The sequence below is a fragment of the Staurois parvus genome, unplaced genomic scaffold (assembly GCF_062004578.1).
Source record: "Staurois parvus isolate SC_StPar_1 unplaced genomic scaffold, SC_StPar_1.0 ptg000232l, whole genome shotgun sequence".
NCBI classification, from domain to species: Eukaryota; Metazoa; Chordata; class Amphibia; order Anura; family Ranidae; genus Staurois; species Staurois parvus.
This window is the reverse complement of record NW_028318028.1, coordinates 998,085-1,070,173: the sequence shown is the minus strand read 5'-3', so window position 1 is coordinate 1,070,173 and position 72,089 is coordinate 998,085. Positions and strand designations below refer to the sequence as shown.

General features: G+C 43.0%; 1 protein-coding gene across 1 annotated transcript; it reads left to right on the top strand.

Moving 5' to 3' along the window:
• The first annotated feature begins 45,128 nt into the window (after nucleotides 1–45,128).
• Nucleotides 45,129–50,479, top strand: ZFP36 (ZFP36 zinc finger CCCH-type). The gene is made up of 2 exons (XM_089679800.1): nucleotides 45,129–45,278; nucleotides 47,908–50,479. The coding sequence occupies exons 1-2, from the start codon at nucleotides 45,243–45,245 to the stop codon at nucleotides 48,808–48,810; spliced, it is 939 nt and encodes a 312-aa protein (XP_089535926.1). The 5' UTR covers nucleotides 45,129–45,242; the 3' UTR covers nucleotides 48,811–50,479.
• The last annotated feature ends 21,610 nt before the right edge of the window (nucleotides 50,480–72,089 follow it).

The window sequence follows — 72,089 nt, the reverse complement described above, 5'->3', positions numbered from 1 at the left end:
CTACCCCAGTGCAGGCTCTCCCCGCTTCAGACCATCCTGAACTCAGCGGCTAGACTCATCCACCTCACCAACCGCTCCACCTCTGCCACCCCCCTCTGCCTATCCCTCCACTGGCTCCCTATCGCCCAACGCATCAAATTCAAACTACTCACTCTGACCTACAAAGCCATTCACAACACTGCCCCTAACTACCTCACCAACCTGATTCCCAGGTATCACCCCACCCGTACCCTTCGCTCTTCACAGTACCTCCTTCTATCTTGCCACCTGGTCTCCTCCTCCCACGCACGTCTGCAAGACTTCTCCAGGTCCTCCCCCATCCTCTGGAACTCACTACCCCAATCCATCAGACTGTCACCTTCCCTCCTCAACTTCAGGCGCTTCCTGAAAACCCACCTCTCCAGGGAAGCCTACCCCACCCTCACCTAACTGCCGTTCTCCTTCATTCCTCCTACCACTCCATCTCCCACAGCCACTTCCTCCTGTACCACTACCCCCTCCCTCCTAGATTGTAAGCTCGAAGGAGTAGGGCCCTCTAACCCCTCGTGTGCTGTTTGTAGTTGCTGTACTGTTTCATGTATTGTCCCCCCTCTATTGTACAGCGTTGAGCAAACCCTTTGGCGCTATATAAACTCGATGTAATGTAATGTAATAAACCAACACAAAGTGGCACATAATTGTGAAGTGGAAGGAAAATGATAAATGGTTTTCAACATTTTTTGAAATAAATATCTGAAAAGTGTGGCAGCATTTGTATTCAGCCCTCTGGAGTCAATACTTTGTAGATCCACCTTTCGCTGCAATTACAGCTGCAAGTCTTTTTGGGGATGTCTCTACCAGTTTTGCACATCTAGAGAGTGAATTTATTGCCCATTTTTGTTTGCAAAATAGCTCAAGTTCTGTCAGATTGGATGGAGAGCGTCTGTGAACAGCAATTTTCAAGTCTTGCCACAGATTCTCAATTGGATTTAGGTCTGGGCTTTGACTGGACCATTCTAACACATGAATATTCTTTGACCTAAACCATTCCATTGTAGCTCTGGCTGTATGTTTAGGGTTGTTGTCCTGCTGGAAGGTGAACCTCCACCCCAGTCCCAAGTCTTTTGCAGACTCTGACAGGTTTTCTTCTAAGATTTCCTTGTATTTGGCTCCATCCATCTTCCCATCAACTCTGCTTCCCTGTCGCTGCTGAAGAAATGCATCCCCACAACTTGATGCTGCCACCACCATGTTTTACAGTGGGGATGGTGTGTTCCGGGTGATGTGCAGTGTTAGTTTTCCGCCACACAAAGCGCTTTGCTTTTAGGCCAAAAAGTTCAATTTCAGTCTCATCTGACAGAGCACCTTCTTCCAGATGTTTGCTGTGTCCCTCACATGGCTTCTCGCAAACTGCAAACGGGACTTATGGCTTTCTTTCAACGATGACTTTCTTCTTCTTCTTGACACTCTTTCATAAAGGTCAGATTTGTGGAGTGTGCGACTAATAGTTGTCCTGTGGACAGATTCTCCCATCTGAGCTGTGGATCTTTGCAGCTCCTCCAGAGTTACCATGGGTCTCTTGGTTGCTTCTCTGATTAATGCTCTCCTTGCCTAACCTGTTAATTTAGGTGGACAGCCATGTCTTAGTAGGTTTGCAGTTGTGCCATACACTTTCCATTTTCAGATGATAGATTGAACAGTGCTCCGTGAAATGTTCAAAGCTTGGGATATTTTTTTATAACCTAACCATGCTTTAAACTTCTCCACAACTTTATCCCTGACCTGTCTGGTGTGTTCCTTGGCCTTCATGATGCCGTTTGTTGACTAATGTTCTCTAACAAACCTCTGCGGGCTTTACAGAACAGCTGTATTTATATTGAGATTAAATTACACACAAGTGAACTCTATTTACGAAATAGGTCACTTCTGAAGGCAATTAGTTCCACTAGACATTAGTTAGGGGTATCAGAGTAAAAGGGGCTGAATACAAATGCAAGCCACACTTTTCAGATATTTATGTGTAAAAAATTTTGAAAACCATTTATCATTTTCCATCCACTTCACAATTATGTGCCACTTTGTGTTGGTCTATCACATAGAATCCCAATAAAATGTATTTACGATTTTGATTGTAACATGACAAAATGTGGAAAATTTCAAGGGGTATGAATATCTTTTCAAGGCTCTGTATATCTCATATAGTTTATCACTGATATGAAGAATTCAGGTGGCCATATGATGGTAGATTTTCAAACAAACATTTGTATTAAAAAAATTTCTTTTCTTTTAACCTTTGATTTTGGTATGAATAAAATTTCCCAAACAAAAACCAAATATACTGTTAGAAACTTGTTAGGTCGAGAATTTTTTTTTTATCCTGCTCCTTTAAATTTTCTCACTACTTTTGAAACTGATCTTCATTTGACACCACTATTAGCAAATCAAAAGAATGTTCCAAAAATGAAAATTTTGGAACAGATTTGTACTGGTGTATGGCCAGCTTAAGCGTCAAGGATAGAGCTTTTAGGACACAGTCCACCCTCCAGATTTGCATTTAACACAAAATTCCTTTCACCATGCAGGGGCACAAAAGGAAATTACAGCCTCTTGCCTATTTTGGACTCACAGTCTGTCTATGCACCAACTTCAGTCTAATCAGGCTACTTTGTCCTTCAGTCTGCTTGCAGCAATGGCCTGGGTAGGTTTTTGATCTTTACGACCAGACAGGCCAGAACACATACACACACTCCCAGTGTGTCTGTACACATGCTGCCACTCCATGCAGCACAAATGATGGAGAAAACCAGAAGGCTTGTGCACACCTGCACAATCAGCAGGTCTGCGGTTGGAGGCTTAAAGTGGCATTTTGTTTAAATAACAAATATCTCTATACTTACGTGCTCTGTGCAATGGTTTTGCACAGAGCAGCCCAATCCTCCTCTTCTCAGGTCCCCCTGGCACTCCTGGGTCCTCCCTCCTATTGGATGCCCCTGTAGCAACAGCTTGCTATGTGGCACCCAAGCAGGCATGCTTCCGTACTGCTGCTCCATATATCCATTCACGCACGGAGCCACGGCTCGGCCCCATCCCCTCTCTCTTCTCATTGGCTCACTGGCTGTGATTGACAGCAGAGGGAGCCAATGGTTCCCGCTGCTGTCTCAGCCAATGAGGAAAGGGAGTCCCGGGATAGCTGAGACTCCAGTGCTGGATCAAGAGGTGGCTTAGGTCAGTATTAGGGGGGGCTTGAGGGGGACGCTGCACAGAGAAGGTTTTTACCTTCATGCATAGAATGCATGGAGGAAACCCACGCAGGCACAGGGAGAACATGCAAACTCCAGGCAGGTGGTGCCGTGGCTGGGATTTGAACCAACAACCCTAGTACTGCCAGGGTTGTTTGAAAAGGTTCCTCCTAAAGAGAGACCAGCATAAACATTGGCTTCATTCTCTCCCTCTATTTTTTCCGCTCAGAATCCTATCAGCCCACTTGACCTCCACCATTTCATATTCTCTCCTTTACGACAAAAGTATTTTTAGCATCATCTCAAACATAAGACATATCAAAGGCTTTCATAGAAACTTTTGGTCTACTTGATAATGGTGGCAATAATAAGGTATAGCGGAAGGCATTTTTTTTCATTGGATAGAGTAAGGGAGGGTTATAACCCCTTTTTTTTTTTGCCATGTGTGTCCAGTGGGTGATTTCCTTTTACTTCCTGTCCCATAGCCAAAACAGGAAGTGAGAGGAAATCCCTCCAAATTGAGGGAATCCTGGTGTGACACCACAGTCTCCAGAACTTGTGTTCTTATTGGAAGTTTTCCCTTCTATCAGTTTTCTGATGTCAACCCAAAAATTTCTTTTACTTTCACTGTAGGTAATAACGTTAACAGGAAAAAAAGAGAAGGAAAATTTCCCAAATAGGGGCACAGGCAGCAATAAAAAAAACTGTCATGTTCTAATCCCTCTCCACTTTATCCAAACCTAAAAATGTTTGCCTTTATTTATACTTTAAGGAACAGCAAAAGGAAATCCATAAAATGGATTGGACTGTCCGCTGTTCAATCACTTGTAGCCTTCATCACTATAATCCCATCTAAATGTCCAGGCAAAGCAGGGAGTAGCCTTCTTCGTGCTCCCCTGGGCATCATCTATGTTTGTATAGACTATTATGCTGTCATATGCTGGGGAAGAGAGAAAACATGGTTTGATGGGGAAATGGCTTTGCATTGAAAGAGAACAGAGCTGGTCTTTGAATCTACTTAATTAGTAAGTAATTCAGAAATCTGAACAGTTCCCCATATCTATCAATGTCCACCTGTAAAGCTTTCTGATTCACCAGAAGATGCCTGCTGCATGCATTATTCACCTGCCATGAACAACCACAGGCATAACTCATAGTAGTTCCAAAATGTAAGGGAAGTTTAAGAACCTACACTCATTTCTTTAATGCTGTTTAAATTACAAGGGAGGATGCAGATTACCCCAATCAAGAATGTCACGGGGGCCAGGCATGACACATTTTGAGGTGTTGTGTCTACACCCAACAGCTATGGGCAAGAAACAAAAATAAAAATCATCATCTCAAACATCTTCTCAAACATGTAGTCAATTTCCATTATATAGAATCTTTGTGAAATATGGAGATTACTGTTTATTTCTCATTCTATAAAAGACAGTTGCCTGGCTGTCTTTCTGACCCTCTGGCTTTTATACTTGGAATCACTAGTCTATAAGAAATATTTGAAATAGCACTACTTGTCTCCAACTTTCCCAACCTCCATCCTGGTTTCAGGTCATTATTCCAAAAACAATGAAGTCAGTGAAACAACATAACAACCAGGCAACAAGAATTTTCATAAGGAGGATAGGAATGTCCACATCCATATTACTCTCAGGAAAGTCAAAACCAGAACTGTAAGTCCAAGCAAAAACCTGTTAGAACTAATTGTAGAGTGATGGGGTACGCCCAACAAAACTCAGATATCATTGCAATGAACCTGGAGGATGTTTAGCTGTGACATGAATGTCAATGCACTGTTGTACCATATAGATGTGCTTGTACAAATGAGATCTGCAATGGAAAGGTTATCAGGAGGAAATTGGATGGTTTCAGTAAATCAGAAAGGAGTAGGTTAACCATTTGCACGATTTGCATGAAGCTCTTATGAAAGCAGCATTTCCTTTTCTTTTCAACATTCTGATCTATGATCTGCTGTTTAAAACTCTAGAAAAAAATATATTTAAATGCACATCCCATAAGCAGAAGGGAACAATAGAAAGGTTCTCTGTTTGGGCTTTATGGTGCCAGCCATTGGTTGATTCAGCACCTTATGCGCAAGTTCCAGTACCTGGTTGGTGTACCATGTGAATATCTCAATGAACGCTTTGGTCTTCTTCACACATACAAGTATGTTCTGGGCTGTTACACACATTGCTCACTGCAGTCAATGCTCATATTAACGTGGTGTGACATGAGCATTTCAAGAATTCATGTCTATCTTTAAAGAGAACTAGTCATGTTGAACTTATGTAAGAATCTTAATATTCAGTGTTACATAATCACAATGCATAAGCCTTATTAAAATGTATTTTTGTATTTTGATGTAGTTTTACTTTCTTTCTCTGAATCTGACCTCTGAAGTCTGATAGTTGCTGTCATGTCAAACACCTAACCTCACACAACGGAGTCGCCATAATTGCTTACATGGGAGCAGTTAATTACATCCTTTTTAACTACAGACTCTGTTATATGACATTGTTGTCTCTAGCACTGAGTTCTGTGTTTCCCTAGAGTTCTTTAAAAAAAAAAATTTTTCTGCTTGTAGGCAGGTGCAATCTGCTTCTCCATTGTAGGTGGCACCTGACCAGAGTGGCAACACAGCCTGGAGAGGAAGTCAAGGGAAACGTGGTTTTTCTGTGATTTCCTGGTTCTTAGAGACAGCGATCCGGTTGGCTGTGCTAGATCTAGGTGACACTTGGTGGCCATCTTGTGTTAGCAGAGTCTTTTTATAATGATAATAATAATACATTTTATTTTATATAGTGCCTTTAAATTAGCTCCTCAAAGCGCTTTACAAGGAAAACATAAGAAATATACAGGATAAAATAAAGGAAAAAAGGGACAATTAAATGAAAGCTTGTCTAAAGAAAAACGTTTTTAGATTTGATTTGAATGAGTTTAGAGAAAATGACTCTGATGTTCTTTGGAAGTGAATTTCAAAGTTCTAGAGCATAGCAGGAGAAGACTCTGTCTCCCATTGAGTGTAGGTGAGTAGAGGGGACACACAGAAGACCAGAATTTGAGAAGTGGAGGTTATGAGGGGAAGATTGTGTTGATAAAAGTTCAGAGAGATAATGGGGTGCCAAGCCATGAAAAGCCTTATGGGTGAGCAAGAGGATCTTAAAGTCTATGCAAAGCCTGATGGGTAGCCAATGCAATGACTCCTGGATAAGGGTAATATGGTAATTTGTACCAGACCCAAGTATTCTGGCTGCAGTATTTTGTACATATTGAAGTCGATTAAAATGAAATTAAAGTGAATTTAGGTACAACAGTGAGCAGAGCATTGCAATAGTCAAATTGAGAGAACACAAATGTATTGATCAGCTTTTTCTGCTACAGCATGTGATAGCATCGGACTCAGTCGAGCAATGTTTCTCTAGTGGAAAAAAGATGTTCTGACAATATTTTGTACATGTGGATCCAAGGTTAAACTAGCATCAAATATCACCTCTAGATTTTTCAATTTAGACTGAAGCTCAAGTACAGTGCCATCAATAGATAGGCTATCAGGACTGACCCTACATAATTAATGGGGGGTGTCAATAAGCATGAATTTAGTCTTCAGTATTTTTAGGTTCCTGCTCCCCAGGTTTTGGTGCGCAATTGTGAATGGGTAGTGTAGGGTAGGTACCCCATCTGTCAGGGACAGTACTAGTGGCAGGGAAAGGTTCCAGATGAGGAGGGAAAGAGGGTTTGCAACTCCTCTGGACCTCTTCCCGCTAGGGCACGAGATGGCCAGGCCACATTCTGTCCCTATTAATAGGCGCTTCTTCTTTACACGCTGTTGGATTTCGTGAGTGTTCCCGATTGGGCTTTCTTCCCACTGGGTTTGTTGTGAACTGCTTTACTGCCACACAAGTTCTTTACATTGTACCTGGACTGTGTGTGTTATTGCCGCTGCACCCACCTACATGCTTGATTCTAAAATGCTGAATAGATGCTTTGAGTGCAAACATATGAGCTAACCCTGCCTTATCTGTCACTGCTATGCTATTCCTCCTATGACCCACTCTGCCCTCCAGCATGAAAATCACAGCAATGTGACATTTATTTTTATTTCCCTCTTAGTAATTACTCATCTCAACATATTATTCACATTTCCAGTTTCATTGTAATCTTTTACCTAGAACTGAGATGTTTATTCGTCCTATGTGTTTCAGTTTAGTTAACCATTAATGGATTGTGAACGAGTTGGGGGATTGGAGTTGTTTAGGTTAACCATTTACAGAATTTGTATTGATTGGCTGTGATGATTTTGGCTTCTTTAGCTGAAAGTATGAGGATTAGCAAGCCAGGAGAGTTAAGGTGGGAATACATGATTAGAAAATCGACCGATCGATCATCCGACGACCGAGAGGCGTTCATTCATTGGTCGAAATCGTGGCCCACATTAACCAATCTAAAAAAAATAATTAGTCAGGAAATACGTAGTGTTGACATCTTCTGTACAAGTGGAAGTGATGCGATGTGCGTGTGACTTTGTCGCCAAACCCTTCCGGCCAGAACGAGCAATATACACAACAATTACCAGCAATGAGTATAATATAATTTATTACATGACCTGTATACATAAATAGTGATATATAAAAATCTAATCTGCACAATTCTGGTTTCATGATCTCATTAGGCCAATCTACTTTTACCATTTGGATTTTTCATTCGTGTTTATGTAGATTCCTTGGACATAAACATCCGAGTCATCTTCTGTTTCTGCTCATGAGTGATAGCGCTTGATAGATTTTTTTCGTACGACCGTCATACCACCGCATAGAAAATCGGTCGTTCGTATGCAAAACGACAAAATTTTTCACCGTTGTTCAACCGGATTTTTTCGTTCACAATATCGTTATCGGTTAAAACATCCTGCTCATCAAGAGAAAATCGTTCGATCAGTGGTTCCACAAAATTTTTCAGACGATTTTCTTATCGTGTGTACGGGACATTAGGCTGTAGTTAGACCATGCTGCTCTAGACATAAGAATGCTAACCATTGACACACACTACATAGCCAAACACATGTGGACATCCCTCCAAATTATTGAGTTGAGGTGCACAAAGCCAGTTCCATAAAGACATGGGTGGACAGATTTGGTGTGAAGGAACTCAAGAGCCCTACTCTCAACCATACTGAACACTTTTGGGATTAAATGGAATGCTAATTATTTATTTGTTTATTTCAGGTACTTATATAGCGCCGTCAATTTACACAGCGCTTTACATATATATTGTAAGTTCACATCAGTCCCTAACCCTCAAGGGGTGTACAATCTAAGGTCCCTAACTCACATTCATACATACACATACTAGGGACAATTTAGACAGGAACCAATTAACCCACCAGCATGTCTTTGGAGTGTGTGAGGAAACCGGAGTACCCGGAGGAAACCCACACAGGCACAGGGAGAACATGCAAACTCCAGGCAGGCGGTGCTGTGGCTGGGATTCAAACCAACGACCCTAGTACTGCCAGGCGGAAGTGCTAACCATTTAGCCACTGTGCTGCCCATAAATTACAAGCCACGTCTGCTAATACAACATCAGTACCTGATCTCACAAATATATGTTTAGGTGAATGGACAAAAGCTCCCACAGACATACACCTAACTCATCTGTAAAGTCTTTCTAAATGAGTGAAGACTGTTATAGCCACAGAGGAGCTTGACCAACTCCTTATTACTGTCCATAGTCTTGGAATGGGTTGTCCAACAAGTTGTGATGGTTGTCCACAATCTCTCGTTAATATAGTTTATGTCACACTTTGTAAAAAGGCGCACATAAATAACTATTGTATTTTAAACATTCATTAAAATATTGAAAATCAACAACTGCCCAGCCCATAAATTGAACCTACCACCAATAGGTTCATGAAACCATGAACTGATCTAAAGTGATGGCAATAGCACCACAATATGTGTTTTTTTTTTTTTTTGGTGGGGGATTGAAAGTGTTTGAAATATTGTGAAATAACATCTCATGTGTGGACAGCCCTAGCTAGGTGTGGCCAGTATTCTCATATACTATTTACCTGCAAGACAGTTGTAACACTATGAAAAGACTCCTGAGTCAGCAGATTGGATTTTATTAAGTTGTTACTCCAGAACAAGGCATAAAATTAACCATACATGATAACAGTGTTGTTAAACACATACTATGGGTTTAAATATATTGTACTTGAACAAAGGCATCATCTTAGTAAGCACCAGAAACTCCATAACGAAGGGAAGACTCAAAGCATCTATGACAGCAAGCCACTGTGATCTCCTGATAGGCCTGCCGTACCATTGTATTACTCTATGGTGGTATTGCCATTAAGAGTCCAACAATTTACCTGTCCCATCTTCAATGCCTTTCTCATGACTGCTAAGTGGGATGGCCTTCCTGACTGGCCAATGATAAGGCACGAAGACAGGAAGAAGTGGTGGGTCAGTTATCAAGCAGGAAGCTGTGTGGTCAGTATTTGCCTACTAGAGTATTAGGGTTTTGGGCACTTTGAAAATACACTTAGCCAAGCCACTAGAGACACTTGCTTTAAGGACCTTGGACCACTGTAATAAGTAATGTGAGCCGAAAGGTTCTTGTGTTGATGACAGTAACCACATTTCATTTTGTTTCTGGAGTAGTGTGTAGGCAACATAAATGGTGTACAGTCAGGAGACTGGAACAACTCTCTTAAACTGTTGGTTGCTTTACCGGGGGACCACACAGAATGACAAGGATGACAAAATAGAGTATACTTTGGTGTGATTGCAACGTGATTTTGGTCCCATAGACTACAATGTAAACTCACAGAAAGCGCACCTGCAGGAGATTTGATGCTATTCTGAAGCAATTTTGAAGCAATTTTAGTGTTTTCTTTTAGCCCTCAACTCCTCCCGAGCCCATCCGTGCTCTTCCCAGTCACATGTGCTTTTTATACTGCAGGAAAGATGCAGGAGAGATGTGCTTGACAATACAGAGATTATTATTATTATTATACAGTTTTTATGTAGTGCCAAAAAGTTTGCTCAGCGCTGTACAGAGTAGTGGGGGACAGTACATGAGACAGTACAGTAACAAAACAGTATACGAGGGGTTCGAGGGCCCTGTTCTTTCGAGCTTACAATCTAGGAGATCATTCCTTTTATTCGTCAGTGGCCACACCACAGATTCATGACACCAGGGATCCTAACTACAAGGACCACATCAAGTGGGACAGAGCCTAGCTGAAAATTGTTACAACATACGTTGAGGATTGGGATACTTTCACAGCCTCAGTACAGATAGCAAGACATGAAAGTTGCGTCAAAGTCACATATAAATCACATCAAGTTGCAAGCAAGTTGCACTACATAATTGCACATAAATTTGGATCTATATCGCATCACGGAAGGGTCAACCAGGCCATAGAGTGGCTACTAGCAGTCAATGGTTTGCTTTATTTCTTCACACTATCCTACTTTCTCTGTGCTGTCCTTTCCTTTTCACATTTTATGGTTTTTTTCCCTATCTTGTATATGAATGTTGTTGAGAGAAATGCCAAATATGGCACAATGAATGTTAAAGAGTGCTGTAGGAATCGGCTGATTAGGCTGGCAACTCGTCATCATGTAGAAGTTTCCCACAAGTTCTGGTCATACTCAGCTCCTCTCAAATCTTAGCTCATCCTTAAAGTGCTTTTAAAGGTCTTTTATCTTAATGCATTCTCTGTATTAAGGTAAAAATGCCCAACTACTTGTTCTACTCCTCCACCCCTAAATACTTACCTTGGCTCCTGTCACTGCTCCAGCACTGTCTCAGCACCACTGCAGTTAATGCCTCACTTAATGCTATCACAGGAGACATTGGGGGTAGTGGAGCCATGGGCTCCTGTTGCTGTCAGTCACCTCCTGTGAGGAGAGAACGGAAACATGGCTTACTGGTGCCTGTGTGTGTCTATGGATGCACACAGCCAGGCTCAGAAGTGCATATGCACAGCTACCTCCTTGCTAAGGAGGCATTTGGAGTAAAGAGGAGTGGAGAACACCGATAGGTGATTGCCAGAAGTAGAAGTAAGGGACCGCTCTGTGACAATTCATTGCACAGAGCAGTGTAATGTAACCTCTTTTATATTTCAACAAAAAAAATTCAACAAAAAAGCCTTGAGTAGAATAGTGTAGTAGAGTATCTCTAGCCTTCCATATTGTGCCTCCAGGCGATCTCTGCCTCCTGAAGCACATCCACAGTCTCAAGCAAACCCTATAGCATGTTACAGTCTATTACCATCTCCTGTTGCATGTCTGCAGTCTCTAGCAGCTCTCTGTAGCATTACATTCACTGAATATTATATGTGGGCCTTTGGCAATGTCAGGGACTGCATTTTAGGCCGCCTAAATCAAGTAATTTGACCACCACTGGCTTAGCTGCGTTGGTTGGTTTCTGAGCAGAGTTTAACGAGATTTTTGCACGCTCAAGTTTTAGTAAATCAACATTACTGTGTGTTGTGCAGTATTGTATGTTTTGATAATGTGCTGTAAAATGCATTTTTTTACCATGCATTACTGCATCGCAATAGTGTGACTATGTCCTAGGATGTTGTGGATTGATGTCGCACGCCTTGACGTCACGCCGTCGGAGCATCGTGGAGCTCCAGCGGCCACAACATCCAACAGGACGATTAGTCCTCTCTGTCTATTTATGACATTTTGTGGATGCATCCTGCTAATCTTAGTAAATTCGTTTTTAAACTTTACTTCACTATGGGCATTTTTTCTTGATCCCCTTTGGGGAGCACCTTTTCTCCCAGATATCGTTTTTGCACAGTGGAGGTACAGTGCTCTTTTGGTGGAGCAGTGATCGTTTTCTACCATCTATTGGATTTCTTCTGCCCAGCTCTGTACCATCGTGAGGATCTTCACTGCTCAAGGGAATGCATCTACCCTTTCCATGCTGATGACTACTCTATGAGCTCCATCTTTGCTACATTGCACTTATAATGTGCACTTCTGGTTAGTGTGCATTGTTACCCTAGGTCACCGTTGTTGGGACTTTTTTTGATCACTTTTATCTATTGTGACACATTTATATATTCTTCTAGTGCTGCACTTTTATTTTATTTTAATAGTGTGACTATGTCCTAGGATGTTGTGGATTGATGTGCTTGTAAAGCCTTAAGGTCTTTTACCTTAATGCATTCTATGCATTTTCCCCCGGTTCACATATATGGGGCCGTATGTTTTGCACGGGCACGAGAGCCCATTCATTTGAATGGACTCCCGTGCCCGTGACACGCAGGGAAGAAGTCCCTGCACTTCTATGGTAAACACAGCCTACACGGGAACCTCGGTTCCCAGAAAGGTTGCGTTTTCCAGGGCCGGCGGCGTGTCATTAGAAGTAATGGTACCTGCCCGCAGGTCTGCATTTCTCTGTGCGGGTGGTGTGGCTGCACGGATTTTCGTGCGGATCTGCAGCAGCACTACCCGCACAGATGTGAACCTAGGGTAACGTGGAAATAAACTTTTTTGTATACTTTTACCTACAGGTAAACTTATAGTAACACTTACCTGTAGGTAAAATGAATATCTCCTAAATGTCCACCGTTTAGCTTGGGTTCACACTGATGCGGTCCAGATTTCGCAGCGTTTTCTGTGAGAATCGCACCATATTCATCCGAACTGCTGCGGGTGTGTATGTTAATCACTTCAAAGCTTTATTTTGGTGGTATTTATTCACCACTGCGATTTTTATTTTTTTTGCTATGTAAATGAAAATGTCCAAAAATTTTGAAAAAAGGTGTTTTTCTTATAAAACTTGGCAAATAAATAATATTTCATCATAAATCTTGGCCAAAATGTATTCCGTTATCTTTTTAGTAAAAAAAAAAATAAAACAAATTAGTTTATAACCAAAAATTATAATTTTTAAACATTTTGTTTTACATTCTTGTTTAATTTTTTTATATTATTATTTGTTTTTTTTTACATACTGTCAACCTAGCAGTACAGTGTCACCATGGTGACACTACTACTTGTGGGGGGGTGATGAACTTTTTTTTACACTTATTGCTTTTACACCCATAAAGGCTGTAAAAGCAATAATTTCTCCTTCTCTCTGGCTGCATTCTTGCAGCCATTGAGAACTACTGAGTGAGCTGTGATTGGTCACAGCTTGTCACATGGTACAAGGCTGTTGTGAATAGCCTTGTACCATGTGACCTCTGTGATCATTCACAGATTTCACAGGTAGTAAGCAATGATGTCACAAGTGACATCTTGCTTACTACTCTGCATGTGATCACTGATTGGCCAATCAGTGAGCACATGATCAGGACATCGCACAGAGGTCCCGTACGACGATCGGTGTTCCACTGTGTCCAGATGTATGGCTCAAATCGCACCGCACACAAATCGCATGTGACTTGCACAGGAATGCGGTGCGGCTCCTGTGCGAATCACATGCGATGTATCGCACCGCATGAGTGTGAACCCAGCCTTAGGAGATATTCGCTCTTTTTGAGAACCGGCGCATGCACTCTGAAGGAACGGCATACCCGTACTGTTCCCTCAGAGCACTGTGCCGTGACCCAGGACTCCTGTGCGCCACTGAAGGGTTTCGTTTTAAGGCAAGTACTTAATAAAGTAATTATGATCCATGACGTCAGCACACATGCCGGGACCACATGATCGTTGTTTTAAGATCTTAGTTACCAGTTTGCAGTGAGACTGTCACTAGTTGCTGTGGTTGGCGGCCATTTTATTGGAAGTATATATACAATGTGCATTACCATGTTACTCAATGTAAGTGCTTTTCTTAAGGGGGGTTTTCAATGCAATAAATGATTGTTTTTACGGTATGTGGCTGTTTTACTTTGCCCACATATGGAATTGATATTTCCCAATCTGAATGGGGAGGAGATCGGAGTATGAGATACTAATAATCAATTGATTGGAGGTCCTTTTGGGCTGCTGGCTGATTATCAAGTTCGAGATTTCACAACCATTCATTATTAAGGAGATTGATTGAATTCCTACTAATTTTCCACTGCTGGTTACTCACCAGCTTCTGGTGAGTGTTGAATCCAATGGGGTGTTAATCACTGCAGGATCACATGGATGGTGGATCACTTTATCTGGAATGAAGTGAACTTTTCACATTATCATTGTATTTTATATTTTATTTGGTGGAAGTTTTTCTTCTTTCTTTTATCCTTTTATATCAATCAGACATTGTGTTTTGACATAGCGCTGTTTATGTGTCCTTTTTTTTACTCAGTGTTTATAAATTATGATATTACCTTTCAGGGGATTTTGTTTGTTTTTTTTTTAGGTGCAATTTACTGTCGCTTTAAGGAAAAAAAAACCTTCTGTGCCTGGGATCCCCCTCAGCTCCCCCTTATACTTACCTGAGCCCCATTGTGATTGTGCATGAGAGCAGTGGCTCTCCCGGTTCTGTCCCTCCTCACTGGGCAGATCGATAGCAGCGGGAGCTATTGTCAATCAAACTCTGTGATTGAGGGCGCTGACTGTGTCTATGGATGCAGGCAGCGGGGCATGGGAGTGAACCGGCACGAGTGCCACCATAGGAAGTGGATGAAGAGGAGTCAGGAGCGCTGGCAGGAGACCTGAGAAGAGGAAGATCGGTGCTTCTCTGTGAAAAACTACTGCACAAAGCAGGGAAATATAACATGTTTATTATTTCAATTTTTTTTTTTTAAAGAGGAGTTCTGCTCACCCTGTCAAAAAATAAAAGTCAGCAGCTACAAAAACTGTAGCTGCTGAATTTGAAAAAACAGCCACTTACCTGTCCCTCTGTCCTGCAGTGTGTCCCCTGTAGCCCGTTTCACCCGGCCGTCATGTATTCCAGGAGGCCGGCAGTTCAGTGTGGGCACCCGGCTGTGACTGCTTGCGGCTTCACAGCCGGGTACCCACTGCGCATGCGTGAGTAGCGCTGCGCTTCATCAATGGTCCTGTAGTCTTCTGGGGCCTGTCACGTGTCCCAAAAGACTACAGGGTGCACACCTTCCGTTTCCGATCGCCTAGGCCAGGGGTGGGCAACTGTGGCCCTCCAGCTGTTGTAGAACTACACGTCCCATGAGGCATTGCAGAACTGACAGTTATTATTATTATACAGGATTTCTATAGCGCCAACAGTTTGCTCAGCGCTTTACAATATAAGGGAGACAATACAGCAACAATACAGTTCAGTACAGAAGGAATAGGAGGGCCCGTCTCGTGGAGCTTACAATCTAAAGGTTACAAGCATGACTCCCAAAGGTGGAGGCATAATGGGACTTGTAGTTCACCAACAGCTGGAGGGGCACAGTTGCCCACCCCTGGCCTAGGGGATCAGACCGGAAGTCGGGAGCGGGTACCTGTCAAATTCGGGTACCCACTCCCCCCCCCCCCGCCCCCCAAAGGTGCCAATCCTTAATGGGGAGCGGGGGAACAGTCCTTAAAGCAGAACTTCCCCTTTTGGGTGGAGCTGCACTTTAAATTAAGCTTTACAACCACATTAAGGAGGGACGAAAGGATTAAGGTTCATAAAAAAATATTTGTCTGCACGCTCTGTTTTCTTAAATACAATATTTTTGTTTTTGTGAAAGTGATGACAACGAGAAGTGCTGTTGATAACACTGAGGTTTGGGGTGTATGTGTTTATATAAAAACAAGCGAGCGCTGAGGTATATACAGAGGAGACGTGGGTTTGGTGAGACTGAATTGTGCGTTGACAGATAAGGACTGACGTCAGCTCACCTGACACAGGGCCAGAACTTTGTACAAGAATGGTGGGGGAAGGGCAGACTGATAAACAGAGACATAGGGCTGGGTAGAGAGGAGGAAAGAAACACAGACGAAGGAAACAGGCAGGGTAAAGTAAAGGTGTGTGCTGCTGAAGAAAGAAAGATAAAACCTTGACTTAATAAGGCAATGTGCAAAGGGCAGTGACTAGTTGCAAGACATAAGCAATCATTTTACAGGGTTCAACTAGCTTGAAACTTGTGCATTTCCCGAAAGCGCAGAACAGAGTGCATGCTTTACCGCATATGAATGCACAGTAATGTGATTATTATTATACAGGATTTATACAGCGCCAACAGTTTGCTCAGCGCTTTACAATATAACGGGAGCAACAATACAGTTCAATACAAGAGGGTTAGGAGGGCCTGATCCTAGGAGCTTACAATCTAAGAGGGAGGGGCTAATGGTACAAAAGGTAATAACTGTGGGGGGCGGACTGGTAGGAGGAGTAGAATATTCCACTATTAGCTGAAGGCAGGATAAGTTACCCTGAAGAGATAGGTTTTCAGAAATCGCCTGAAAGTGGGCAGAGTAGGCGATAGTCAGATAGATTGGGGTAGAGAGTTCCAGAGGATGGGGGAGGCTCTGGAGAAGTCCTGGAGACGAGTATGGGAGGAGGAGACAAGGGAGCTAGAGAGCAGGGGGTCGTGGGAGGAGCGGAGAGGACAGTTTGGGTTATATTTGGAGCAGGGGCGGACTGACAACTCATGGGGCCCCCGGGCAATTGGGGATCATGTGGCCCCTGTGTCCTTGCCCACACTCAAAACAGCCTATAAAAAGGTACCAGGGGCATTTTATGGGGTCCCCTACTGACCCAGGGCCCTCGGGCAGTGCCCTAGTGCTCGAATTGTCAGTCCGCCCCTGATTTGGAGACAAGATTGGTGATGTAATTTGGGGCAGAGTTATAAATGGGCAATGGGAAGCCAGTGGAGGGATTGGCAGAGAGGGGTGGCAGATACAGAACGGTTAGTAAGGTGGATGAGTCTGGCAGCAGCATTCATGATAGACTGAAGAGGGGATAGCCTGCGATGAGGTAGGTCAATGAGGAGGGAGTTACAATAGTCAAGGTGAGAGATAACAAGGGAGTGTATAGCCCCAATCAGAGCCAATCATGGTGGGGGAAATGTACTAAAAGTACTACTACTAGAATCTGGTGCATCTCTGCATAGTAACCAATCAGCTTTTAGGTTTTATTGTCAAAGCATATTTAGACAAGCTGAAATGAGAAGCTTCTTGGTTACTATACACAAGATTCTGTGTGCACCAGTTTTAGTAAATCTCCCCTGATGTGTATGTGGCACTTTTGGCAGCCTTGGACCTATATTGGCTATGCAGATATCTAGCCCTGGCAAACTTCAACAGCTTTCCTCTTGCAACCTTGGTAACAATACACTTTTTGGTGACTATAGGATAAAATAGCTGCTGATCTTCTGCTTCTTTTTTTAACATGCTGATTGGACAACAAAGGAGAAGTGGCACGTGGATCCTCCCTGTGCCCTTTCCTCCTGTAAGCACATCCAGTGTTGAGATTGATGGCTCTGTAGAAAGCAATAGAATTTGCACCTGCTGGGAGAACTGCCTCTGTCTCCCTGTGCAAGGGATTGCAGGAGCCCACAGACAGATTTAGGAAGAGCCCTGAGAAAGCACAGGATCACGTTAAAGCCCCATACACACGGGGCCAAATATTGGCCAAATCAGCTGTTACAGTAGAAACCGGCCAACTTTTGGCCCATATGTACAGTTGCCTGTCCAACAGAAGCTAATCTCTGAAAACCAGCAGTTGATCAGCCCGCTGGGTTGAACAAAAAAAAACGTAACGTGTGCCAGGCTTTAGTCTGAACCCCTTCTGAATCAACTGCATCCTTACTACCTAGACCCGGTGCAGAAGAGGGAGGTTGCACAGAGTCATGTGAGAAGAAACTTCAATCCCAGGCTGAAAACTGAGAAAAGCCTGCTTAATCACTCTTCAGACACATGCAGTATAGCATGCCAACATGCTTTGCATTAACTGCTTCCCATCCGCCCTATGGCAGAAGTACTGCTACAGGGTGGCACGGGTGCGCAAAATCATGAATATACACATGATTTTGCTTTTCCAGGAAGGGGGCGCGCATATGCCCTACCTGCGCTGCCGTTCGTGGCCATGGCTGTCAATCACCGGGTCCCGGGCGGTGACTACTCGCCGGTGCACGATGATTGCCAAGCATCTCCAACGGGAGGAAGGGGGGGGGGGTTTGGCTGGTGGGGAGAACTGTTTGTAAACAAAACAGTTCTCTCCCCTGTCAGCTCCAGCACACTGCTTTGCATGGCTGTGCATAGCAGAACCATGCAAAGCAGTGTGCTTACAGTGAAGCACAAACACAGTTAACCCTTTGATCATCCAACATGTTAACCCCTTCCTGCCCAGTGCCATTAGTACAGTGTCGGTGCTTTTTATTAGCACTTATCACTGTACTGGTGTCACTGGGGATGTCAGTGACACCAAGACAGTTCCCCCCAGTGTCAGAATGCCCGCCGCAGTGCCACTATAAGTCGCTGATTGCCACCATTACCAGTAAAAATTTTAAAAGAAATTCCAGTATATATTGTAGCGCTATAACTTTCACGTAAACCAATTAATTTACACATATTGGGATTTTTTTTAGCAAAGACATGTAGCAGAATACATTTTGGCCTAAATTGACATTTGAATTTTTTTATTTTTTTACTTGACATGTTTAATAGCAAAAAGTAAAAAAATTAGTTTTTTCTCAAAATTGTCGGTCTTTTTTTTATAGCGCAAAAAATAAAAACTGCACAGGCGATCAAAGAAAGCTCTATTTGTGGGGAAAAAAGGACATAAACTTAATTTGGGTGCAGTGTTGCATGACCGCACAATTGTCAGTTAAAATAATGCACCGTCGTATCGCAAAAAATGGCCTGGTCAGGAAGAGAGGGTAAATCCTCTGGAGGGCAAGTGGTTAACCCTTTGGTGCCGGCGCCTCCTGGCCCTTTAAGGGTTTCAGAAGCTGGGAAGCAGGGCGGGGTGTTAAGGTCATGTGACTGCTGTGATTTGCGGTCATATGATCGGGAAAGGTCCCGATCGAAAGAGGAGATCGGGATCTTTCCGTGAGTATCAGACATGTGTGCTGGGAGCGCGCTCTCAGCATATATGTTTTTGTTAATTGCACGCAAATGTGTGGTCACTTGGCGTCAAGGCCCAGATGCCCGGAGGTTGCACATTTGCGTGCGGCCGGCGTGAAGAGGTTAAAGAAGCCCATTTATTTGGAATGGGTTGTCTATGCACAGATAAAGAACAATTTAAAAAAGAAATGTATATAGTCCTTTTTTGTAACTCAGTGCATTGAAATCCACACGTAGTGCATTACAGAGTGCTGCAGGACACACATGTAGTTGTGCGTTGGGGTGTCATTCTAAATGCACAATCTGTTATGCGTTAACAAATGTCGTATTAGTGCCCAGTGCAGAAATGCCTTGAAAAATGTTATATTCCACAATCAATAGCTCTGAAGGGGGCAACATATTATTATTATTATACAGGATTTATATAGCGCCAACAGTTTGCTCAGTGCTTTACAATATAATGGGAGACAATACAGCAACAATACATTTCAGTACAGAAGGAATAGGAGGGCCCTGATCGTGGAGCTTACAATCTAAAGGTTACAAGCATGACTCCCAAAGGCGGAGGCATGATGGGACTTGTAGTTGACCAACAGCTGGAGGGCCACAGTTGCCCACCTCTGGCCTAAGCGATCGGATCGGAAGTAGGAGCGGGTACCTGTCAAATTCGGGTACCCACTCCCCCCGCCCCCCAAAGGTGCCAATCCTTAATGGGGAGCGGGGGAACATATGACGGGAGACTATACAGCAACAATACAGTTCAATACAAGAGGGATAGGAGGGCCTGACCTTTGGAGCTTACAATCTAGGAACATATGAAGTGCTTCCAAGGCAAAGGTTTTAAAAATTTTCCTGGACTTGTTCTATCTAACCTTCTGTGGTGACATGTGTATTTTGTATGCTGTGATCCTCACGTGCTTGCATTGTGCCCTTGCACAGGATTCCAGATTCAGTTTCCTCTGACAAGCCTGGCTCAAGCTGCTGAGATAGAAAACTGCTCAGTTTCACTCTTGTGTTTGTATTGGAGAATAGGAAAGAGGTCAGAGAATGAGTCAGTGGTGGATTAGCAGGCAGCTCAGTATGATCACTCCTTCTTCTGCTTCATCCTGCCTCCCTCGGCTTTTTCTCCCTCCAGCTGCTGGGCGATCAATTGCTACAATAGTTTGGCACCTGTTCAGCCAGGTTTACAATCCACTATATCCAGCACATGATTGTAATGTCATAATGACATAGGGAGCCTATTACAGGAATCCAGCCTGCAGTCCTGACTAATTCAGGTGTGATCTTAGTTCATTCTGGGAAGATTTCTACTGGTGAAACCAGACTGTCTTAGATAACTGAAAACACCTAAGTCATAAACCTCTGATGCAAGCATTACTTTACCCATTCCTTATGCCGGCCATACATGGGTCCAAATTCGACAGATTTTTCATCTGAAAATCGGACCTAAGAATAATCGGCTGATTTTCGCTCTGTTAGTGGGTCAATGGCACGGGCCGATTTTCGTGGTTCGTCCCCTTTTCAGTGATCGTGCATGTTGGAAAATTCATGAAAAACAACCGATTTTTGACTCAATGATGGTCAAATCCTACGATCATTTTTCTTAAAAGAAACTACATAACACGGTTTTGAAGGCCCTGAAATGCCAGGATAGCACCAACCCCCCCCCCCCCCCAAATGACAAATGACTCATTTTTGGAAAGTAGACACCCTAAGGATTTTCGTGGTTTGTCCCCTTTTTGGTAATTGTGCATGTTGGAAAATTCGTGAAAAACAACCGATTTTCGAGTCAATGATGGTCAAATTCTATGATCATTTTTCTGAAAAGAAACTACATAATGTAGTTTTGAAGGCCCTGAAATGCCAGGATAGCACCAAACCCCCCCCCCAAATGACCCATTTTTGGAAAGTAGACACCCCAAGGATTTTCATGGTTTGTCCCCTTTTTGGTGATTGGGCATGTTAGAAAATTCGTTAAAAACAACCGATTTTTGACTCGATGGTCAAATCCTACGATCATTTTTCTGAAAAGAAACTATATAACACAGTTTCAAAGGCCCTGAAATGCCAGGATAGCACCAAACCCCCCCCCCCCCCCAAATGACAAAGTAGACACCCCAAGGATTTTCGGGGTTTGTCCCCTTTTCGGTAATTGGGCATGTTGGAAAAATCGTGAAAAACAACCGATTTTTGACTCAATGATGGTCAAATCGTACAATCGTTTTTCTGAAAAGAAACTATCTATCACAGTTTCGAAGGCCCTGAAATGCCAGGATAGCACCAAACCCCCCCCAAATGGCCCATTTTTGGAAAGTAGACACCCCAAGGATTTTCATGGTTTGTCCCCTTTTCGGTGATCGGGCATGTTGGAAGATTCGTGAAAAACAACTGATTTTCGACTCAATGATGGTCAAATCGTACGATCAGTTTTCTGAAAAGAATATGCGCACCTGGAAGGAACAGAAGTTTGCCTGTTATATGTGATGAACTATATGACTTGGTTGGCCGATTTTCAAAATCATTGATGGCACCATCAGATTACCGAGCGAACAACGTTTTGGATTTTCGGATGAAAAATTTTTGAAATTCAACCCATGTATGGCCTGCATTAGGCTCTGTTCACACTTGTGTGACTGCAAAGTCGCACGATTTTCAGTTGAGACTTTTAATGCAACTTTGATGCGACTTAACACTCTCTAGCACTCAGTCACATCAAAGTCTCTTAGATTGTAAGCTCCTAACCCTCTTGTATTGAACTGTATTGTTGCTGTATTGTCTCCCGTTATATTGTAAAGCGCTGAGCAAACTGTTGGCGCTTTATAAATCCTGTATAATTATAATAATAATAAGTGGCAGGAATCTTTTCAAACTATCATAGATCTAAACGGGTGCCACTGAAAACAATGGGCTGCGACTTGTCATGCGACTTTATGTGTCCAAAGTCGCATGACAAGTTGCACAAGTGTGAACGGCCACTTTAGGATTTGCATCTATGTGAACACAGTCATGTAAGTCTATAGTTCCTGCATGGATTTTCATACATGCTAAGGCTCCATGCGCACAGGGCGTTTTAATAACGCTGGTAACGTTAGCTGTGTAAAGTCACGTTAAAAATGTGAGTTTTTCAGTGTTTTTGTAATTGCGTTTTGCCTTTTTTTTGCGTTTGCATTTTTTAGCATTGTTAGAGGTTCTTTTTATAAAAAAAACATTTTGCTTAGTCAAAAAAAGTCCAAAAATGCTGGTTTGCTGCATTTTACCACGTTTTGCCACGCTTTTCAGCATTTACAGCTTAAAAACTCCTCTAGAAACCCACTAGTCCTGGGGGGGTTTTTCCAGCCAAAAAACGTCCCTTCCAAAAAACGTTGATTACAGTCTATGTGTGCATGGACACATAGGATAACATGCTGGTGAGTTTACTAGCTGTAGAAAAAGACATCAAAAGCCAAAAACAGCCGCTGTAAAAACGTCCAGTGTGCATGAGGACTAATTCATGGTAAATTGTATGTACAGTATAGTTAAAACCTGTTTTTTTTGTATTTGGATAGAGAAGGGTTTGAATCCCTGTCATGTTTTCACCATTTGAGAACATGTGGGTGGACAACAATGAGGTCTGGGCATGGCACCCTTATTCTGTTAAAATACACCAGTCTGCAACACAAGTTAGGTTCAAATCCTAAAGTTAACAAACCCATCATACTTACCTGCTCTGTACAGTGGTTTTGCACAAAGCAGCCACAATCCTCCTCTTCTCGGGTCCCAACCGGTGCTCCTGGCCCCTTCCTCCTTCCAAGTACCCCCAGAGGAAGCAGCTTGCTATGGAGGGCACCCAAGCAGGCTCGCTCCTGAGCCACTGCTCTGTCTGTCCATTCACGCACAGAGCCGTGGCTCAGCTCCACCCCCTCTCTCCTCATTGGCTCACTGGATTTGACTGACAGCCAACCAATTTAAGTGGTTAGGTTCACAAAATACCCCCACCGTGGCCTACAGACGTTTTGAATTCTAACAGGCAACTGTTAAACTCAACAAACATTTCACTTCAGAAGAGCTCTATTTAACCTCAAGAGTTACCATTAACGATGCTCCAAATACAATAACTGGCAGAACGTTGATAACCAGAAATCTGCTAATGAGGCCAATCATATAGATGTATTCAGGGCCACGCACCCACACCTGCATGGATGCCACATTGGGAGCAGCTGATGCATCCCAGTGGCCAGCAATGAGACTATCTGCACAGGGATGCACAGAACAGCTGTGCATCCCCATGGGGGCAAACACGACCCTCCATGGGCATACAGTTATGTAAGACCCATGTGATCGAGGCCTTACGTTACACCTTGCTCCAGGCAGCTCTATCATGCTCCACCTGAAGCTTCAGTCTGCAAGTAGATCCAGCCAGCTCCAGTCCTTTCTTCCTCCAGCCGAAGCTTCAGTCTGCGGGTAGATCCAGCCAGCTCCAGTCCTTCCATCCTCCAGCCGAAGCTTCGGTCTGCGGATAGTGTGATGGTTGCGCTGTCAGACCCCCAGCCCTTCTCACCAACTCGTGACTGAAGGACTAGCCAATCTAAAACCGTGCTGTCACGTGCGTAACAATGCCACGCTCAGCTGTACCCTGCACAAAGATTTTCCAGCTAATGGACCACAATCTATTTACCGCAACCTGAGAGCGATTGTTACTGGGTCAAGTTGATTACGCAATTAACCCTTCACACTGCCACCACCGCCTTTTTGTACAGAGAAAGAGGAAACTCACCAATCTTAGCAATAACACTATGATGTTTGAATAAGCGTCTGTATACACACTGTCACCACAGGCAGATGTATGCAGACGTTTTTAAAAACACACAGTAGCGCTCTTCAGAGACAGAGATTCTTAGTTTGCATTAAAGAGCTTTAGAAACAGTTCAACACTTTTCAGAAAATAAGATTTATTACTAAAAAGGTCAAAATGGTGCAATAAAAGTATTTACAGAAAAAGATGTAACCAATATATATATATATAAATACAGAGAGCAATACCACAACAGAGAGATAACAGAAAGAAGTTTAGAGAGGTAGGATACTTGCCGTCAGCCTTGGTTTAAGCAGCTTCAAGGGTCCTGAACAAAAGGGTGCCTTTTCTCCCAAAGTTGGTTCCTGATGTTAAAAGGGAGAATTCTTCAAGTTACTGCTCCAAGCATTACAGCCTTTTTCTAGGAACCCAGCAGGGTGACTCCTTAAAGCAGAGAACCAATCGCCTCATTTGGGGAGGGATGTTTTAGGCGGGGAACTCAGGCTATGACCAAATCCCTCGCAGTTTATATCATGGTCAATAACCTTCCCTAAGTACATGTAGCAGCCTAGCCACTAGTAGATTAATATGCAGAATGATATTCTGAACGTCTTGACATCAAATATGCCATATCTTACTATTTCAGCTAGAACTATATGGCTTCCTGCTCTCCTGTAGACTTTAACTAGGGGTGTAAGATATCAGGCTATTCGCATTAAACTGAGCTATCCGAATATATGGCTTGTTCGATTGTATGCATTCCCTGTTTTAAGTTATGAAAAGTGGTTTTTACATGGGATATATGTTTTACTGCTATCCTGGAATGCTTTTGAAGTCCAGTGACTGCCGGGTTTATGGCTTTACGAAAAGCTTCAGAGCAAGATTTTGCCAGACACCCTGGCATCAGCTAATTGGGTTTACAACCATGAAGGATATCCAACTGTGTCCTGTGCACTCCTGAACCTAGCACACAGGGACCACGTGTCACTCAGCAGAGAGGGAAGGGGGAGCTGATTTGGAGTGAGAGATGATACAAGATGGAGGGTCTGCGGGTAGATCCAGCCAGCTCCAGTCCTTTCTTCCTCCAGCCAAAGCTTTGGTTTGTGGGCAGATACATAGCATCATCACATACAATATGAGGAGATTAGCCCAGTATTGCACCATGAGGAGGCTGGAGTGGGACTGGATTCAGTAGCAGCTATGGGAGACCGGTCACAATGCTGGAGGAAGAAGCAAGGTAAGTATTTACTCCCAGCCTTCTGCCCCAATTTAATGTGCAGTTAACCCATGCAGTGCTGGAGGGCCCCACTGCAAGGGTGATTTTTTTAAATTACCCGATGTTGGGTATAAACCGTGTTGAATCACGCTCCATTTAAATCATGCAAGTTTTCTTTGCCACCTGTGTCCCCTCTAGATTCACTCTCTAAGGTTAGGTTCACACATGGTGCCGCTGCGGATCTGCACAAAAACACATGCAGCTGCACCATCCACACAGAAGAATGTGGACCCGCGGGCGGGTGCCATTAATTCTAATGGCAGGCCACCCGCACTGGAAATCGCAACTGTACTGGGAATCGAGGTTCCCGTGCGGTCTGCATTTTCGGAAGTGCAGGGACTCTCGTGCCTGCGAAAAACGCGGCCCGCAGGAATGCGGATATGTGACTCAGGGGTCATATCCTGTGTTGTGCTGCCCTTGTTTAAAAGTAAAGGATCATGCTCAGTATTTTTGTGCGTTAAGATGCACCACCAGCCCATTCTAATTCAATGGGCTGCCTTAATGCATGACAACTCATAACATTAACACAACACATAGTGTGAATAGGACCAAATACTGCCAGGAAAAACAAATATTGAGTAGTGTCCCATAGTGACGTAGCAGTCGGTAGGGTAAAACAAAGCGCCCATTGACATACCTGGAAGTGTCAGATAGCAGCGGTCCACGTAGCTGGCCAAGACAGTGAAGATTTCCATCCCTGCCTGCAGTATTTTACATTTCTCATTTTACATCCTCATGCACACTGAACATTTTTACAGCGGCTGTTTTTGGCTTTTGATCTTTTTTTCTACAGCCAGTAAACCCCCCAGCATGTTATCCTATGTGTCCATGCACACATAGGCTGTAATCAGTGTTTTTTGGCTGGAATGTCTTTTGGCTGGAAAAAAAACCCCAGGACTAGTGGGTTTCAAGACGAGTATTTTAGCTGTAAAAACGCTCTAACGCTGAAAAATGCGGTAAATCACGGTACACCAGCGTTTTTGTACTTTTTTAGACCTGAGTCCGAATGCACACTTGATGTTTTTACAACTGCTGTTTTTGGCTTTTGACATTTGTTTCTACAGCCAGTAAACCCCCCAGCATGGTATCCTATGTGTCCATGCACACAGACTGTAATCAACGTTTTTTGGCTGGAAAAAAACCCCAGGGCTAGTGAGTTTCTAGAGGCGTTTTTCAGCTGTAAAAACACTCTAATGGTGAAAAATGCTGTAAACCAGCGTTTTTAGACCTTTTTTGACAAAAAAAAATTCTTGTTTGGTAAAAAAAAACTAAAAACCGCAAGCACCGCTAAACGCTAATGCAAAAACACTAAAAAAAGCTAAAAAAAAACCCTCACATTTTTAAAGTGACTTTATACAGCTAACGTTACCAGCATTATCAAAACGCCCAGTGTGCATGGAGCCTGAAATTTTTTTTTTTTCGTCAAATAAAACTAAAAAAACGCAAACGTGAAAAAATGCGGCAAAATGCTGCTAAATGCTAATACAAAAACACTAAAAAACACAGAAAAACTCACGCTTTTAACACGACTTTACACAGCTAATGTTACCGACGTTATTAAAGCGCTCAGTGTGCATGAAGTCTACATGTTGCCTGGGACCTAACTCCTGTACATTTGCAACAAGGGGCGCTTTAGCTTTACCAAAGCAAAAGAGAAATTGAGATACATTTTTTGTGCAAGCTCATATTTCAGATTCAGCTCCTATGTTTGGCAAAATGAGACGGTGAGCTTGTAATTCGGTAACTTCCTCGTATGGAAGCCTAGGACAGAAGATCAACTATAACTGTGTTTTGAAATATTGTTCCCTAATGTACCATCTTTCTTCTAATCATGATTTGATCATCTCCAAAATTCATGTATTTGTTGAAATATAATTATATATTTTTTCCATGGAACCGCTTGTAATTCATTATGCATCTGGTTCTCATGAAGATTTCATTCCACAAAGGATGTCTTTATAAAGGTGAATTCTCTATAGACTTGGAAAATATACATAACGTAGTTCTTAGGCATGTGACGGGATATGGATTCTCACTTTTGCAATTGTGAAATTCCCTGAAAGTTCAGTATGTTCTGTACAAAAGTCAGCTCTTAAATCATTATATTTCATTGATGACAAAATGCCTAGAATGTGTTAGGTGGAGTTTGTTACCTGTATTTTTTTAAATGCATATACGACACACATACACGGGCATAAACTACCTTTTAAAATAGATGTAAATCTAATCAATAAAATCTCAAATAAAATCTGCTGCTTTTAACCTCCTTGGCGGTATTCCTGAGTGTAGCTCTGGGTAAAATTTGAGTACCAAGAGCAGTAACCCCGAGCTACACTCGGGCTTATCATGCGCCGTTGCTCATGGAGTCTCTGCAGCACTTACCTTGTCCTTCGCTCCCACGATGTGTCCCCTGCAGTGTCCCTGGCCATCTCCTCCGGCCGATGCCGGCATCCGGCTTCCGTGTTGCGGTCCCTGTGACGTCGGGACGTACGGGCGCCGGAACCGGCGGCAAATTTGAAATTTTTAAAAAATGTCATTTTTTTAAAAATGATTATTACATAGTAAAACATTGCTGTTTCAATGCATTTCACATACATTTTGTCCCTACTGATTTGTCCTGTACCCTGCCTGCATTTTGACTGTTCTTTCTGCCTGGAAACTGAGAAACGTCCATGGCGTCCAAAAAGCGTCCCTTTAGGTCAAAAGCGGTTTTAGACCAGCTAGAGAACAGCGATAGTAAATCAGAACCACTTGCAGAATTGAGTGATAATGATTTGTGGGGAAATTCATCATCAGACACTGAAAACGATTTAGCGACTTTGCTCAGCGATGTGCGAATTTGCCTCTGTATTTCAAATTTCAGTGTTTTTGGTTTGATTATATTATTGAATTAAATTTATTATTATTATATTATTATTTTTTATGATTATTTATTAAATTATAATTTATGATTTCGTGTTGCAAATTTTATCCTACCCGGGATGTTTACTAGACTCTTGTTCGGACAGATTTCAGTGAGTTATTCCTAAAAATTACAGCCTACAATAAAAAACTACATATTTCCATGCAAAAAAATGGTACCGCTTTCAGCACAAAAAATCGGAAAGAATCATACCGCCGAGGAGGTTAATAAAACATTACCTGTTGATTCTGCTTTGAAAGTCCTGGTTTAGGTGCTTCCTTTTACAGGGTGACATTACCCTTTCCCTGTCTCCCATTTGTGCACCTATGTTGTTGCATGACCTCTGATGGAGACATTCAAACGTGCAGGATGTGATGTGTTAGCAGGGCTTCCAACGCACCACAATGGACCAGACAACGCACCTACTCCTTTTTTTTCCAAAACAGTACACCACAATGCACAGTAGCATATTACTGAGTGATGTGGTACATTGCAACTTTAGTGCCCTCATAGACAGATGCTAGGAGTAGATAGATTTTGTTGTCAGGTAAATTTAGCTTGTCTCACTGTAATCAGTGTGGCTGCAATTTCTGGGTTGAGCAAATTTAGCTCTAGCTCACTAAACTCAGTGCAGCTGCATGTGATTGGCTAGGTGTTGGGTTGCAGATTTAATTGCTCTCACTCTGTATATTCAGAACCTCCAGAACCGTTCTGGAACATATGTGTGGAGTAATGTAAATGCACAGCATGAATATTTATACTGTCTCAGCCAATCTTTGGGAGCCCTGCACAGGTGGATGCTGGAAAATGGATATAAATAGTCTGAGACCTGGGGCATCCTGGTCTTGTCCTGGAGAGAAGTTCTGCCTGGTGGGCCTGCTGCCCTCTGCACAGTCTTGCCATGCGATTGCTGTTCATGAGGCCTCAGCTGGGCTAGCTGAGAGGCCTAGAAGCTGAAAGTTGTTGAAAGCTTACTGAGGAGCTGTCATTTAAGGATCTGGTCTGAGGTCACTGGTAGCGGTGTCTGGAGAACATTGGAAGGAGTTATCCATTCATCTGAGGACATTTATGAGAACAGACTGGTGTGAAAGATCCTAGAGACTGTGGGTTGTTGCCACCCCTCTGGTGCTAAGAGAGTTGGCTGTATGTGCAAAGGGGATACCAGCTGGAATCCTGAAGAGCTCAGTTCATCTTGTTCTGTGTCAAAGGGACTCTGCTCATGCTGCTTAAGGAAGGAGGTTTGTGGCTTTGTCTGCTTTAGCTAAGCCACTTTCTTATTTTCCCCTACAAGGATTGTGCTAACAGTCCTGCAGAAGAAAATGTACTGCCCTCATCTTGTACATAGTTCTTTCTGGAGCATCCCACTCATCTCCATCCGTATTCAAATTATCCCTATAAATTAAAACCAATAAGAACACCCCTAGACTATTTACTGAGCCAAAGAGTGACTGTGATTGTCTGTCTTACTGCGGGGCAGAATTCGGGAAAATCTCTCAGGGACCTATTCAACTGCTGGTTCCTATGGGAACTGTTACACAACCCATATATGAAAAACTGGCCTGCAAGTGTAAATCTCAACACACACTATGCAGGCATGGTCCACTGTGGCCACCATCTGGAAACCAACCTTAAGAAAAACCATTCAACCATCACTAGAGTGCATTCACATGTAGACAGAAATTGGTTATATAGACCCTTCAAGAGATCAGCAATACTGAGATACAAAGGATGAAAAGAAAAAACAAGTAATGGAAAATTTCAATTACACAGTACTGTAGCAAACTTAAAGTGTTACTAAACCCAGGACCCTGCATTCACTCTGTCTGGTCTCCCACCGTACACAGAACATGGAAATGCCATTATTTTTGTAAATATAAACTGCTAAATACCTTTTCTCGCCAGCAGTTAGAGCAGTCTTGTGACTTCTATCAGTGTCCAGCCCACCACTAGCTAACGCTTGTAGGAGGAGTTTTCTTTCTGCTCTAGGAGGATGGAAATCCCCTGACCTCTGTCTGGATAGTGCTGATTGGCCCTGTGCTAATCACATGCACTCTCCCAAGGAAAACAAAAAACCTCTCTAGCATTACACACCAAACTGAGCATGTGCAGAAGGGCTGCAGGTTCAGTCTGTATCAGGTGGTCATTTCAACAAGAGGAGGGGCAAAGAAGAAAGGATCAAGAAGCCTTTTGTACACAATGCAGAGGATTAAACCCCTTAGGTTCCACAGTGAGCATAACAAGCATGCTTACTGCATATCAGGGGAGGACTGACAACTTATGGGGCCCCTAGGCAATAGGGGATCATGGGGCCCCTGTGTCCTCACCCACACCCAAAAAAGCCTATGAAAAAGCCAATGAAAGGTACCATGGGCATCTCATGGGGCTCCCTACTGACCCCGGGCCCTCGGGCAATGCCCGAGTGCTGGAATGGTCAGTTCGCTACTGCTGCATATACACACTGATTTTACTGTTGTGGGTTTAGTAACACTTTAATGTCATCGTGTTAGGTTTTACATCTACAGGTCTGCACTCATACCTCTTCATTTTTCCTGTGGTGCAGTTACATTTTATACCTTCTATATTCTTGAAAGCAGCATCTAACAGTAATACAGTGTACAGCAGTCATATTGTTCATAGTGTACAGTCTACATTTAAAGAGTCAGATGATGTGCTTGAGTCACCTGAGTTGGCTTTCAAGGCCATAATAGTCACTGCAGATTACTAATATGTGGTTTCAATTGTTTTGTTGTATGAGGGAAAGATACGCTGCTTAGTTTTATCAAGGTGAACAATGTGAGCATTCAGGAAGCTTTTCAGCTTTCATTTGAACATTTAATGGACCTGGTCAGGGGAGGAAACTAGTACAGTGGGCGAGAGTTTGATGTTGGGGTTAAGGATAGAGAGATGCTGTCCTCTCAAATCGAGTGGGATGGGGACTATGATTGAGTCAGAAGGAGGATGGGATGGAGGGTTCAGGGAGAGGGGCACCCTGGGGATAGGGTAACCAGGGACCCCAACTGTTGAATTGAAGGCAGTGGGAAGGTATTTGTGGGCATGGGTGAGGATAGGGGAGGGGGAAGAGGATAGGAAGATTATATCGGAAGTCAGCCTGAGAGTGAGCATTGTAGAACAGGGGACTGGGTTGGCAAAGTGTCATTTATATTCTTTGTGAAGAAGGCTATCAAATAGAGCCAGATGGTCTGGAATTTTGAGCTGGTACCTTTAATAAAGCTAATGAGGTGCTCTATTTTTTTTACTATCCTCAGTGTAGTGGAGCCATTGCTTTAATGTAGGTGTGGGGATACAAAAGCATTCTGCATTGACCATGAAGATCAATACTGATTTTTGGTTGTTTTATGAAGCAAAGCTTTGAGGTGTAAAAGGAAGAAACTGGTTCCTTTAGCATAGAGTAGTCAAATCATTTTTTTCTAATGGTGTGGACTTGGCTCCAGAAAGTCTGGAGGGTTGGACAGGACCAGAAGATGTAGAGCATGCCCACCCCCAGTAAGGAGCCACACCTCTGAATGAGGTCTGGGAGGGAGGGGTTACTTACATAAGATTTGTAGGAGAGGGTTATTATTTTGATTCAGGCAGTGGGTGAGAAGGTTATTTTGACATCTCTCTCCCATGTATTTAGGAATCGAAACAGGGCTTGGGAAATCTCCTGCATATGCAGTTTTTTAAAGGAAGGAGAGAGAGTGTTTGACCAGCCCACTGGAAATGCTTTTTATGCCAATGATTTGCCCAAGCAATGGGAGGTCAAGGTCTTGGAACATCTGATTAGATGTCAACCTGAAAAGAAAAAAGGCTCAAGAAGAGGGAAATAATACGAAGTTGGTAAAGGCTTCCTTGCAGATGAGTCATTTGGAAGCTATGGTGGGGTGTGTGCAAAGTTCTGGCAATGGGAGCTCTGGGCTCCGGGGTGGGGGGGGATGTATGTTCATTGGAATGAAAAGGCACATTGTTCTGGGGAGATCCGCTGCTTTGTAGAGCTTTGTCTACACCAGTCAAGAGCTTGCATGGAATGCTATTTGGTAGAGCGTAATGTCCGGGAGTTACATTTCACCATAGGTTTTTAGTCTATGGAGGATGGTGTGTTTAATGCAGGCCTGTTTAGAGCACCGAAAAACGTATTTAATGATTGTATGAATTTAAAGAAGGATTGAAGAAGGTGAATTGCAATTGACTAGACTCAATTGCAATTGACTAGAGGATCCAAGGTGGAATATATTGTTTAATTATGTTACATCTCCCTATCCAGGAAAAGCACTTTCTCGTCCAAGTAGCTATTTTATTTTTGTTTTTAGGAGGGGGATGTATTTAGGTGAGAAAAGTAGTGAGAGTTTTTGTGGCAACTTATTGTCCAGATATGTAATGTGGCTTGGGCCCATTTGAAGGAAAAGTTTTAACCCTGTTTTGGGTGTAATTGGTCAAAGTTTGACTGGCCATACCAAGTGTGAATTTCACAGGGTTCCTGATGAACCTGACGAAATTTGCTCCATAGGTGGTACTGTCAACATCTTCCCGCCCAACATCTTTCGATTAAAAAAAAATCAAAGGCATTAGATGGAAAATGTTTGAATGCAAATCAGATGCAACCGCTAGTTGGGTATTCTGACAGCTACTGACAGGGGAGATTTGTACATTGATGCTGTATAGTATGGATAGAGGAACCTTTTGGATTTTTTTGTTCAGCCCACACAGATTGAACAAAAAAATCCAGGAGTGTATTAAGAGTCTAACGATCCAGGGCTTCTGACTTTTGATAGTTAATGTTGAGAAGTCTGCGACTAGATTAAAGATAGTAATGTCGGTATCGCTTAATAAAAAGTGGGTCATCTGCATATGCAACCAACTTTATATTGGTGTTTGCCAGCTTTATCATGGGAATATCTGCATATGCAACCAACTTTATATTGGTGTTTGCCAGCTTTATCCTGGAAATATCTGCATTCGTCCTGAGTTTTCTTAAAAAGTGTTTGAGGGCTATGATAAAAATAAGAAGAGAGGTGACACCCCTGGTTTGTCCAAGTCACTGGAATGATGCAGAGTGAACTCCATTAGCTCTGACATGTGCTGAGGAACCTACCTATGTGCGCTTGTTGGTAGCTGGGCAAGATGTATGAAGGCTCAGACAACCCTGTTTTAAGGTCTTCTCCGAGTCTGTCAAGTGGCTGAAGGATGGGGTGGCCTTTGACATGGCAACACCATAATATGGATAATGTTGATAGTATCGCACCATAAATTCGCATTTCAGATGCCCTTTACGTGTGTTTTACATGGGTTATAAATGTTTTTTGCTGAAAACTGCATTAAAGGTACAGCAAGCAGCATTGTTTTCATTGCACCACACTAAAACACAAATGTGAATGCAGTGGTAATTTTTTATGATCTGTGTGCAGCTTAGGTGCCAAGGACTTTGCCCTCATTATACAATATCTTGTTATATCTTGCTCCTCTTTGACACAGTCAGTAATCATCTAAGTGCTTTGCTCCGTGTTATCTTGGACGGTTTATAGTGCACAGGCCAAAGTCATTCCTTAGACTAAGCAGCTCTGTGATGAGAGCTTTTCCCATAAAAAAATCGGATGTACTTTTTAGCAGAATGCCCGTCCCTCTTATACACATACAGGGAGGGCCACTTCCATGTTTGGCTTGGCAGAGCACAGTTGTGTAACAGGCTTGTATGTCTCAATCCTTTGATTTCCAGGAAGTACACACCCTACATGCTAGAACTCCCTAGTACTTGTGGTGCTCTGTCTACAGGATCTGATTGCAGTGCTCAGTCCTTACTGAAAATAAGCACTTTCCCGGAAGATCGTACAGTGCTCTGCCTATATAAACAGCTATGTATGTTTCCTTTTAGAAGAATCGCTGTGCCTGAAGAGTAATTCCACTAAGCTCTGTTTGTCTCTAAAATGCGTAATTTAAAAAATTCTACATCCTTTTGTTTGAAAAAAAAACCCCTTTCTCCATACCTTAAAGTAGATGTAAGCCTTAACTGAATGACATTAAGTTTCCTAAAGCACCGTGTATCATAAACATTTGCCATTTTTTAAAATTAAATACCTACTGTCATCTTTTTTGTCACATCTAAGTGCTGCTGATTCCCTGCAGCTACTTCCTCTCTACATTCACTCCAGTGATGTCTACATGGCATGGGGATTTTTATGATGGTGGGCCATGTTTGTATAATGTGTGTCATTTGTGATCTCCACTGGAAGCCCATGCGACAAGGTGACAACACAGTTAGAAGACAGGTGCAGCATGTTGTCACTAAAAAACAGAGAGAGTGCACCAGCCTTGTGCTTTATCTCAATATACACTTTTTTAAAATAAAAACATGTAATGTACTCCCAAACGCATGAAAACAACAGGCATATCAAAGAATACAAATAAGACTGCCGCCAGATCCACACCGCTCAACTTGTAGCTAGGAAAGACCCTTCAATGCCCAAGATGGCGTTTTGAGAGGCAGCCTCTCTTCTTCAGATTCTTTATTTAATAAAGTGTGTATTGTGGTAATGCACTAGGCTGTTGTGCCCTCTTTCTATTGTTTTGTAGTGCTGTATATGAAGGGATATCCACAGTCCCAAGAGGGCAACAAGGCATGTCAGCGCCATACCTATAAGCTGGAGGAGTGGACAATTAAACAGTCTCTAAGCACCACGCTCAAGTGCAGGATGTTCTTGAAGATCACTTTGTTGTCACCATAAACCTGGAAGTGCCTGAACAAAGACCTTTATGGCAGAATCACCAGGTACTGAATTATTTTAATGAAACCTCCATTTTTTAAATATTGAAAATGATTTTTGAAATCATATTATCATGTTAAAGCTTACATGAAATTTTAGTGACTGGAGTTATATATGTGTTTTTAAATTAAAATCAGGCCAGTTTCCAGGGATTACTGCTGCCAAAGAGCGATAGAGTGGAGTCAGCGAGACTGGCCATCAAGACTATGAACAGGAAAGTTCTTATACAATGTGAATGGAGGGGGTAAGAGATGTAAGGCACTGTCAGATATTGCTGACACCCATTATCTCTGCAATGGGGAGGGGAGGGGTATATTGATGGCACGGGAACCTTGAGCTAAAGATTGATGATTGTTTTATGTTCCAGTTTGTAGCACTGTTGTGTTGGTGTGGTCCCCGTAGTGCAGTGGTTCTCAACCTTCCTAACGCCTTTAATACAGTTCCTCATGTTGTGGTGACCCCCAACCATAAAATAATTTTTGTTGCTACTTCATAACTGTAATTTTGCTACTATTATGAATCGTAATGTAAATATCTGATATGCAGGATGTATTTTCAATAGTTCCTTCTGTGATTGTACGAGAACATTTTTGTGCCTGTCCCTTTGGATATTTTCGCATGAACTGTCATGACCAGCCCTCAACAGCGGAGTACTAACAATCAGATTATCAGAAAGCGTTTTTTTTTCGGCACCAGAATTTTAATTTCGGTGCACCACTACCAATAACACAATCAATTGATCAGCCACGGACGGGGAAGTGGATTTCAATCGATATTTGGAAGATACAATCTCAGATTATCGACCACATCTCTGTTCTCACCATGCAATCACATAAATTGATGGAAATATGGTACAATTGATGGAAAAAGCATCTCAGTGCGGCCAATCATTGCAAAACAGTCGATCATTTTGAACCCTGGTCAATCGACTGAAGGAATTTGATGGGAACGGAAGTTAATCTGATTGCCAATTGGATCTGAGAGTAAAATTGAAGTGTGTATGGCCAGTATTCCCCCCTCCCCCCCAGGGATATCAGCCCTCTCCCACACCAAGTGGTCTGTCCTGAGGCTCCTTATATGATCCCGGAAAGTTTGGGATTGCTGGTCGCTGTGTTCTTCTCTCTAGCGAGCTGTGTGCCCCGGTGCCAGCCCTCGTACAAGTACTGTGAGGAGAAGCCTCTGTGGGAGGTGAGCGGCTGTAGGGCACATGCTCTGCGGGTAACCAGATCCCCCCTCCCCAGAGACAAAGGGGGGCCCAGCTCACATCTATCCAGCTGTTGTGAGCAGTTGCCCGCCAGGGGAAACACGCAGCAGGTGCAAGGGCAGCCAATGGGCGGCAGCAGGGCACCTCCGACCCGCCCCTCGCAGGGGAGGAGCCTCCAGCCTGGCTGGCCGCTCATAACGCACAGGGAAGAGGGAGCGGGCCAGTCAGTGTGCTGGTGTTAGTTCAGTGTTAGAGGCTCGCAGCAAACCGGGAGTGCGGAACATCCTGCTAAGCCCCTCCGGCCGCCCTCACCACTATCTCATAGAAACTATCTGCATGTGGGCAGACCAGCCTGGAGACGGATAGAGAAGCGGTGTCTGGGTTCCTAAGACCATCGGAAATATGTGTTTTCCGATGGTCTTAGGTGACCCCCTAAAGGGTTCACGACCCACAGGTTGAGAATCACTGCCGTAGTGCATCTGCTTGGTGCATAGGCAACTTCCACACACCAAGGGGTCAAAATGGCACCCCTGGGTTATGCCAACAAAAGCTTGAGTCCAAAATGAAGTTTATTCAGATACTAATTGAGTATGGTATCCAGCACGTTTTGGGGGGCCTAACATCAACCACTTCATCAGGGCTAAAACTGAAAATGAAAGGTGGAAAAAAATAATCAAAAAAGGAAAAGAGCATATTCCTTGAGCTATCTTAAAGTGAACTATATAAATATGGCTTTGCTTAAAAACTAATAATAAAGGAATAAAAATAAGTAATAGTAGTAATAATAATTATTATTATTGTTATTTTTTTCTTCTTTTTTTTCTGCTTATTCTTCTTCTTATTATTCCTATAAACAATAATAATACATAGTTATAAATAATTATCATAATAAGTCATAAATATGTGTAAATATAAAAAATACTGAATATAGATATGAATATCGAATAAAATTCATACATTTTTTTTTAAACTTGCATAAAATTCTATGTCTAGAAATATAAGTACCAATTATAACTGCGGCTGCAAAGTAATTTTTACCTTGGCCAGCTGAGGTGCCCCCAATCACCCCAGCCACTCAGGGTTGGGGTCTTCCTATAATCTTTCCAGATGTCTTCATAGCTCTCGGTTAAAATGATAGTTGTGCATCATTTCAAATGTCATTGAACACAGCAGTGCCCACCTAGACATCTGGAAATCATGAGCTGTTGGTGGTCCCTGAACACTGGAGTGAGAAAATGCTGCTTATAACAGCCAATCAAATTTTTATTCTCAATAGAAACATTTCCAGTTGCTACGGACACATTTTTCTTTCAGATATTATCTTCAGGTTATTAAATAAACTTGTAAATTTCGCAATGCCCTGACTTCCCAAATACACGCAATATGATTTCAAAATTCATGTGGAAAGCGGAACAGCACGTTGTGTCACTATGTTGGTAAACAGTTGTACACAAATAATACTCCCACAACAATAGTTTGCCTTCTCTTTGTACACATTTCTTTGTAAAAGCGTAAATAACGTAATTTGCAATAACTTCCATAAACTTCTAGTTTAAAGAACTCTTTAACTTAAAATACTAGCTAGTGAAACCTCTCAGTGCTACCAATTAGCAGTCATACCTACTCTTATGGCTTTGGTCAAACAAGGTAAAGCAAGAACTCCATTCAAAAATAACAATATAAGATTTGTAGCCCATTAAAATATAAAATAAAAACAGATTTTGTCTGATTTTGTCACCACAAGATGCTGTCAGGATGATGGCCAGCATCATTCAATCCACCTCCTGTGAGCCCAGGTCATCCTGGCCCCACGCCCAGACTGTGACAAGGCAGTGAAATAGAAGCAGCACAGGGATGAGCCCATGTCATTATGCTTTTTTTCTCCCATCTGCATGCTTCTTGTCTATACATGAACTGATTGGTTCCTTGTACTGCTTCTTCACTCCAGCCCTGCTGAAAAAGGACTGTAAGAGGCTGATACCAGTTCAAATTCAAGCACTTATACGGCTTACATTAAAAATAAAACATTCAGTGTACAAATGATTACAGAGCGGCATTAATTTCTGGCTTACACTGTATCTGTACTGTTCTTACCAGCCTCACGAAGATGCCGGCATCTCATGCACAGGGGCTAAACACCCAGTGTTCATAAGGCCTTAAAGCAACCTTTCAAGCTGAAAAATATTCCAGAAGAAGAGTTTTACACTTACAACTGCTTGTAGCCTTTGACCCCTGTCTCCCTCTGTTCCAGTACTGCAGCCTCTGTAATACTTTTCTGCATTCTGCACATTGGGGGGGGTGTCAGATGCCTGTGTTCCCCGCCTTGCACCACATTCCATCCAGCTGAACAGGTCCTCAAGTTAAAGTTAATTACAGCATAAGACACCAAGAAATTAAATTGATTTTGAATATCACTGGGTGCCAGAAAGTGTACAAATGTACAGATCTTTAAAGAGATGGCCAAGATTATAGGGCTGGTCACAGACAGATTTCTTCATTCAACCAATGAACAGATTCCCCCATCTACACAAGTAAGGTTGATGGCGAAATCCTCCCCTCTGGGACGTTACATTCTGACAGCGAGACTCTCCACATTCAGAATACACAGATTAGTGGCTGCAACCGCTGTTCGATAAAAGTTCTCCAATAGGATCATTTGACAGAAGTCGATCATTAGATAGACTTCTATGGAGCAGGGACGGCCATACATGGAAATTTGGCTGGTTCAGCAGGAACTGGCTGTAGTCATTTATCTGTCAATCAATCACTGCTTGCCTTGGTAGGGCAAACACCAAGTACATATGGGCTTCTCAGAGAGGGGAAAAGAGTTTCCACCAAGTATCGGATATGCTTGAGATATACAAAACTGTTACAGCTTGTTGGACAATCTCAGTACAAGTAGATGCATATTGATCCCTTTTTGAAATGAAGACAAGGCCATCACCACACTCTTATCAGCTGCAAATATAATGTCTTTATTCTGTTCGGCTCAGATTTTTTTTTATTACAAGTTCCATTAAGTCAGATATTTGGTCACAAAATAGCAAAGTGTATCGAGTAACCATATTCTAGTCTCTGTGACTGTGAGGCTGTACATAGGACTGATTCCACCCTAGAAGTTATTTCTGCCTTTCCCAACCTTTTCATCCTGGGGGAACCCTTAAAATTATTTCCAGGTCTTAGGGAAGTTCTATTAAATCAATTCATTGGCGGTCAGTGGGAAAAATCCCTCATACATTAGGGATCAGCTGCAAGAATGTCACTCTCACAGACAGCTAAAAAGATCTCTGGTGTCATGCTGCTGGCATTGGCACTGGAATTATGCAGGCATCATCAAATGGGAGATCATTCAGCGACATCTTAACCTCTTCCCGATAGCTGTATGCATATATGCGGCTTCTTGGCAGGTTGGCTTTAATGTCGAAAGGCCACATATATGTGTCCCAAATGTAAAAATTTCTGTGCTGAGAGCGTGCATCCTGTGCACTCCCATTACAGTTACCGGCAGGTACCGAAAAGCTCCCAATGCCTACTTGCACTAGGTGCCAGAAAGTGTACAGATGTACAGATCTTTAAAGAGATGGCCAAGATAATAGGGCTGGTCACAGACAGATTTCTTCATTCAGCCAACGAACAGATTCCCTCATCTACACAAGTAAGGTTGATGGAGGAATCCTCCCCTCTGGGACATTACATTCTGACAGTGAGACTCTCCACATTCAGAATACACTGATTAGTGGCTGCAACCGCTGTTTGATAAAAATTCTCCAATAAGATCATTTGACAGATGTCAATCATTAGATAGACTTCTATTGAGCCTACTTATGATTGGGAGCTTTCCAGTCATGTGATAGCTGATACAGCCAATCACAAGGGACACATGATTGGAATGCCCGCTTCACCTCCTGGCATTTAGGACCTCTTAATAAACCTCTGGCAACCTCTGGAGGAACCCTAATTGAAAATATATAGGTTATTGTGTTACCCTGACCTAGAACATAGGACTAACTACACTCCAGACGTCATTACAATACCCAGAACATTGAACCGATTCTACTCTAAAGGTTATTCTGTTGTCTTACATTGAGCTGAGCAAAAGTTCAGTTTTAAACTAGATATAAACCCAATTGAAAGACATTTACCTTCCGGAATTGCTGTGTAATAAAACAATAAAAAAAATTCTATTTTTCACCATTTATTCGTTGTTTGTTGCATCTCATGCAGACTCTTCGCTGCCCCTTTTTGTCTACATTCACTCCAGCAAAGACTGCATTGCGTTTTTCAGCAGGTTTCCCAATGGTGGACAAAGTGGACCATATCTGTGTCTCTGTCAGAAGCCTGAGTGACGGTGGAAAAGCAGAAGGACAATTGGGAGCCAGAAAGAGAGGTGGTGATTGAGTTTACTTAACGAGACTCTGTCATTTTGCCTATTCAAGAGAGCCCATCCCCAGCAAAATGAACTAACCGATCCATGCTCCTTTGCCCCTACCCGCTCTATCAGAACCCTAACTTCATGGCTCTAATGAGCAGGGCTTCTGGGTAGGAAGATGCTTCAGATATCCTATGTGACAATGCTCAGGCCAGAGTGGACAATTGTCAGGCCCAAACACTGCCATGTTGGGGTGAGGATAGCAGTGGAGCCATCTACCCGGGCAAGCTCAGACATCCTCCAATATCAGCTCTAACTGAGGCTGGCCTCCTGCAGCAAGAAGACGGGAAGGGAACCTGGATTGGTGAGTATGGGGGTATTGCACTATTTGATGACAATGTTATTTTGTCCTGGTATTGTCCCTTTAGAGCTACGAATATTTGACACTGCCAAAATTACCTGTTTTCATCCTAATCAGGTAAAGGCTCATACAATTGACAAAGTTTCCAGCCACAAGTTGGGTTAATGTTTAATGTGTAACTAACATTATCTCCTTGTTAATATTTAAAAGGATAGCCAAATTACCTATTCAAAATTTATGAATGCAAAATGCACTGGATTTCATTTACCAGAGTCACATTCTCCTAATTCTCTAGCCGTAGCTTTAACCAGAACATTTTTTAATGCGCTTGGCTGCCACAGGGCAACACAGACAGTTTTTAATGCAGGCACTTCCACAAAGAGGTACTGTCGACTACACTATGAACCACATCTAATCAATCTTCCTATTTCAAAGCCATGTTCTATGGTACCGTGGAGTTTTGCACTCTTGTGACCGTAAACATGTACAGCAAGCATGTGGTCACCATAGAGACTAATTAGATGTGGTTCACAGTGCAGACAGTGAATACAATTTCCTGATAAGCAAGCACACAGTCACATGAATGACTTTAGTGTGAATAAACACAACCTTTCTGCTTGACAATTTTTTCACTTTTTCAAATTCTTTTTTATCCTCATTTTTTATGTTTGTGTTATTCTCTCTCTTTCTCCTATGCTAAAAAATTCTTAGGGTCAATTTTAATTTATTTTACTTATTTATAAACTGGTGTTTATATCTGTTTTTCCTAAAATTCATATAAAACTTTGCTATACAATCAAAAATTGAATACAGGGTGTACCATGATACTGGATTAATAGGATATAATGGGTTTCTAACGACAGAGCAAATCTGAAGGTATTTAATTTCATCTAAAAAAGCCAGGCAAAGAGAACAAGAAAGGGAGTAGGTGTCAATGCTCATTCAAGTGATTGATAATTTCAGCTTGAGCTTTTGAACTCTGTATATAGTTGACTGTTATGAGCTAAGCAAATAAGGATAGCCTGGAATTCATATGGAAAGGAGTCGTGAACAAATTAAAAAGTCATGCAACTGATTGTGAGCATTGTGCGCCCTTTTTTATGTGCTAACAGGTTAATGACAAGTGTCTTGGACTCATTGGGGTTTATTTACTAAAGCTGGAGAGTCCAACATCAGACTCCCTTCTGCATAGAAACCAATCAGCTTCCAGGTTTCATTGCCAAAGCTTCATTGAACAAGCTGAGGTTAGAAGCTGATTGGTTTCTAGGCAGAAGGGAGTCTGATTTTGGACTCTCCAGCTTTAGTAAATAAACCCCATTATGGCTTGCTTGCACAGAAATGGCCCAAAATGCTTGCAGTCAGTTTATTAATGTTTGAGTTGATCAAGCTGCGGTTTCTAAAGTGAGCAAAATCCTCTCTTGTATTAACAGAAGTATAGACTCCAGAGAGAGAGATATCATATTACCCCGGTACAAATTATTAGTAAGACCTCATCTGGAATATGCAGTTCAGTTTTGGGCACCAATTCACAAAAAGAACATTGGGGAACTGTAGAAAGTACAGAGAAGGGAAACCAACCTTATAAGAGGTATGGAGGAGCTCAGCTATGAGAAAAGAGTGTAGAGTTATTCACCCTGAGGTCATCACAGAGGACAAGGGGGCACTCTTTACATCTGGAGGAAAAGAAATGTAATCTCCAAACACGGAAAGGTTTCTTCACAGTGAGAGCTGTGAAAACGTGGAATAGACTCCCTCAAGTGTTGGTTCTGGCCAGCTCAGTGGATTGATTGAAAAAAGGCCTGGATTCTTTCTTAAATACACAGAATATAACTGGATACTAACATTTATAGGTAAAGTTGATCCAGGGAAAATGCCTCTCTGGGGATCAGGAAGGAATTTTTTTCCCAGCAGGAGCAAATTGGATCATACTTTGCTGGGGGTTTTTTTTGCCTTCCTCTGGATCAACTGTGGGTATAGGATTATAACTTTTTTTTTTATGGTTGAACTGGATGGACTTTTGTCTTTTTTCAGCCAGACTAAATATGTAACTATGACTCCTTTCCATGTGCATTTCAGGCTATCCTTCTGGAACATCTCCCTGCAAATAGTTCCCAATTATTCTATGTGGAAGGATCAAAACCAATAGTGCTCCTATGTCAGCAAAGAAATGGATTGGGCAAAATGAAGCCCTAGCTCTGATAATGACAGCAATAGGCACAGAGAAGCTATCACATTTGCAAAGTGACCGCATCAAATACCAACTGCCTACAAGTGCATCTTTCCATGTGAAGTGGACGGCGGGTGCACAGTTTTGACTACTTGCACTATCCCCCTAGCTTACTGCAGGCGGGTTGTAACTGGGCCAATTGGACATCCACCAGATCTTGGTCTCCTGTCTAGTGCCAGTCCCAGTGCCCATGCAAATCATATAGGTATGGATTGATATCCACTTAGATAAATTAAGTTTTTAAAAAAAATACTAGGAAGTTTATGAGTCCTTTTGTCAAGCCAGTACCAAATTTGTCTAGATTTAATTGATGGGGGTTTCAAAGGGAATATCCAAAGCTGGAGATATTTTTCAGCCTGCCTGTTTCTTTCTTTGTCCACAGGCCCTCTTTTTCTCCTCTGCTTCTCTCTTGCTGTTTTTGTCTTTTCTCCTTAATATCTTTCTCTTTTTCCTTTCCCTATTTTGTGTTGTATGGGTGGCAAAGATCCAGGAAGGTGACTGTCTTTTCTACACAATCTTCTCAGATTGTTTCCTTCTTTCAAACAGCATACATGTTTTCAGAACTATTCTGTACAAATTGTTTGGAACTTATTCACCCACAAAGTTGGAAAGTCCCTCTGCAAAGTGGTCCTGGGGGATTGGACTTCTCTTCCGCTTTGGCTATCTTCTCAGAATTTTTCCTCTCCTTTCACAGTGAATGTTCCTCTTTTCTTTTTTTATTTCCCTCCCACCACCCTCCTGTCCTTACGTTTTGTGACTCAGTTCTCCTTTTCTCTCCTCACATTCTCTCCTTACTTTCTATTTCCTTGATTCCTGCTCTCCTCTCTCTCCCTATTAGCGCTTTCCATTTTATTCTCTCCCTTCCTCAATTCTGTTGTCCTCCCCCCCTCCTCTCCTTTCATCTCCTCTTTACCCTTCTCCTCTTACTCCTCACTTTCTCTCCCCCTTTTTCTGTTGACCTCTGTGGCCTTTTGTATTACATCATCTTTCCCCTTTCCTCCTCTGCACTCTTTCTTTCCAAGCTTCTCTTTTTGCCTGCTCCTCTCCTATTCCCCTTTTCTCTCTACTCCTAAGCACTCCTAAGCATACCTTCTGTCTCCTCACTTTTTCTTTCCTCTCTTCACTTTACTCTTTCCTGCTCTCTCCTTTCCTCTCCTCTCTCTTCCTCTTTCTGCTCTCCTGTGTTCTCCTTACCATTTCCTCTTCTGTATTCTAGTTCTCTCTTTTTGCTTACTTTTTCTTTTCTCTCCTCTGTTCTCTTCTTCTTCCATTCTGTCTCCTCTCTTTCCTCTTCTGTCTCCTCTCTCCTCTCTCCTCCTCTTTCCCCTATCCTCTCTTCCTCTGTTCTCTCATCTCTTCTTTCCCCTTTGCTCCTCTCTCCTAAATTTCTTTCTCCACTCCACCCTTCTACCACTTTTCTCTCATCCTCTGTCTGCTCTTCTTTGTTCTCCTTACCCTTTCCTCTTCTCTGTGCTAGTTCTCTCTTTCTGCTCACTTTTACTTTTCTCTCCTGTCTTCACTTTTTTCTTTCTTTATGTCTTCTCTCCCTTCCTCTTCTTTCTTCTCTTTCCTCATCTTTCCACTAACTTCTCTTCATCTGTCCTCTTTTCTCTTCTTTTCTCTTTCCTCTTCTCTCCTATCTTTTTTTTCTCCACTCCACCCTTCTCCCTCTTCTCTCTCATCCTCCTTTCCCTTTCCTCTCCCCATCTCTTTCCTCTCTCCTCCCCTCTACTCTTGTCCCTCTCCTCCTCTTCACCCTTCCTCCTCTTTCTACTCCTGTCCACTATTCCCCCCTCTTGTCCTCTTTACCCTTTCCCAACTCTGTCTTAGTTTTCCTTCTCTCCAGTCTCTTCCTCTCCACCACTTTAGTTTATTTCACCGCTTTCCTTCTTTTTCCATCCCTCCTCTTGTCAGTTTCTGTCTTGTTCTCCGTTCTCAGTTTTTTCTTTCCTATTTTCCTCTCGATTTCTTCTTTCTTCTCCATCAGTTTTTATTTACTCCTCCCCTTTCTTACACTTGGCTGGAGACTGACTTGTTTTCCTAGCTTGACAGAGATTAGCTAACACTACCCCTCCCCTCCTTTTCTGTGGACTTCACCCTGAAGGGATGACCTCATAGATGACAGCAATGAGAGGGGAGGGGTTTGGGGAATATATAAGCCTAGGGAGCTAGCACAGAAGAACAGCACTGACTGCTCAAAGAAATTACTGGGTGGAGAAGCAGGCACTTAGTTCTGATCAATATGTCCACGATCCTGGATATTCGCACTATTTATCAGGTGAGACAGGCTTGGGTGATTCATGTTGGGCAGAATTTGTTTTTGTTTTTTTGTTTTTACAAACTTTAGGGCACTAATATGTCTTCTGTTGTAGGCTAAGAAATGTGTGTGTACAGCTTGTTCGAGAAACTTGAAAGATACTTTCAGACTTTTAACAGAACTTTACTGCTGTGTGCTAGAGCTGGTAACACCGGGCTGAACACTGACAAAGGAGATGGGCAGGGTGGGCCCCTTATACCGGATGTGAGATAAAAAGATAATGTTGTACATTTAGAAGACTTTTGGAAAGCTGAAGGTAGAGAGGGCATATAGGTGACCCCCAACATGTCAGTGATAGGGGGAGCTTAGGTTGGTTTGAACTTAGAACGTGGCGATGGCTGTCAACTTTGAAGACAGAAACAAGTACATCTGGGGAAGGAGATAAGCAACTAGGGCAGGGTGGGACAAAAATACATTTTGGCAGGCATGGGTTTTAGGTAAGCTCTATATATTTTTTTTTTTATCAGGCAATTTTCCACATTTATGAAGCTGCCTGAAATAAACTGTGCTTGTCTAGACTCAGAGCACTTAATCAAATTCAAATTGTCAAATTCCAGCTGTCATTTTGCACTGCAGACGTAAATCTGATGCTTAGCAGAAGGACAACAGATGAGCTACAATATGAGACATAGTTCCATGTTTACCTTTAACTCTTTTGAGATCTACCAGAGCTGCTGATCGGCCATTCCCTGTACACAGCACCCCTTCAGTGTTTTACAATTGCGTTTTACAAAAAAATAGGCTAGGGATATTTTGTGTCCCATTGTTCTCTGCGTTGGTATTAAAGGCTTACAGTATGTTACCAGGCAACTGTTTGCATTCGCAGCCAGGTGACATTAAAGCTTAGATCTGTATTGCCCAACCAAACCAAAACAACATAGTTCCAGTGGCATGTCGCTGCTCCCTGCCAGACTGCGTACATCACTGCCTTTGTTCTTGTTCCATCTGTCATTCACATCTTCTACCGTGCTGTCAATCATGTCGTAGACCTACGTATCACTTAATCTTTGTAACCTGCTGCACCTTCCTGACACCCCCCCCCCCCCCCCACACACACACCACTCTGTTCCTACACGTCACTCAGTCCTTGACATCTGCACACTGTACCTTCTAAAGGCCATGTACCTTTATCTGTTACTATGGATCTTCAAAAGTTTTTGTCATCACTGTTACTAAAGCTGGACATACGCATTATACTTTAATTGTACAATCTCTATACAGTCTCCTTTAGATTTTGCAAAATACAAGCAAACGTATGGGTCTACCTAATCCATCTCCTTGGCTTTTGAGCTGAATAGTTGCTGGTCAATCTTTCTGAGGTTGTACAAACAGATTGTTGGGTTTTCTTGGCCAACAAGTTTCTCAAAAGGAATCTCAGGAGTAAGAGATGATCTGCCACAACTTTTTTTTTTTGACTGCATCTTCCACGCAACAAGATTGCTCTGTTTCTTTCCTACAGAAAAAAATAGTTGCAATATTTTACAAGCCATTGCAAAATCTTTTTTTAGGGATCACAAACCTCTTCCAATGCTAGCAACTGCTTGTTATCTCTTGGGAGTTGCCCTTCATGGTGCAGAATGTCGCAAGAGATGCTTGAACCGGTCACATTACTTGCAAATGTTTGCTCTTAAATGACTGGCTGGCTTTACGCAACTTACACAGTCTTTGTGCCACTTGTTTTTTTTTTTTTTTTCAAGCTTCCACCCAGGCCTTGTATTTTTAAATAACCCTCTACTATACTCATTTCCAGCTCCTTTCTTTCTGTCCAGTCTTGGTGTGTTCTATATATTGATAGTAAACCTGATAAGAGAAAGCTAGATTAAATACAATTTGTGTTGCCCATAGCAGGCAAATTCCATGCTTTTTTCAAGGAGATAAAAACAAACACCTAAATGAGTCGACAGTCCTATTTTCCTTTGTGCCTGTGTTGTAAAATCTTACACTGTGGAGCCTGCTTCACTAATACTTGATCAATAACCCATAGTGATCAAACCTCTGCCTTAATTTGAAAGATGAATCCTAATTGGTTGATATGAGCATCCAATCTACTTTTGCTCTTGTTTGTCTATTTTGTCAAAACTTAGAGCACAGCTGGAGCAGTTGCCAGAAACTACCAAATTCTTTTTTTTTTTCAGAATGATGAAATTTGGTTACTGCTCCATTCTTGATCCAGTATGTCTGTTATAGTTAGCGAGAAAACATTCAGAGGCACTTTTTGGCTTCGTAAAACATATAAAAAGCCTCTGATCTTGTGGCTTCCTGTTTTTGAGTTCCCACCCAATTGTGGCTATCTGATATCTTAAGTGTTTTCATATTTTCAACCCAAACATAACCATTTCCGCCTTAGCACAGATGCATGCTTTATATTTGAACACAGCCATCTGTTCTTCCTATGGAGGAAGTTGCTGGTTCTTCTATATGTGACCTTTGACTCCAGAACTTGGTGTAACAAAGGCCTTTCACTTCTAAACGTTCTAAGTAACAATGTATACAAAGTTGTTATGTTCCTATTTTTCAAAATTTTGGATAGTGTTTTTATGCTGACATGTTTAGGCCTTGCTCTAAATCTGATATCTTGTTTGATCTACAGAACCTACGAAATTTAAGCCTCTCAGAAGACTTTGATACTGCCAATGACCACAGCTTCTCCAGTCCTCAGAGGAGACACTCTTGTGCCCCTGAACTGTGTGATGAAACTCGTTGGGTTTCTCGAGATCCTTGGAATTTTGAACCACCTCGTGCTCCCTTTAGAGCAGATCGGTCAGTTAGCCTTACAGAAGGACCCCGGACTGCACTACCTCCACCTCCGGGGTTCCCACCACTGAAGGCACCCCTGCCTGCTCTCCCTGCTCCTTCACCTCGTTACAAGACGGAGTTATGTCGCACCTTTTCTGAAACGGGGACCTGCAAGTACGGCTCCAAATGCCAGTTTGCTCATGGACAGCAGGAGCTAAGAGAACCAAACCGTCACCCAAAATACAAGACAGAGTATTGCCACAAGTTCTACTTGTACGGAGAGTGTCCATATGGGTCTCGCTGCAACTTCATCCACCACCCAGCTGAACAAGGAGCTTCCCACCAGCAAGTTCTGCGCCAGAGCCTCAGCTATACAGGTGTACCAATGCGAAGAGGGTCACCTCCACCACCAGGCTTCCCAGATCCTTCTTCATTCTCCAGAGCTCCTTCAGTATCTCCACCACCCTCAACAGACATGCTTTTCTCTCCTGCTCCTCTTGAGACCAGAAGCCATGTTTCCACCCTCAAAGGAGTGGACTCATGCTCTCGCTGTTGCTCATGTCGGTGCTCAAGAGCTGGAACCCTTCCTCAAGATCCCTTCGGAAACCCTGTACTTTTCCGCACACCTTCCTCCAGTTCTCTTACTGAGAATGAGTGCTATAGCAGTGGGTCAGAGTCTCCCGTCTTCGAAGTGTCAAGTCAAGTGACTTCCACCAAGAGATTGCCAATCTTCCACAGGCTGTCCGTCTCTGATTGAGTATGAAAATCATGGGAAAAAAAGCTTCGATCAATCTTTGTTATTTCAATCTGGTGATCAGACCAGCACAGCAGTTGAGTTTCTAATAAGAAGCAAGGCATTCTGTGAAGTTCCTCCACCTCTAGAGGAAAGAACAATCTCAAGACTCTTTTCCAAGTGCCTTTATACAGATTCTCAGGACTAAGTGGTCTCACTTGAAGGCTACACAGTAGCTTCAAAGACCATTATCTTTTGCACAAATTACCCCTACCCTTATCTGTTGTTAAACTATTCAGATATGGGCACCTGCAAGGTTCCATAGCTAACAGGTCCATTATATTGTGTAAGGGCTTCCCTCTACTGTGTTATTGAACAAGAGGCCCCGAATCATGTAGCAGAGCAAGGTATTTAGCATGTTTACTGCCCCTCGTCTCAAGCCCATAGTTTGGGCTGGACCTAAACTTGTGAGAATGGGACCAGCGTGGACCAGTATTCTGGTTGTGAAAACCCCCAATTTATACCCCTGTGAACTCCTGCAATAACTTTTAAATATTCATGTTTTTGTAGGTTCTGCAATGCATTGCAGTGTTATAATACAACACCACAATATCATTCTGTAGGCTACAGATACACTACTACTTAGGTTATATACACTACAATGTGTATAATGTTGATTCATACACTTGTTGGCTTGTTTACCAATGTGGTGCTGGGCCCTGTAGCAGACCTCCAAGTTGCCTGACATTCAAAATGCACATGGGAAAGCTACAGCTCCTTTTCATACCAGCAATTTTTTTTAAGTCACAATCTTCTGAAACAAAGTTATATATTTATTACCTGTGTATTGGTCAGTTGTTATATATGATTTTTTATTAAGGCTATAGAGATTTTTATAACTATTTATAAGTATACTTTTTGTTGACCTTGCATGTCGCTGGAAGACATCAAGCTATGTTTGATTCATTGTGTTAAATGGTTTTGGCTTGATACACAGTTAATAAGTAAGATTAAGCATTGTTTCAGAACTTTAACATAGAAATGTGTTGTAAACGGGACCAATCGGCTACAAATTGCTGTCATTTGCAACTATGACATTGGCGCACAAAGTGCACCAATTCATAGAAACGCGCAATAATGCATATCAACCAATCAAATTTCAATACCTGTTCAGGGTATTGCACTTTGCTTCAATAAATTTGTAAATGTCTGATTGGCTGCTTCATTCCCATTTTGCACAGTACAGTTAAATCACATTCTGCTTTATTCAGTTATATATTTTTTTTTTAGTTCATTTTTTTTCTTTTAGTTAATTTTTGATATTTGTATTATGACACCTTGCAATGCATTAAGTACTTCCCTACAACGTGCCTTCTTACCTCAATGAGTGACTGCATCATGCAGCCTGGCAGTCAAGGAGTTAAAATCAAGTGGATTATGCGAAAATGTCATAAAAGAAAAAAAAATAAAGAATCTGGTAGTAATTAATACCTTGATTGTTGTAATCCAAAGCGTTTACTGCTAACACATATACGTATCTATTTATGTCCTATTTATTTACCAGACAAATTTTATATATGTAATATTTATCTTTTTTGTATTATTTTGAAAATAATATATATTTGTCAGAAATACGTTTGTAATCACTTAAGTGAAATAAATGAACCTGTAATAAAATTAAGAATTATAATAACCGTCCCTTGTTTCTTTGCTGGGATATGGAAAAACCAAAGACAATGGGCCTTATGTGTGAAAGGGACTGACAGAAGAATGCAATGTGCACGCCTCAGCAATCCCTAATGAGGCGTTGTGGGATGTGGGGCAGTGGAGGGCAGAGAACTGACTTGAAGCCAACTTCAAATCTGCATACAAGTTCCCTAAGTTTAGCTTGAGTTGGGTTTTAAATAGACTCAAAATGTTCACAATAGCCAACAACAGTGAAGTTTATATCTGTAGAAAAATACTTCTGAAAGGTATATGGTTCACTGACGACCTTAAAGTGCAATTAAACCCAAAACCAAAAATTTTATATATTTCAGCCTACCGACCATTAGATGTGGTGGCTGTGCTAGTTTCCCTTTTTAGGCTTTTTTCCCCCTCTGTTTTCACCTGGTTACCTGGACAGTAACACACCTCCTGTACTACAGTGTCCCCACTCAGGATCAAAGAGCACAGGGGGCACTTTTGGACAGCAGAATTGTCAGTCTAGGGGGAGAAGGGAGTGTTAGTGTTAAAAAATTGAAGCCAAACTGCAGCTAACATTTTTTAAGCAGTTACAGTAAGATTTTTGTTCCTTTAGGGATAAAGTTTTACATAAACAAATAAAAGTTGACCGTTGTAAGCACCCCATATAAGCGAAATAAATGCTTTGTCTCAACCAGGGGCGGACTGACCATTTGGAAACTCGGGCACTGCCCGAGGGCCCGGGGTCAGTAGGGGGCCCCATGAGATGCCCCTGGTACCTTTTTCATAGGCTTTTTTGCGTTTGGGCAAGGACACAGGGGCCCCATGATCCCCTATTGCCCGGGGGCCCCATGAGTTGTCAGTCTGCTCCTGGTCTCAACCCTCTAACCACTACATCTGCAGGACAGCTTGTTCTGTTAAAAAATTATAGACTGACTGGATCACTAGGTGAAAATAAAATAAAGAAAGCTTAAAAAAAGGAAAATGAGTGCAGCCATCACATCTAAGAATTGTTAAACAGCAATATAATAAATGTTTGCTTTCGGGTTTAATACCACTTAAAGCTAAGTCATAGCTTCCAATGACCACCTGTGTTAATCCAACTGTATGCAATTTACTTTTATCTGCTCTACCTTGCTATAAGGTCTACTCCATGTCCATTCCATCTCACACAGATCTCTAACTGGCCACAATTTGTTTCCTGCAAGTCATTCATCCAGTTCAGTAGAAGGAACCAGGAAAACCATACATGAATCACAGCAATGTGAACACTATGGGGCCCATTAATAATGTGAAAAGTGGCTATACCACACAACAAAGTCATTCACAGCTCGACCTAAATCAGCAATCTTGTCTCCAAATATCGACCAAACCATCCTCTCTCTCCTCCCAAGACCTCCTGTTCTCTAGCTCTCTTGTCTCCTCCTCCCATGCTTGTTTCTAGGGTTTCTTCAGAGCCTCTTCCCTTCTCTGGAACTCTCTACCTCAATTTGTCCGGCTATCTCCTACTCTGGCCACATTTAGGCGTTCCCTGAAAACTCATCTCTTCAATAAAGCCTATCCCGCCTCCAACTAACAATTGAACTTTTAACTCTTCCATTGGCTCATCCCCCATAGTTCACCTTTTGTACTTTTGTTGCCCCACCCTATTTGATTGTAAGCTCTAATGAGCAGGGCCTTCTTAATCCTCTTGTATTTTGTTGTATTGTAACTACACTGTCTCCTTTTAGATTGTAAAGAGTTGTGCAAACTGTTGGCAATATATAAATCAAGTATAATAATAATAATATCCCTTTCTACCAGATATGGCAGTGTTTACTCCACAATGCACCTGCACAAAATGCCAGGGAGTCACGGACCTGTGTCAGTGTCTCCCTGGTGGATTGTCCATAGGAATATACAATGAATACAGCCAGTAAGAGGAAAAAAGAAGATCCTACAACAATTCCTTGGGGAAACACTGGGATGGGAAATGGTGGCAAATCTTTCCAGTGGGGACACAAACCTCAGGAGAGCCCTGTGTCTAATTGAGGTGAACGGCTGTCATCAGAGACACTTTTTCGAATGTATCAGCTTCACAGATTACCCCCTGACACAGTAACACTCACATAGCATTGCTGGTTTCACTACCCCTATCACCCCTATTCTGGGGCATGTACTGGATCCCTCTGAGAGGCCAAAATGGCTGCTAGATCCTGCAGTTATAATTCCTAATAGAAGCCAAGGTGCCATTGTCTAGTCTGTAGAGGTCTGTGCGTCCCTCCATGGATATGCCTCTCCAGTCCATCACTGACCCACCACCGAAACGGTCATGCTGAACAATGTCAGAGGCAACATAACGTTCTCCATGGCTTTTCCAGAGCCTTTTCTGTTTGTCACATGTGCTCAGGGTGAACCTGCTCTCATCTGTGAAAAGCAGAGGGTGCCAGTGGTATTCAATGGCAAACGCCAATGGAGCTCTATGGTATCGGGCCAGTGCATTCAGGGCCGTTGGGCCCTCAGGCCACCCTCATGAAGTCTGTTTCTGATTGTTTGGTCAGAGACATTTACACCAGAGGTCATTTTGTAGGGCTCTGGCAGTGCTCATCCTCTTCCTCCTTGCACAAAGGAGCAGATACTAGTCCTACTGATGGGTTAAGGACCTTCTACAGCCCTGTCCAGTTCTCCTAGAGTAACAGCCTGTCTCCTGGAATCTCCTCCATGCTCTTGAGACTGTGTTGGGAGACACAGCAAACCTTCTGGCAATGGCACATATTGATGTGCCATCCTGGATGAGTTGGACTGCCTGCGCAGCCTCTGTAGGGTCCAAGCATCGCCTCATGCTACCAGTAGTGACACTGACCCTAGCCAAATGCAAAACTAGTGAAAAACAGTCAAAATAGATGAGTAGGGAAAAAATGTTAGTGACCTCTACCTGTAAAACCATTCCTGTTTTTGGGGTTGTCTCATTGTTGCCCATCTAGTGCACCTATTGTTAATTTCATTAACACCAAAGCAGCTGAAACTGATTAACAACCCCCTCTGCTACTTAATTGACCAGATCAATATCCCAGGAGTTTAATTGACTTGATGCTATAATATGATTAAAAAGTGTACCTTTAATTTTTCTGAGCAGTGTATATATTGGTACATTCATTACAGATTTTTAAATAACAAAATTTGAGACACCAACATATCAAAATACATGCTGTTAATAATAACAATGTAAACAATAGGGCACTTTTCAGTTGTCTACATCAGCAATATTATACTCAAATATGCAATGGAATTAACATAATTTTTTCACCTTCCCAATCAATAAAAGAAACTAAATGGAGGATGAACAGAGTGCAACCAAAACGGTAAACATTAAAACTTCACAGTTCTTGGTCATATTAAAATTATGCAAAGTTACTTGTCCTTTAAGTGCTACTAAACCCACAACAGTAAAATCAGTCTGTATATGCAGTGAAACATGCTTGTTATACTCACTGTGGAACCTACACCATACATAGATCTCCAGCTAAAAAAAGACCATTCATCACTTATCATAGGTAGCATTAACCTCTTCCCAACTGTCCTATAGCAGAAATACTGATACAGGGCGGTACGGGTGCGCAAAATCACGTATATATACGTGATTTTGCATTTCTGGGTAGGGGGCGCGTGCGCGGCTCACACTACACATGCTGCCCTTCGTGGTCATGGCTGTCAATCACTGGGTCCCAGCTGGCGATTACTCACCAGCACCCGGTGATTTCCGACGATCTCCGACAGGGAGGAGAACTATTTTGTTTGCTAACAGTTCTCCTCCCTGTCAGCTTGGGCACACTGCTTTGGATGGCTGTGTACAGCACAGCCATCCAAAGCAGTGTGCTTATAGTGAAGCACACTGACACGGCCCCCTAGTAAAACACACCCAGCACACAGTTAACCCTTTGATCGCCCCTCATGTTAACCCCTTTCTGCCCAGTGCAATTAGTACAGTGTCAGTGCTTTTTTTTAGCACTGGTCACTATTGGTGTCACTGGGGTATCAGTGACACCAAGTCAATTCCCCCCAGTATCAGAATGCCCACCGCAGCCCCACTATAAGTCGCTGATAGTTGCCATTACTAGTAAAAAAAAAAATTCAGTATATATACCACCATTTGCAAACGCTATAACTTTCACATAAACCGATTAATTTACACTTATGGGGATTTTTTTTAGCAAAGACGTCGCAGAATACATTTTGGCATAACTCTATGACGAAATTTTACATTTTTTTACTGGACATGTTTAATAGCAAAAAGTCCAAAATATTGTTTTGTTCTCAAAATTGTTGGTCTGTTTTTGTTTATAGTGCAAAAAATTAAAAACGCACAGGCGATCAAATGCCACAGAAAGAAAGCTCAATTTGTGGGAAAAAAAGGACGTAAATTTCATTTGGGTGCAGCGTTGCATGACTGCACAATTGTCAGTTAAATAACATAGCTCCGTAACGCAAAAAATGGCCTGGTCAGGAATGGGGGGAAATCCTCTGGAGGGCAAGTGGTTAATGTGGCTATAGAGAGTTTAATAAGCACTGAAAAAAAAAACCTGTTGTGTAATAAAAATGGAACATTTGGCTTGGTCTGTACTGCTGTGGATTGCTAGGGGCTGCCATGAGTATGGACCAGCCAAAGGAATGAATAGGACAACTGGCGTACCATACATGATGATCAATAGGAGTTGTGGGTCCAAGGCTGGAACAGGCTTGAAGGTTAGCATTTTACTACCTGCTCTTCACTGGGGTAGATGGAGGTAAGACATTAAAGTAAAGTTGTCCTTTAAAGTGTATATAAATCCAAAACCTTTTTCTTTTCAATTGAGAAGAGAAGGGATATACACCCTATCAAGTTTTTCTTGCTTCTATTGACCATTGTCAACAATAATGACATTTAGCCTGGGTTTACACTGATGCGGTGCGGAATTCACAGCGTTTTCTGTGCGAATTCTGCACCACATCAGAATCGCACAACATTCATGCAAGCCGCTGTGGATGTGTATATTAACAACACCCCGTAATTGGTCAGCAATGTGCAGAATCTGGTCCCATAGGTGTGAAGACCCATGCAATCCGATTCTAGTGCGGACCAAAACAGGGGTCCTGTACCTTTTTTGGTGTGGGTTAGAGCCATACAAAATTTATGGCTCCAATTGTACTGCACACAAATCACATGTGATTTGCACAGGAATGTGGTGCAGTTGCTGTGCAAATCACATGCGATGTACCGCACCGCATATATGTGAACCCGGGCTGAGGGAAAACTCATGTCTTCTAATGGGATACTTATTCTGTTGACAGATATTTAAGAAAGGATTTCCCTTACCTAGGAGACACTTCCTTTCATTTCCTCAGATGTCTATGGAACAGGAAATGAAGGGAAATTTCCCTAATGGGACATAGATGGTAAAACTAAACCTGTTTAGATATCCAACACTTAGAAGTGCTTTCTAGGGACCACGGAACTATTTTCACACTAGTCCCCACCCTCAACGTAATATTCATTCAATAGTCATAAACACACAAAGACAGGCCAATTTGCCTTTTTTTTTTCTATTGGATGATGAAGGACACTGCAGCTTCCTCCGAAGGTTCATGAAAAACAGGAAGATAGCCCAAGTGATATCTAGAGCTCTCTTAGACAGCTGCATTGGAACTTAGACTGAAAGATGTCACCTCCCTTCCTGAAAAACATTACATTTTGGGTTTCCCATCATTTTTTGTCCTGGTAATGATAGTCAGCAGTATAGAGAGGGACAGTCTTCCCTAATGAGACACACATAGCAATAATAGCCACACGGGAGGTTTAATCCTTCTGTAATCTCTCCAAAATTTAACAAACAAAATGCCTTTTAGATATATTTTAAAGCTGAATTTTTATGGTGAGTCCTTGACTTCATCGCCAGAGATTGGCCTTCTCTCCATTTTACTAGGTTCGTTGGCGGCACAGGAGAAATGTTTATTACGTTTCTTCCTGTCTGCAGCTTGCCAATTGATACAGCTTTTCTGGAAAATGGCCACCCCCCCTACCGTTGTGGGTTTCTGCGATTAATGATATCAGACATGTTGAGATTTGCCAATGATACCTATGAAAAACATAAGTTATTATGATCGGTCTGGCTCCATTTTTCCTCCTCCTCGACCCTTCGGGAGTTGTGTGCTTCTACTGTGCCTCCTTAGACTTCATCCGTTCGGTTGGGTGGATCCACGGTTATCTGTATCGTGTCAATGTAATTGCTTTTGATTTGAATGCTTGGGATGCCCATTATGGGCACCTTCGGAGTGGGGCCATTCTGGTCCTGCCCCTTGTCTGTCCCGGCTTCCAACTCTCTCTTCTATCTTCCCTCTCTTTCTTTGCTCACTTCTCCCTATCTCTCTTTTATCTTTTTCATTTGCTTTGTTTTATATGGTGAACTCTACTCAGACATATATTGATGCTCTTCATGCCTTTTTATGCGACAATTTTTTCAGACAGATGTCTCTGCTGTATACATGTTATTTATCAAGGCTTTTCTAATTTGGGTAATGATATTTGCTGACTACAGTTATCTCTTTGGCTCATCTCCTCTTTGAGCCTGATAATTGTCCATATGTGTATGTAATTGCTGGTCCCTTTTGTTTCCATTCTGTATACCTGGTTGTTAAAACTTAATAAAGACAAATTTGCCTTTAAAGCTGAAGTTTAGTTGATTTTTTTCTTTTTTGTTATGCAGCACCAGGAACATAACCCACCTGTGATTGAAAAATACCTAAAGCCAAAACTTTTTAAAAGTTTTGGATAGAGTGGAGAAGGATTAGAACACCTATCAGTTTTTATTGCTGCCTGTGCCCCATTAAAGAGTTTCACCCTCTCAGCAACAGCAAATGTCAAAGGTTAGCATTGCTCCCATGCCCCTTCCCCCTCCATTTCTAGAACTTCTAGTATTCTTTCCTGGAATGCATTGTGTTCTGAGATTGGAGGAGGTGAATCCTGTCATTTATCTGCCTTAGCATTCTGGGAAAAAATAGTATGAGTTATATAAATGGCGGAGGTGGGCAGAAGGAATAGATGTGCAGTGCAACTCTTTCACAGCCAGCTGGACATGAAACACACTTTGTTACAGGTAAGTGATGTCCCTGGTGCTGTATAGCACAGAAAAATAACTAAAACTCAGCTTTAAAGACACTGATATGAGAACATGTAACAACAAGGAGTGCAGTGGTGGCCCCTGAAGCTAGGTCCTTATTCTAGGAAGCCTGGGATGCCTTTACTTTTCTTGATGGGAATAAAATCACGGACCCCAGATTGCAAATCACTAATATTGTTTTTTGTTTTTTTTAAAGAAGATTTTTGTTTTCCATGCAGTAGGGCTGTGCCCACACTGCATGGGTTAAATGCTCATTTTTGTTTGTGGCTCTGAAAGTAAAGATATACTTGCCTAATCCTCCAATCCTCTGAGCACAAGACCGGTCCTTGCCACTCCTGCCCACCCCCCCTCTCCCCCTGCACACTAGCAGTCTTGTGAATGGACTGTTCCTGATGCCATAGACCAACTACGGACGTGAAGACGGCAGGAACAGTCCACTGCGGGAGATGGGGGAGCGCAGATTTCCGGCAGATCGGAGGAGGGCAAGTACAGCTTATCAAAGAAAGAAAAGAAAATACCCAGTTCAACTTGCCAGCCAGCTAGCCAACAACCAAATTAACCCGTCTAACAATGTGCAGTTAAAAACGGGATTAGTTAGCACACATTTGCAAATACATACGTAAGTCACAGAGCCACGTCACGGCACCCTGGTATTCTGTGGTCCTAACTCTACAAATTTTATGAGCCCTCATAGTAGAGGCACATGCATTTAATGGATAGACCAAGGGCAGGTGGTCCTGAGGGAGCCCACCCCTCCTTAAAAGGCACTGGACACCCAGCACATAGCACAATGGCAGCCAGGGTGTCCAGTGCACCCACTCACCTACAATGCAACAGTACAAAATGGTGGTCACTGCCCCAGTCTATAACTGGCCTTCACAGCAAGGAACAGCTTATCCCTGAGCCCCTAGACAAAATGAGCAGAAGGTCAAATGTGTAATAACTATCACCCTTCCCTGTTCGACTTTCATCTTTATTTAAGAAACATTTCTGAAACTTTCATATATTTATGAATTTAGAAGTTTAAACCAATTTGTATTCAATGTCTATGATCCCTTTAGAGCACTAAAGTTGGAAGAGGAAGAAAGTTCATGTGTCTTCTGAGGGAATGTCATGTGAGGAGAAATTGCTAAACTCAGCCTGATTTCATATTTTCCAAATCAGTGATATGGAAAGTTCATCAGGGCTGAACTGTGTTCCATTGCACTAACAAGTCATTTTTTCCCCCTAAATTAGTAACATTTTGACCTATAATAGCCCTGTGAAAAGACCTTAAAATAGTCAAACTCTGAGCTAGTCAGCACGAAGCATTAGATTGTGAGTTCTCAGCAATGATGACAGATTGGTGGTGGTATCTTCCAGTGAAGGGCTGTCAGTGTAAGGATTTGGTGTGGCTGATCCTGGTCCAGGACAAGTCAAGTTTATGGTAAAGGAGTTGGTTTGGTGTTGGAGATTACGTTAGAGCAGTGGTGGTCAAATTACTGGACATATGGGACCTTGAGTATGGCCCCTGAGATCATCAAAGTGTCGCACAAAATATTGGAATGGAATGCTATAGAAAGCTGCTAGAGATTGTAGACATGCAACAGTAGATAGTCAATGGTTACAGGCATGTTGGAAGAATTGGTGAGAGGCTGCAGACATATCATAGCAGATGATCACAGACTGCAGACATACTATACAAGTGTTACATCAGGATCACTGCTATAATAGACACTTTACAGTTTGATCCTTAAACATTTTGATAATTCTTAGCAAGGTCCACTATAAAAGATTAGGGAATAAAAACATATAATAAGATGGATAACACACAAAAATTGTAAGACAGGTTGAAAGAAATATACCAAATAATGAGTCACAGCCCACTGTTTTCAATGGCACCCGTTCACATCTATGCAACTTAAAATCGCAGCAACTTTGAAAAGGTTCCTGCACAACCACCCATTTTCCCCCCTACTCCACCCTTCCTTTCACCCTGCTGCCCCCTGTCCTGTCCCGTACCCCAATTCCTCCCCAACACACTTTTTTCTTGCCCCTAACTAGCCCCCCTACCTAACTGAGCAGGGTAATGACTATAGGTAAATGGGAATGACTCACAGAGCTTGTTTCTATCTACTACTCTGATGATGATACTTTACCACAAATTATTACATTATACTATTTCATACAATTCAATGTATTTAGTGATTGTGTATCACGCCTTTGAAAATGTAATACCTTCTTGGAAAATATTATATTAACATTTGAAGAAATATACTAAATCAAAGAAATTACCATAAGCCAGTTTAAAGCTGATTGCCACATTTAATATCCCTTTAAATAGTTTGGGCCAAGCTGGTCAAAAGAACTACTGTATTTTTGCTCCATAAGAAGCACTTTTTTCCCCCAAAAAATGGGGGGAAATGTCTGTGCGTCTTATAGAGCAAATATGGAGCGGCCGGCCCGGTATTCCCCCTGTCGCTGCCATGTTAGAATACCAGGCCGGCCACTCGGCTCTGCTGTGCAGCAGAACCTGCTCCTCGGTCCTACCTGTTCCTCAGTCCAGCGGTGTCCTCATCACCTCATCATCTTTAGTGTGTGACAGCTTGTGGCTTCACAGCCGGATGCCTACTGCGCATGAGCAAGAAGCGATGTGCTTTGTGAATGGCCCCGTAGTCTTCTGGGACCTATCACGTGTCCCAGAAGTCTATGGTCATCTCCTGTAGTACATCCACAGACTCTAGTCATATCCTGTAGTATATCCGCAGTCTCTGGTCATATCCTGTAGTATGTCCGCAGTCTCTGGTCATCTCCTGTAGTGTGTCCGCAGTCTCTGGTCATCTCCGGTAGTATGTCCGCAGTCTCTGGGCATCTCCTGTACTATGACTGCAGTCTCTGGTCATCTCCTGTAGTATGTCCACAGTCTCTGGTCATCTCCTGTAGTATGTCCACAGTCTCTGGTCATCTCCTGTAGTATGTCCGCAGTCTCTGGTCATCTCCTGTAGTACATCCACAGACTCTGGTCATATCCTGTAGTATGTCCGTAGTCTCTGGTCATCTCCTGTAGAATGTCCGCAGTCTCTGGTCATCTCCTGTAGTACATCTGCAGTCTCTGGCCATCTCCTGTACTATGTCTGCAGTCTCTGGTCATCTCCTGTAGTACGTCCGCATGTCTGCAGTCTCTGGTCATCCCCTGTACTATGTCTGCAGTCTCTGGTCATCCCCTGTACTATGTCTGCAGTCTCTGGTCATATCCTGTACTATGTCCGTAGTCTCTAGTCATCTCCTGTAGTATGTCCACAGTCTCTGGTCATCTCCTGTAGTACATCTGCAGTCTCTGGCCATCTCCTGTACTATGTCTGCAGTCTCTGGCCATCTCCTGTACTATGTCTGCAGTCTCTGGTCATCCCCTGTACTATGTCTGCAGTCTCTGGTCATATCCTGTACTATGTCCGTAGTCTCTAGTCATCTCCTGCAGTATGTCCGCAGTCTCTGGTCATCTCCTGTAGTACATCTGCAGTCTCTGGCCATCTCCTGTACTATGTCTGCAGTCTCTGGTCATCTCCTGTAGTACGTCCGCATGTCTGCAGTCTCTGGTCATCCCCTGTACTATGTCTGCAGTCTCTGGTCATCTCCTGTAGTACATCCGCAGTCTCTTGTCATCCCCTGTACTATGTCTGCAGTCCATTGGTTCAAAATATTTTTTTTTCTTGTTTTCCTCTTCTAAAACCTAGGTGCAGCTTATGGTCAGGTGCATCTTATGGAGCGAAAAATGCGGTATATATTGTACTAACAAGTGCTCTTGCTGGGTGCACTGTATGAACTGTATGTAGCCTCAACTACATACGGTATACAGCACTGTTTTCCAGCAGTGGGACTAGCAATTTCCTATATCGCTCACGCAGGCAGTGGTCGACCAACGAAAAACCCCAACAGTCTGGTTGTACTGAAGCTGATCAATAGATTAGCGTCGTGAGTTTGCCCATAGATGGATCACAATATGTCCAGTTCCTGTTGAACTGGCCAAATTTCCATCCATCTATGGCCGGCTTTAAAGCTGAAATGCAGGCACAAAAAATATAAACATTAATAGCCACAAAGAACATAAATCCACTTTGTGTGCACTAAATGCCTTTGGCACCCCAGATATTACCTGCCAGCAGCTCCACCCACTACAAGCTGCCTGCTGAAAACTACAGGAGGGGGCGGGGAGAAGACCAGTCACGCTGAACAAGATGAGAGGTCAGCAGTGACATTAACTACTTCGTGCTGGCACCTCCCGGTCTTTTAAGAGTTTCATAAGCCAGGGGGGCGGACGGGGTTTTAGGGTCATGTGACCGCTGTGATTCGTCGTCAAGGCAGTCACATGATCGGAAAAGGTCCCGATTGCAAGGGAAGATCAGGACCTTCCATGAGTCACGGACATATGTGCTGGGAGCACGCAGGGCGCACGCTTTCAGCATATATGTGTTGTCTAATGGCACACAAATATGCGGCTGCTCAGAGTCAAGGCCCAGAAGCCGAGAGGCCACATATTTGCGTACGCTCGGCGTCAAGGGGTTAAGTTACAGGAAGTTCCTGCATGGAGCAAAGATCAGGAGATGTTTCATGCAGGATTAACTGCTCAGATCTGGAACAAATACACAAAGGTCAACAAGACTAGAATAAGAGTACACTTGGGTCTTGCATTTAGAAAATATTTATTTAGTCTGGATTTCATGTTTAGGAAATCCAATTTTTCAGGCATTATATTTCATTTGTGCTTGCAGTGCTCTTCTGTAAACACAAAAAAAGCAGAGAGGGCATGCCCCTTGCAATGAATCCTATAGTAATGAACTATATTAAAATCATTATACTCACATGTTGGAAGATACTGAGCACACATTTCAAAAACACAGGTCTCTGAGCAACTCTAGTGACTTGCACCTCCTATTACGTCCGTTATCTGGGGATACCCACGTTGGCACTTGAAGTGTCCTATCCAAAGTGTGACACCACCGGGCGGAGAGGGAAGACTGAAACACCAGTTTACTACTCTGCCACCGGCCCGCTCTAGGTGTCGGGGACCCAGCTAAGTCTCACAGCTATGGACATAAATTGGATAAGGCACATAGAATATGGTTGAAAATATACCCCAATCAGGGTGTCATATAAAAGGAAGTTCGGCCACCCACCACTCTCCCACCACACCAAAATCGACTGAAGACAACAGCGCAGAAGGCCCCAACGACCACTTCAGGCAACCCGCACGGCAGCACCACACTCAGGCAGTTGCGGCCCCTGACAGAGCCCCACACGGCACCACCACTACTCAACCGACCTCCCGGCCTGGTACGACCACTTCACCCGGGGACACGACTCCGTGGCCTGGCGCGGTCGCACACCCCGAGGTTTAGGCGCTCCAGGTCACCACCCGGGCAAATCCAAAAGAATATCGGCACCAACAGCAGTGAACTCCTGAGGCTCCCTACAGCGTCCCCTGCATCCGGTAAGCTACCTCCATCTCCATCCACCTCCACCCCCACCCCTGCATCCAGACAACACATCCCCATCTCCGTCCATCCTCATCCCTCCATTTCCATCCATCCTCACCCCGGTGGTCTTCCCCGTGGACACCCACGGCCGTTGTCACAAGGGGTTACCCGTGGCCTGGTGCATTGGCTTCTCCCCATCAGCTCCAAGGGACATCAACTCTGCAACTCCCACCCATCCCTCTCCTCCTCAAGCCAACCCTCCTCCTTCAACCTGGAACCTCCACCTGGACCCTGAACCCTGCCAAGCAAGTCTCCGCAAGAGCACGTACATCTTCCCGCAAGAAACAGCCACACAACGCTCCTGATCCAACCAACCAGACACCACTCACGCCGACCCCAACCCAGCTTGACCCAAAGGACTAGAAACAGCCGCACAATGCTCCAGATCCGACCATCCAGAGACCACTCACGCCGACCCCAGCCCAGCTTGACCTAAATGACTAGAACTCTAGCTGAAAGACACTACAACGAGAAACCCCACTGCATGCTAGACAATCTCCAATCAAGCGCCCCTGGAAACCATCTCTCCACACCCGATCCCCACTCCCTACACCCTTAATCTCTAGCTACCGGAAGACACAGCGACGAGACACGCCACTGCACGCTGGACTATCCGCAGCCAAGCCTCTCACCACACCTATCCGCCACCCCGTGTACCTCCCTAAAATGCCTCTTCCACTCCTCCTCCTCATATTCCTCTCCTCCGTTCCCAAAATCTCTTCTCTATATCCCTCTGCTCCTCCCAAAAAACTATATATTATGCCCTCACTGCTTCCTTCGCCCCTCTACGGCACCCACCACCTCCTCCTAATACTCCACTCTCTCACTGACCCAAACACCTCCATTGGTAGACTTACACACTCCTGCACATCCCGCTCCCATGCCACCTTTCTCACCTTTCTTCTCCTCCTAACCGCAGGGGACATCTCCCCGAACCCTGGCCCTCCACCACCTCGCTCACCCACTGGTCACCCTCCCACTTCCACATCCTGCCGCAACCCCCTCAACCTAGTATCTGTCCCCCTGCTCCCTAAAACCACCCCCCTGTTTTCGTGTGCACTCCTGAACGCCCGATCGGTATGCAACAAGCTCACCACCATCCACGACCTCTTTGTTTCCCGCTCCCTCAACCTCCTAGCGATCACGGAAACCTGGATCCAAGCTACTGACTCCACCTCCCCTGCAGCACTCTCCTATGGAGGTCTCATCTGGACCCAGTCACCCAGACTCAACGGTCGTAAAGGTGGTGGGGTTGGTCTGCTCCTGTTACCACAGAGCACCTTCCGAGTCCTCCCAAACCCCCCCTCTTTATCCTTCTCCTCCTTCGAGGCCCACTGCATCCAACTATTCTCCCCAACCCCCCTGAGGATTGCTGTAATCTACCGGCCTCCTGGATCCGTATCCCACTTCCTTGATGACTTTTCTACCTGGCTACCCTTCTTTCTCTCCTCCGAGCTACCCACCATCATCCTTGGGGATTTCAACATCCCTGTTAACATCGACAACCCGGCCACATCCCAACTCCTCCATTTAACCTCCTCTTTTGCACTCGCACAGTGCATACAATCCACCACCCACTCTGACGGGAATATCCTGGACCTTGTCTTCTCCCATCTCTGCGCTCCCCACAACCTCACAAACACCCCTTTCCCTCTCTCTGACCACAACCTTATTACCTTCTCTGTCTCCTCGTCCTCTAACGCCTACCCCTCCAAATGTCATACTACTACCAGCCGTAACCTCCGCAACCTGAACCCTGCCCCCCTCTACTCTGTAGCTGATCAACTTTACGACAGCATCCTTACCCTGTCCTGCCCCAACCTGGCCATGACTGCCTATAACAACTCGCTGTCAACCGCCCTTGACTCGCTAGCGCCTTTAACCACACGGAACTTCAGACTCCGACCGCTCCAGCCCTGGCAGACTGATCACACCAAAACTCTCAAACGATGCAGCCGTGCGCTGGAGCGACTATGGCGCAAAACCAGATCCCAACTAGCATTCGCCCGCTATAAATCTGCCTTCCACACCTACACCTCCTCCCTCCACGCTGCCAAACAAGCCTACTTCCTGACCCTCATCAAGACCCTCTCCTCCAATCCTCACCGGCTCTTCTCCACCTTCAACTCTCTACTCTCTCTGCCCCCACCTCCACCCAGCACCTCACTCACCGCCCTTGAGATTTCCAATCACTTCAGAAACAAGATTGACACAATTCACAGGGACATCGCCGCTGCTCAAACTTCCTCCCCACCCATCCCCTCTCACACAGCAGCCCCCTCATCACCCCTCTTCCTCAGCCTCACCACTCTTCAGACCTCCACCCCACCTAACATTCCTCACACTGAAGCCCCCTCAACACTCCACTCCTTTGACCTTCCTACCATTGAGGAGGTCACCAAGGTCTTTTCTGAAGCCTGCCTCACCACCTGCCCCCTCGACCCTGTACCCTCACAACTCCTACGACCTCCCTCCTCCTCCATCCTACACTCCCTCACCCACATCTTTAATCTCTCCCTCTCTTCCGGTGCATTCCCCTCCCCTCTGAAGCACGCGCACATCACTCCCATACTTAAAAAGCTCTCCCTGGACCCCACTGACCGGAACAACCTTAGACCCATCTCCCTGCTGCCATTTACATCCAAACTCCTCAAGCGTTTAGTCTACAATCGCCTAAGCTCCCACCTCAACGACAACAACCTCCTTGATCCCCTACAGTCCGGCTTCCGTCCCCTACACTCCACTGAAACCGCCTTACTTAAACTCTCCAACGACCTGCTAATCGCCAAAGCTAATGGCCACTATTCAGTGCTCCTACTCCTCGACCTCTCCGCGGCTTTCGACACAGTCGACCACCCCCTCCTCCTCAAAAAACTACACTCCCTTGGCCTCAGAGATTCCGCTCTCTCCTGGCTCTCATCCTAACTATCACAACGCTCCTTCAGCGTTACCTATAACGCTACCACCTCCCCCTCACTCCCCCTCTCTGTTGGGGTCCCTCAAGGCTCTGTCCTTGGACCCCTTCTCTTCTCCATCTACACCTCTTCCCTTGGCCAACTCATACACTCTCACGGCTTCAACTACCACCTCTTTGCCGACGACACGCAAATCTATCTCTCGACCCCTCGCCTCACCCCCTCAGTCTCCGCCCGAATCACAAGCCTACTGAACGACATATCAGATTGGATGTGGCTCCACTTCCTTAAACTGAACCTCTCTAAAACTGAGCTCCTAGTCTTCCCCCCAGCCCGCACACCACCCCCCACTGACTTCTCCATCATGTCCAACAATGCCACCATCAGGCCTGCCCCGTAGGCCAGAGTACTTGGTGTCATTCTTGACTCCAATCTATCCTTTCAGCCCCAAGTCCAATCACTAACAAACTCATGCAGACTCCACCTCCGCAACATCGCCAAAATACGCACGTTCCTAACCCCAGAAACCACTAAGCAGCTCATCCACTCCCTCATCATATCACGACTCGATTACTGTAACTCCCTCCTCACTGGCCTTCCTCACCACAGGCTATCCCCGCTTCAGTCGATCCTGAATACGGCAGCCAGACTCATCCACCTTACCCACTGCTCCGTTTCCGCCACCCCCCTCTACCAATCCCTCCACTGGCTTCCGATTGCCCAAGGGATCAAATTCAAAATCCTAACACTGACGTACAAAGCTGTCCATAATTCTGCCCCAAACTACATCACCGACCTAATATCCAAGTACCACCCTACACGCACTCTCTGCTCCTCACAAGACCTCCTTCTCTCTAGTTCCCTAGTCTCCTCCTCCCATGCCCGCCTCCAGGACTTCTCCAGGGCATCACCCATACTCTGGAACTCCCTACCCCAATCCATCAGACTATCACATACTCTCCTCTCCTTTAGGTGCACCCTGAAAACCCACCTCCTCAGGGAAGCCTACCCCACCCCCTGCTAATTCCCGACCTCCTCCACTCTTCCTACCACTCCATCCCCCTCAGCTATTTCCTCCTGTGCCACCATCCCCTCCCTCCTAGATTGTAAGCTCCAAGGAGCAGGGCCCTCGAACCCCTCGTGTATCGCATTGTATTGTTATTGTACTGTCGCATGTTCTGTCTCCCATTGTAATGTACAGCGCTGAGCGAACTATTGGCGCTTTATAAATACTGTATAATAATAATAATAATAAAATAGTATAAAAGTCCATCCACTGGGCATGCTGTGTTGAGAGCAGAAGCGAACTCCATAACCTGCAAAGACCAGAGGAAGACACAGCATCTTTACATGTAGACCAGGGGCGGACTGACAACTCATGGGGCCCCCGGGCAATACGGGATCATGGGGCCCCTGTATCCTTGCCCAAACTCAAATAAGCCTATGAAAAAGGTACCAGGGGCATCTCATGGGGCCCCCTACTGACCCCGGGCCCTCGGGCAGTGCTTGAGTTTCCAAATGGTCAGTTTGCCCCTGGTGTAAACTTATTAACAATTTAATAATGACAAAACAGAGATTAGTCCTCTCACATTTTAAAAACAAGGGACAAGCTCATCTAATGGGTAGGTGACAGGATCGCCCAGATTTCCAGGCTTTTTTAAACATCTTGGCGACCCTGTTACCTACCCTTTAGACAAGCCTGTTCCTTGTTTTTAAGATGTGAGAGGCCTAACCTCTGTTTTATCATTATTAAATTGTTAATAAGTCTACACCAGGGGCAGACTGACCTACAGTCTACACTTAGGCTACATTCACACTAGCTTTGTCAGCAGGCGTCAGACAGGCATTTGGGAAGCGTTTTTAATGCTTCTCAAACGCTTATGAAAATTCTGCACATGGCAGCACACAGTGCTGTTCACACGGAAACATTAGCGTCGTGTCGCATCACGGCAAAACAGACACCTCATGTCGAGTCAGGAGGAGTTGAAGCCTCCCATTCAAGTCTATGGTGCTGCTCCGCAAACGCCTGCCAGGTGCAGTTGTGAGGCAGTTGCGGAGTGTTGATACCATTTAACTTCATTATAGGAGTTTGTGGTGCGGTTTTAATGCTTGGCAAACGCCTATCACCCGTCTCAAAATCGCGCATTTTGGGAACATTTGGGGAGCGTTAAAAACACTTCCCAAACGCTTGTCTAATGCCTGTCAAACGCTATAGGGGTGTTTGGCAAGAGTTAGAAATAAAGTCAAGTGTGAACGAGCCCTTAGAGGCGCTGTGTCTTCCTCTGGTCTTTACACGGCTATAGTCAGAACCGCAAGCTGGAAAGGCCTCAAGTGACAAAAGATGGACCACTGATACCTGTTGGGTGAAGTGTGAGCTACAGATGTCCCTGGATGTTTTATCATTACTGTTGTTGGCTTAAAGGAGAAATTCAAAGTACTGTATTATTATATATATTCCTATGAGTAAGTCAATGATCACGTCAGAAGAAGGGGCCACTTGACGTCATTATGCCATTTTAGACACCACTCCAGAAATATGCATCCTTAAGGGGCAATATACTGTTGGAATGGAAATGTAAACACGTGATCAGTCTAGTGCACTGGATGTTACAAGCGCACCATACTTGGAGTCTTGCAGTCTTAAAGTGATGCTTACCTATTACAAGTGAATTGGAGGAATATTGCCAGTTATTACACCCAGACTGTTGGCAAAGCATGTTTGACCTTACCTTTGTGTGGGTCAAACCTTGAGATTCTTGGAAGTATAATAAATCTTAAAGTGGAAAGCTCATTTTATATGTGCAAGAGGATTTCTATGGTGGATCACCTGTTGTTTTGAGTCCCTATTATATGGTACTTACTGACCGATACTATTGAAGATTCTCCATCACGGAGCCATTATTCCATCCGGGAGACGATATCTATTGAAAATATTCATCATATCTACTCTTCATCACACCGCGCATACTGTATACGGTCAAAGTATCCGGTAAGGGGCCATTGCAACAGAATCGACCCAGACTACGCTTGAGTACTTCCGTTAGAATACCGCTTCCCTGTCCGAACACCGACAACAGACACCAGAGCCGACCATACAAGACTACAGGACACCAGTCTGTCTGAACATGGAACTCTTTATTTGAAACACAGATACAAAATATATACACTCAGGGGACAATCCCCCCTCCCTGCATAATGACACAGGGCGGGGCAATCCCCATTCAGTAACAGAGATGACCAGCAGACAGTCCCACCCGGAGGGCTGCTGGAGACACCCCCCACCAAGCCAATACACAGAAACACATGCTTCCCATAATAGTTTGCTCCCAAGCCTGACAAACAACAGAACAATGGGATGCAGCCACACAACACCAAACAATCCACAACCCCCACCCCACCTATCTCCTAAACATGTCTACACAATATTAGGACAGATCATCCTATACCCCTAACAGGCACAGGGTGACTTACACATAATAGGGATATGGGGAATTGAGCCAGGGGTTTCCCCACCTCTCCAAAGTGAGCTGGGTTCCATGGGCCCCCCACCCAAAGTGACTCCCGTCACAGCCATCTTTTCCGAGTGTATGGTGTTGGTGTATATGGTCAAGACCAGTCTCCTACATTTTTGTTTTATAACGTTTTGAGGACTTTTCAAGATTTTCATTTGGACTTTATCATTTTTAAATTTTCTTTCATTAGTGCTGCATTCTCTTTAGTTTACAAAGTACTGTATTGATTGGACTTGGAAAAGCACAATCACTGGATATTTTTTATCTTTGTTTTATAGTAAAGTCAGTTGGCTGACCTCCAACAATAAAGAAGCCCTGCCAATGCTAAGGTGCATAGTGGTGTGCCACACATTGACAAATCAAATAATCATGCAGGAAGGTGCACAGCTCAGTAGACCCTGAGCCTGTGAGATCATGCAGGAAGGTAGACCATGTTGAAAGGCGGTCATTGGACAGAGTGTTCCTTGATGATCTGACCATTGTTTGATCCTGTGACCCTGTGCAGCAATAGGTAAGTCGACTCATCACACCCCACTAATGGGTCCTGTTAAGGTGGATTACTGGGGCTTCCCCTCATTTTTATGTACTTTACTAAAAGATAAAAACAAAAAAGAGAACTTCTTTAATTTTTGTATGAAAAACATCTGAGTTTTTTCCTTTTATTTTGAGAAGGGTAATTTAAAAGAAAAGAGAAGGCTGAATTGGACAATTACTTACAACGTGACATTGGTAATGCTTGTACTGACATGTGAGCAGGAGTCAGGGTAAGGTAATAGGCAATGAGACACTTCCTCCTTCTCAGAAGCAGATTCAAAATGACAGCGGAAATGTCATCTGAATAAATAAACTGATCATAATCAAGATTGCAGTGCAATTACATACACCAGCAGTGTACCAAACCCATAAATTAATATAAATATATTATTCCAAAATGCAATAAGTTGCTAATTGTAGATGGGAGCTTTAAAGAGATATTCCATTTGCCATGAAAACACTAGTGCAAAAAGTAACACCAAAGCAGACATTTCAGAAACCCACACATCACAACATCTAGAATAAAATGTATTTTCATTAATATCACATAAAAATATATGCTTAAAAATATTTTAGCTCACAAAAGCATTTGTGGAGAAGGAGAAGTGGAAATTTCTCTTGATGTTTTTTTCGGAACTTATTCTGTTTAATTGGGTTTTTATAGCAACCATATTTTGATATAGATTACAGGCTTCAAAGTATGTAATAATATTACATAAAATAAAAAGACAAAAGTAAATTGCATATGTAATTGTATGGTAATTGTAATGTGCAGTGGCAGATTCACACTTTACAGGAAGATACCCGTATGGAAGAACAATATATTTGAAATATATTTTAAAAATATTCTTCCCAAATATATTGCCATATATTTGAAATGCTACAGTTTTTGCCATATTCAATATATTTCAAAATATAAATATATATATATAAATATACATATATATATATCTACATATACATATATATATATATATATATATATATATATATATATACATACATACATATACTGCATTTTGAAATGCGTTTTTATTACAAAATAAATGAAAAAAACTTTTTAAAAATACATTTCAAATATACTGTATGCCTTTAAAAATACAAATCTACATTTTTAGAATGCATTTACAAATATATATAAAAATATATGTTCAAATGACTTTTTTATATGTTAAAAAAATATCTGAAGAATATATTTAAAAAATATATATTTTTAAAAATATATATTTTTTTATATATTCTTCAGATGTTTTTAAACATATAAAAAAGTCATTTTAACATATATTTTTACATATATTTACATTCCAAAAATGTAGATTTGTATTTTTGTAAACCCTGCCTTCTTCTATAATCTGGTGTTATGGATACGTGGACTGTAAACTCACATGCAGAATCAAGGGCTAATTTTTAATGGAAATACTAGAAATGTGTTAAAACCCAGAGTCACTATAGATATCTTTTGACTGTGTGCTGTATACTGCTGTACCGAACACACAGGCTAAGCTCCAGCCTAGATCCGCCTAGATTGTAAGCTCCACGAGCAAGGCCCTCACATTCCTTCTGTACTGAAATGTATTATAATTGTACCGTCTCCCTTATATTGTAAAGAGCTGCGCAAACTGTTGGTGCTATATAAATCCTGTATAATAATAATAAATAAATATATATATATATATATATATATATATATTGAATATGGCCAAAATTGTAGCATTTCAAATATATGTTAATATATTTGGGAAGAATATTTTTTAAATATATTTTTCTTCCATGTGGGTAGCTCTGACCTCCAGGAAGACCTCTTCCTCAATTTACCTGCCAGTGTGTAGGGCTATATTTATCCACCATGATGACCTGAATGATGGTGCTTTACTGTGCAAGCTCTGTCCTCTGTGTCATGTCATTTTTTTTTTTTAAATCTAGTACTAAATTGTGCTATTTGAGGCTTTGTTATATATAATATATAAATAAATATAAAATATATTTCAATAAATATATATATATATATATAAA

What these genes read in the sequence shown, in the direction of transcription:
- ZFP36 (XM_089679800.1), top strand. Translation starts at nt 45,243, where the DNA reads ATGTCCACGATCCTGGATATTCGCACTATTTATCAG. An exon ending in ATATTCGCACTATTTATCAG is followed by an intron (nt 45,279 to 47,907) that starts GTGAGACAGGCT and finishes TTTGATCTACAG; the next exon opens with AACCTACGAAATTTAAGCCT.